Source organism: Passer montanus, unplaced genomic scaffold, assembly GCF_014805655.1.
Source record: "Passer montanus isolate IOZ18808 unplaced genomic scaffold, ASM1480565v1 scaffold37, whole genome shotgun sequence".
Lineage (NCBI taxonomy): Eukaryota > Metazoa > Chordata > Aves > Passeriformes > Passeridae > Passer > Passer montanus.
Genome location: NW_024368485.1, coordinates 4,289,523 through 4,347,469, shown reverse-complemented (window position 1 = coordinate 4,347,469; position 57,947 = coordinate 4,289,523). Strand labels below are relative to the sequence as shown.

At 51.0% G+C, this 57,947-nt stretch overlaps 4 protein-coding genes across 5 annotated transcripts; 2 read left to right on the top strand and 2 right to left on the bottom strand.

Annotated features, from left to right (window-relative positions):
- The first annotated feature begins 2,367 nt into the window (after window positions 1-2,367).
- On the top strand, window positions 2,368-14,213 carry BCL2L11 (BCL2 like 11). Its single transcript, XM_039716870.1, has 4 exons — window positions 2,368-2,440; window positions 3,842-4,168; window positions 8,677-8,789; window positions 11,078-14,213. The coding sequence occupies exons 1-4, from the start codon at window positions 2,368-2,370 to the stop codon at window positions 11,165-11,167; spliced, it is 603 nt and encodes a 200-aa protein (XP_039572804.1). The 3' UTR covers window positions 11,168-14,213.
- A 3,732-nt stretch (window positions 14,214-17,945) lies between these two features.
- On the bottom strand, window positions 17,946-20,264 carry LOC120505918 (basic salivary proline-rich protein 1-like). Its single transcript, XM_039716869.1, has 3 exons — window positions 20,258-20,264; window positions 18,562-19,245; window positions 17,946-18,098 (listed from the first exon to the last, which is right to left on the bottom strand). Exons 1-3 carry the CDS (start codon window positions 20,262-20,264, stop codon window positions 17,998-18,000), a joined length of 792 nt encoding a protein of 263 aa, XP_039572803.1. The 3' UTR covers window positions 17,946-17,997.
- A 404-nt stretch (window positions 20,265-20,668) lies between these two features.
- Window positions 20,669-25,133, top strand: LOC120505949 (putative protein TPRXL). 2 transcript variants are annotated; one of them, XM_039716938.1, is made up of 3 exons: window positions 20,669-21,970; window positions 22,186-22,279; window positions 23,704-25,133. In XM_039716938.1, exons 1-3 carry the CDS (start codon window positions 20,928-20,930, stop codon window positions 23,743-23,745), a joined length of 1,179 nt encoding a protein of 392 aa, XP_039572872.1. In that variant the 5' UTR covers window positions 20,669-20,927; the 3' UTR covers window positions 23,746-25,133. The 2 variants fall into 2 exon arrangements, with proteins under 2 accessions (XP_039572872.1, XP_039572871.1); XM_039716937.1 differs by having other exon boundaries at window positions 23,434-25,133.
- Window positions 25,134-27,679: 2,546 nt separating this feature from the next.
- On the bottom strand, window positions 27,680-52,780 carry ANAPC1 (anaphase promoting complex subunit 1). The gene is made up of 47 exons (XM_039717118.1): window positions 52,448-52,780; window positions 51,540-51,701; window positions 51,361-51,412; window positions 50,707-50,816; window positions 50,462-50,544; window positions 49,575-49,648; window positions 49,193-49,338; window positions 48,340-48,560; window positions 47,504-47,713; window positions 47,126-47,221; window positions 46,787-46,877; window positions 46,632-46,697; window positions 46,342-46,479; window positions 45,870-46,010; window positions 45,585-45,645; window positions 45,109-45,296; window positions 44,600-44,674; window positions 44,211-44,476; window positions 43,909-44,000; window positions 43,465-43,613; window positions 42,450-42,528; window positions 42,335-42,371; window positions 42,171-42,241; window positions 41,880-42,058; window positions 39,753-39,979; window positions 38,551-38,669; window positions 37,867-38,138; window positions 37,104-37,338; window positions 36,275-36,366; window positions 36,001-36,135; window positions 35,800-35,882; window positions 35,609-35,687; window positions 35,259-35,333; window positions 34,654-34,730; window positions 34,374-34,464; window positions 34,227-34,280; window positions 33,770-33,963; window positions 33,469-33,555; window positions 32,958-33,075; window positions 32,005-32,082; window positions 31,613-31,680; window positions 30,552-30,690; window positions 29,927-30,013; window positions 29,409-29,504; window positions 29,057-29,255; window positions 28,458-28,592; window positions 27,680-27,961 (listed from the first exon to the last, which is right to left on the bottom strand). The coding sequence occupies exons 1-47, from the start codon at window positions 52,658-52,660 to the stop codon at window positions 27,846-27,848; spliced, it is 5,856 nt and encodes a 1,951-aa protein (XP_039573052.1). The 5' UTR covers window positions 52,661-52,780; the 3' UTR covers window positions 27,680-27,845.
- Between the last annotated feature and the right edge of the window lie 5,167 nt (window positions 52,781-57,947).

The window sequence follows — 57,947 nt, the reverse complement described above, 5'->3', positions numbered from 1 at the left end:
CAACCCCCACCAGGGAGGAGAGGGCATTAATTTGATTTTTACATCTCCCCACAGGAGGGAGACAACAGCCTTTCCTATTCTCCCTCCTCCTGCTTCTGTTTCGGGGCTGTTTTTCCTCTGCTTAACTTGTTCAGCTGGAAAACCATGGTCAGCCTGGGCACCTGGTACAGCCTGGGATGGTCAGGAAGAGCTGGGAAGTGCTGGATCTCCTAGGGGTGGCTGTTCTCCCTCCAGTGGGGCTCCTCTCCCTGCCCTGATGGCAGAACCTCTGGGAGTCCCCTTGGAAGCAGCCTGCTTCCCGTGGCACGTGGAGAAGCCTTGGGCTTTGATCCGAAGCAGCTGGTTCCTGACTCAGCTGGAGTGAGTTGCACCAGGAGGCAGATCAGCTGGAGCAACCTCGGGGCTGGTGGAAACATAAACATTGGATGCTGGGGTGGCTTTTTTTTGTTCCCTTTCTCCCCTTAGTTGCATTTTTTTTACGAGCTGAGCCGGAGCCAGCTGTTCTCTGGCCAGGCCAAAATCTCTGCCAGGCTTAAGTTTTTAGATGTATATTGTAAATTATATATTTTTAGTGCCTCATATAATGCAGAGGGATATGTGGAGGAGCACTTTTCAGAGCATTATGAGCACGATGGAGCTTTTAGCTGCAGCTTTGCTTTTAATAAATGCTGTTATTTTACATTAAACACCCTTAAAAACAGCCCCCTGTCCCAGCCACCTGCTCCTGCCCCCGTCCCAGGAGAAGCAGGGAGGAGAAAGGTTAAAACCATCCCACGAGGGGTACAAATGGATCAGTGCAGTGCTGAGGCGGGGTGGAGGTTCTGCTGTTGTACTTGATTTAAACCAAGCTGCTGAAAGAGCCAGGAGTGAAGCCCAGCCCCAGCTGGCAGGGTGATATTTCCTCGCCGGCACGCGCCGGCTCTGCCCCGCTGAAGATCTCGAGGTATCCCCAGAGTCGCCCTTTAGAGATAACTCATCTCGGGGCCTCCACCACCCACACGGGAGAGGAGAGATTTCCTGGCGCGTGGGTGGGTGGCTCTGCCTTTTGTTCTGCAGAAAACCCAGGTTTACTCATCTTTCACCCTCTGCCATCGAGCTGGGCCCCCCCTCCCCGGGGTCTGAGGCTCTCTCCCAGCTCCTCCATCCCTTGCTGGTGGTGGCCCATCACCACTCAGCCCTGGCCAAGCCCTTTCTGCTGCCACCTCCCTGCGCTTCCTGGCCAGAATTCTTAATTTTGGCTTTGAAGGCATTAACAGGGATAAAGCGTGAGGTTGTTGAAAGCTGCAGCCACCTCAGTAATTATTGAGGTGCACAGTAGTGAAGCAGCAGTCCTGGTCCCCCTCCTTGGGGTCACCATGCCACTTGCCCCATGAGGGACAATAAATAACTTTAAATATAAATTAACAGGTCCCAATTCACTGGTGGCAGCAGGGAATCCAAGTGCCACCCCCTTCCCAGCCCAGGGACCACTCAGGTCACCACAGGACTATTCTTGTCACTTGATTCACACCCACACCACTGTCACCTCTGTGGATGTGTGGAGATCCCCCAGAGAGGATTTGGGAGTTTCTTGAATTAAAATGCACAATTTTTTAACAAAACCCACCTGTTTTTATCTCTATCCAACCTTTGCTGTTCAAGCACCCCCACGCTGATGACAAAGGGTTTGATTTTGGGTTGGTGTTTGAAATTGGGAGCTCTGTAAAGGTCAGGCTCCAAGCCTGGCTCAGAAAAAACCTCGTGCTTGAGGCTCAAACCTGATTTTATCTGGCAGCACGAGTGAAGTAACATTTATCATGATGGTTGCAGGAGAGGGAGAGCAAGGTGTCATTTTTTTCCGTTGGTGCTTTGTTCAGGTCAGATTGGCTTTGGTGAGCACCTGCTGGGTGGGGAGGAGGGGTTGGGGGTGGTTTTCCCTGGGGGTTTTCAGGGCACTGTGAGGAGTCTGCTCCCTCCAGCCAGGCCCCATCTTCTTTGCTCCAACCTCTTCCCTGCCCACTTCCCAGTGGCAGGGACAGCCTGCTGGACTGGACTCTGAGATGTGGGAGTTGTTTCCAACCTAAGTGATTCTGTGATGGCACAGAGGGAAGGCTGGGTGGGAGTGCTGAAGGAGTCCCTCCATCCTCCTCCATCCTTCTCATTTCCACGTGGGACATGGGAGAGCTGCCTGCACATGGATGCCGGTGGGTGCGTAAGAGGGCTGGGATGAGGCATTCCCAAACAGCATTCTCAGGGAGCTGGGGATGGATGCTGCAGGGCCTGAGGCAGTGTTGAGGGGCAGGTTTCTACTCCCCCTCCCTCAATCTGTGCCCACAGTGCCAAAAATGAAGGACCTTTGGGATGGGCTTCGGTGCAAATTCCTCCGAGATGGCTCACGACAAGAGGAACGAGGATAACGTCGAAACGGATTTCTTCCGTGAGGCTGGAGCCGTGATTCACGGTGGGAAAATGCACTTGGTGCCCGTCCTGGCTCTCCAAAATCCCGAGGGCAGGAGGAGAAGGGCCAGCTCAAGGCTGGGTGCTGGAAAGGCCGGGCTGTTCCCCATCCCCTTTCTGCTCGCGTGAGCCGCCCACGCAGAAACGAGAACGACCCGGGAGGAGAAAATAGACTCAACATCTGCAGGCTGGCCCCGTGTCCCGGCAGCCCAGGTGCCTCCAGAGTGTCCCCCTCGCTCTGCCCCACCAGCACAGGATGCTCTGCAGGCCCCAGCCAAGGGGAAAAGCCTCGGGTGGCTCCTGGATCCAAGGGAAGTGTGAGGGAAGTGGGGCCCTGTGGAGCCCCACCAGCACTGTGCTGTGGGTACCACTGCTGGAGGGCTGGGAAAAGAGAAACAAGCCTGATCTTCAGTGCTGCTTCTCCATCATTTTTCTGGTGTGGAAAGGTGATAGCCGGACCTTTTGAGCCCTTTCAAGCCCTTTCCTTCTGCTGCTGGTCCTGCCTTCAAAATTTTCCCTAATATTTCTTCCTAGCAAATTTCCCTAATTATTTTTGCCCACTTGAACACTCGCAGACACTTTTCCTTCCCCTGCCATTGGAGTGAAGGGGGTGGGAACAGAGCCAGAGCAGCCAGGAATGCTCCAGCAGTGTGTGGGACCATCCCTGGCTGAGGTGAGGGACACTGGGGTGGGATGGGGGACTTGTGACCACCCCAGAATCTGCTCCAGCACTCAGCCCCTGTGATGGATGAGCCGGGTCCTTCCTCTCCATAAGGCTTCTTCCACCCCACAGTCCTTCTTCCTCTCCATGGCCTTCCTTCCTTTCCATGGCCCTTCCTCTCCACAGGCTGGAGATGCTGCTGCTGAGGGATGCACCAGTGCTGGGTGTGTGTGCACACGAGCGTGCAAGGGGTGCAGCAGGAGGGTAAGTGGGGTGCAGGGGGTGCCCTGCAGCAGAGGTGCGTGTGTGTAAAATGTGTGACCAGCAAGCACCCGGGTCTGAGGTGTGTGTGCACATGGGTGTGCAACAAGGTGTGCACGGGGTGTGTAAGGGGTGTGCAGGCAAGGGGAGCACCCACAGCACCCGGGGTTGTGTGTAGGGGGGTGTGCGTTGTGTGTGCGAGGTGTGAGTGCCTGGCGCAGGTGGGAAGGGTGAAGGTACCAGAAAGCAGCGCTCTGGACTGTGTTTGTGTGTGTGTTTGTGGGGGATGTGTGTGTGTGTGAGGGCTGTGTGTGTGTGTGTGTGTGTGTGAGGGCTGTGGGTGTGTGTGTTTGTGGGGGCTCTGTGTGTGTTTGTGAGGGCTGTGGGTGTGTGTGTGTGTGTTTGTGGGAGCTGTCTGTGTGTGTGTAAGGCTGGCAGTGCAAGTGTGCAAGGCTGTGCCGTGCCCCGGGCTGTGTTTATCAGCCTGGCCCACGTCCCTCAGCGTGTCTAAGGCTGTTCCCGAGCCCGGGCTCTCCCCGCGGGCGGGAGCCGGGGCCGGGGCCGGGGCCGGGGCGGCGCCGGCGGTGTCCGCGGCCGCCGCGGCGCGGGGCCCGCCCGCCAGCCCCGGCCCCTTCGCCACCCGCTCGCCGCTCTTCATCTTCGTGCGGAGGTCGCCGCTGCTGCCGCGCTCCTCCAGCGGGTACTTCTCGTTCGAAGCCGAGCGCAGCCCCGCGCCCCTGGGCTGCGACAAGGCCACGCAGACCCCCAGCCCGCCCTGCCAGGCGCTCAGCCACTGCCTCAGCGCCATGGGTAAGCTCTGGGGCGCGGCTCCCCATCCTCCTCCTCCTCCTTCCCTCCCCGCCGGGCTCGGCTGCCCTCGCTCCCCCTCCTCACCTGGCGTGGCTTCCCTCAGAACCCGGTTGCTGTGGGGGCGTGTGAAGGTGTGAGGGTGAAGTGCCGGGGGAGATGTGAGAGGGTGAATGCGCAGTTCAGGGGCAGGTCGAAAGTGCAGGAGCGCTTTTCCGACCCTTCACCTGGCTTGTCTTTCCTCGCCCTCCCCTCTCACCTGGCTTGGCTTTCCTCAGAACGGCGGAAAACGCGGATTCTCTCTCGTGGGCGTGTGAGGGGCCGGGGTTTGTGCACAGGTGTGGATGCACAGGAGGGGTGTGTGAAGCTGCGAGCGCACAGTGCCAGGGGGTGTTGAGGGGTGCATGAGGGGTTCTGCTCTTTGCCTCGAGGGGATTCCCTTGGAATGTTGGAAAACACAGGTAGCCATGCCAGGCACCTGCAGCAGCAGCTCCGCATCCCACCCCGCGGGTTTCGGGAGGCTCTCCCGGCGCTCTGGGATCTGTGGAAGCTGGCCGGGCCCGCGGGCAAACACAGCGCCGGGGAACTCCCGCGCGTCCAGCGCCGGGGTTTTTATTACTATGATGTTTATTCTTTTCCGGGCTCGGTCAGTTGCTGCCAGGGGAGGAGGGGACAGAGTTGTTGAGTCCAGTTTCCTACTCCGGGCTCGCTCGTCCCAGGCTGTTTTGCCAAACAAGTGGCTCCTGGCGTCGCTGCCGGCTCTCTCATCGATCAGCGGCAGAGGTGCTGGGGTCATGCATCCCAAAATCCCGCTGGGAAGCGGCCCGGAGGCGGGCGGGGGCGTGTTTACCAGTGGCTTTGCCAGGTGAAGCCTCTCCAGCAGGGAAAAGCTGCCCGCGGGAGCTGCGTGAATGTCCAGCATTCCCCTCTCCTGATGAATTCCCTCTAATCGGAGGAAACCTTTGAGCTCCCACCTTTCAGCTTCCACCAGGGTACGGGGGATAACAAACACCAGCTCCAAGCTTTCTGGCATCTAAACACCATCTTTTTTGGTTGGTGGTGTTTTTGCTTCCTCCTGGCTCTGGCTGCAGAGGCCTGGCTGTAACGTGCCCTTAGGAAAGATTTTGTGACACTGTTGCAGTAATTACAGCTTAATTCGTGTTTCACAACCTCGCCCTGGCACGGCCAGGCAGGGATGCTCCCGGAATTCCTTGCCGGGAGAGCCAAGGCTTCGGTTTCTTTTATCTGGGGAGAAATTGATGTTTTCCCTGATTTCCCCCCCCCCCCAAATTCCTGTGCTCTCATCAGCTGTTTTATTGGAGCCTTTGCTCTGTGAGTGTTGCTAGGGGCATCATCCTAAACAACTATAAGCAAATGGAAAATCCTCAGTACTGTTTAACTGGGACTCCTGGATACTCCTGAACGGATTAAGCTGGGAACATGGAGCTACAGAGCTGTTTTATCCCCATCCAGGCCTGCAGCTCCCAGGCTGTGACTTCCCATGCAGCTCTCCTTGGGAAATATCCCTGGCTTTGCCCTGCACACCTCCTCCTCAATCCCTGTGCCCTGGCAGTGTCCAGCTGGATGCGTGCCGTGAAGTTTTCCACATGGAAGTGGGTCAGTCCCTGGGGAAGGAAGCAAAGGAGATATTTCTGTTGTGCTTTTACCCACTGATTTTATCTGTTGTGAGCAGAGGCTGCAAGGTGGAGAGTTTCTCTCGGAAGCATAAGCAATAATGATAATTATTATTATTTTTATTACAATAAACAGGCATTTCCTGCGAGTAAAAGCGACGGATGCTCCCGGCCTCTCCCATGGGGAGTGGGGAACTGCTCCAAGGCTGCTCCAGCACGGCAAGCTCATGCTGTGCCTCAAAAGTCCCTCTCTAAATCTTGCAAAACCTTCCCCAAAGGTTTTGATGAGGGCAAATAGAGGTGGAGGCAGCCCTTGGGAATGCCCTGGGTTGTGTAAGGAGGAGCTGTTGGTGTGGGGGTTTTGGGAAGTGATGCTTGGGCTGTGCTGCCTTTCTGACAGTTCAGGGGACACGTCCAGCTGCTTCCAGAGCTGTTTCTTTTGGGAAATTGGACAGTGAGGGGATGCTCTGAGATGGAAGGGAACAAGGGTAGCAGTGCTGCCGCCTTTCTGACCGTTTAGGGGACACGTCCAGCTGCTTCCAGAGCTGTTTCTTTTGGGAAATTGGACAAAAACAGCGAGGGGATGCTCTGGGATGGAAGGGAACAAGGGTTGCAGTGGCAGCCTGGCATATCCAGGACAATGCTTTTGGGGATGGGAAGGAGAGGAGCAAGAGTGAGTTGATTTGGTTGTGACAGAGGAAGAGGCTTGATCCTGCTTTTGGGGAAGGAGGTTGGCAGGGATGGGGAATTCCCAGCTGGGAGTGGAAGTCACCCAGGACAAACTCACTCTTTCTGGAGGCACTGGGTGACTTTGTGCATGGTATTTTGTGTCTCTCCTTCCTTTCCTTCCATTGGATTTTCGGTCTGAAGGCATGTGTTTGTTTGCATGTGGATTTTGGGAATGTGGCTGGAGCAGGTGCTCTGGATGTGGGTTTTCCCAGTGCTGGTTTGATCCCAGTGTGTATTCCCATGAGGAGAGAAGCAGTATAAACCTGTTGCTCTCAGAGGAGATTCTCCACATGCAGATACTTGGATTTAAGGGGAAAACTTTGAGCTGGGAATCTGCTGCTGATATCCTGATGCTCGTGTTTTGGAATCGCTGCTGTCTTCTCCCAGCTCTCCAAGATTTCCTTCGCGGGGGTGGGGTGGGGTTGGATACCTAACCCAGGGGCTGACGTTGCAATTTGGGCTTGGCCTCTTTGCCCTTCCGAGAGGGAACCGCACCAATTCCAGGCCGGAGCATCCCGCGGGCGGGAGCCAGGCGTGGCCTCCCGGCGGTGCCGGTGCCCCCGCGCTGCCGCCGTGCCGGGGCCAGCCGTGTCACCTCGCTGGCTCGCGCTATGACTGTGTCCCCCCGCCCCCGAAAGCGCCCGTGACTGCTTCGGGGACCAGTTATGACTGGCCCCTTTCGCTCGGCAGCGCCGCAGAAAGTCCTTTCTGAAAACCTCAGCGCGATTTCGCTCTCAGCCACCGAGCCCAGCCCGAGCCTCCGCGGCGGGGGAGCGCCGTGGGCGCGGTGCCGGGGCGGGAGGGAAGGATGGAGCGGGGGGGAAAGGATGGAGCAGGGGGGGAAAGGATGGAGCAGGGGGGAAAGGATGGAGCGGGAGCAGCCCGGCTCCCTGGCGTGGTTCTCCTGCCGTGCCCGGCGCTGCTCGGCTCTTCCTGCCGCGGCTGCCGCGTGTTTGTGTTCGCCCGGCCGGGCGGCGGGGTTTGGGAAGGCGGCTCCGCCCCGGCCGATCCCGTTTGGCTGCGGGGGGATCGCGAGCGCCGCGCGTGGTTCATTCAGCGGCGGGAGGAGACGGGCGCTGCTACTACAGCGTGAAAACAAAACACATCCTCCGGCCAAGCAGCGCTGCCTTGGCTCGCAAAGGCATTTTCCAATCAGGTTGGAGCCAGGCTTTTATTTAATTTCTTTTTTTTTTTTTTTCTAACTGCCCTACTAATCCTTTGAATGTTTGGAAGATTGGAAGCTATTCCCGTTCCCTTGTGATTCCTCCGAAGCTGTCGTGCCAAAGCACTGCTTTGTTTTGTGCGGTACTTTTTGGGTTTTTGGTTGAATGGGATTGTTTTATTTATGTTTTTTTAGGATTTGTTTTGTTTTTGTTTTTTGTTTTTTTTTAAATGATTCCTTAAGGCTGCAGTTCCTGCTTGGATGCTGAACTTTAAGGAAGGGGAATGAGGTGGTGCTGGTATCACACATGGTCCTGTTTCTTTTTTTCCCCCTGGCTATTTGGAAGATTTATCGCTTGTTTAATAACTTTTTAAGATGGAAACCTAAATAATTATGTATCCTGCAGTATAATAAACACATTAACTCTTTCTTTTCTCTTTCAAGCCAGCACTTGGATTTGCTGGAAGTGTGGTTTCTCCACACATAAATCCAACTGTGGCTTTCTCCTCCCTATGACAAACCCATTGGTTTTCCTTGTTGGGCACTTGGGGGTGATTTGGGGAATAAATGTGAAAATTGGATGTAAACATCCAGGCAGAGGGTTTTTAAGGTTAGGGAAGGAGTTGCTGCTGAACGAGAAAAAGGGAGAAGAGGAGGTTTGGCAAGGGAAGGAAACTGGAGTGTGGCATCTTGGCACTTATCCCTGTTTAAGAGGGACCAAAGCTTGGAGATGCTCCCAAGGACAGCCTACAATAAATAAATAAAAGCCTAATAGTAGTAATAATAATAAAGGAATAAAAGCCTGTTCATTGTACACAGTGAGTCCCCACATGGCCCCTGGGATTCAAGAGTTAAAATACAAAAGTAATAAAAGATAGGAATAAGATGGCAAGAGTTGATGGCTTACTAGAGAGTTTTATGTAGTAAATTCTATACAATTTGTTCTTCTTCCTGGGTTTCCAACTCTGCTGTTCCATCCCACGCAGCGTCCCGGTGGCAATCCCACTCTCCAGCCGAAGAGGTGCAGCCGGAAATCTGGATCGCGCAAGAGCTGCGGCGCATCGGGGACGAGTTCAATGCCTCCTATTGTCCACGCAGGGTAACTTTCCCCTCTTCACCTTCCATTTCTCTCAAAGGGAAAGGCTGAATCATTTCTGGAAACTCTCTCTGCGGTGAGCATTTTGCTCACTCAGATGAGAAAAGGCTGCGCGGGCGGGGGGTGGCCTGGACCAGGCAAATCAGCGGCGGCGGCCTCAAATCAATGAAAAATAACCTTTAAATAAATTTAAAATAACCTTGAAATCAGGGCTGAAAGCCTTAGGGCACCAGGTTTGCACAAGGCTTTTGGGGCAGAGGTGTTGGGTTGGGCCTGGACCTGATGGTGATGAGAAAACTTTTAAAAAGAAAAAAGCAGGGAAAGTTTGGGGGTTTTGGGGGATGCACTGCCCAGCATCATCACTTTTAGGGAAGCTTTCAGTGGCATTCCCAGCCCAGCTCCCAAATCCCAACTGCTGCAAAGAAGAGATTTGCTCCTCAAACTTACTTCTCTTGCAAAGACTGTTTTGAAAGAGTTTTTATAAGCCCATGAACTTGCTCACCTTGGGGTGTTGCAACCCGAGTCGATGCAGTAATGCTGCAGAGAATCCCAATCCCAAGGCAGCCCAGCCCAGGGGGTGAAGCAAGATGAGCTCGCCAGGATGAGCTGCTGAGTGTTCCCAACAGCTGCATGTCCCTGCTTGTGGATTCTGCTCCATCCATTCGGGCTTGGCTGTGGGAAGAGGGGCCAGGAGCAGTGTTGGTGATGGAATGCTGGCTGCTGGATCCTTATCCATCCTCTTTGGCTCCCAAATAGCTCCTGCAGCACTTCCTTGCTGCTCCCAGGGTTGGCTTTCGCACAAAACAGAGGTCAGGCTGCTATGATCCTGCTTTTTCCACATCATCTCCACCTGCTCCACTCTTCCCAAATGTCCTGGCATTCCTGACCTGCAACAAAATGGTGATAAGCTGATACCCCAATCCAGAATCCAAAATCCAAAACGCGCATCTTCAGACCTCCCCTACCCAGGCTGATCCTTTGTGATGCAAAGTAGCTGCTTTTTGGGATGAAAGGACATCTTTTCAATGAAAGGGAGGGATCAGGCTGTCCCAAAAGCTGGAGGCACCTGGTAGCAGCAGGCAGATCCAGAGGATCTGGAAGAAATGCAGAGTGCCATGGAATATCCTGAGCTGGAAGGGACCCACAAGGATAATCCAAACTCCTTGACCTGCACAGCTCCAGCAATCCCACCCCATGTCCACATATTCCTTGAGCTCTGGCAGCCTTGGGGCTTCGACCATTCCCTGGAGAGCCTGTTCAGTGCTGGACTGCTCATCTCCTCCCTGCCTCCCAGAGCAGTGCCTTAAATTTGGAGCACTTTGTGAGGAGGAGTAAAGTCTTTCCAACGTTATCCTGGCTCCTTTGGTGCTGGAAATCTCTGGGCACATCATGCTGCTCCCTACAGCCGTGTGGTGGATAAGGGGGTGAATTTGATGGGAGTGGGGGTGTTTCCCAGGCAGCAGCAGGGTGAGGTGCAGGGAGCATCCCCCAGGTTTGCACGAGGTTGTTCCCAGTGCCGTGGCTGCAATTCCAACCCAGGGCTGGCCCGGGGCGAGGAGTGGAACGCAGAGAACACGTCCTGCCTGCTCAGGTGACACGAGCAGGGGACGTCATGCGTGACCCTAAAAACACTTTGTACCTGGTGCAGTCAGCATGTGAAAAATTCTCACTCCCTGCACCAAAACTGGGGAGGTTTCAGAGCATTTAAGCCATGGCTTAATTATCATCCCGGAGGCACTTTGTGGAAAGGTCCCTTTTCCTTCTGGAAGCGTTCTGGCTGCTCCAGAGCTGTCTGGGCTCGGAGGGCAGGGTGGAAGGGCTCGTGCCCGCCGGCCCAGCCTGGCTCTGAGGTTTGCCCTTTCAGCCTGAGGTGAGAAATGGGGAACTGCAGCAGTGCCAGAGCCGCACTCGCCGGGCAGGTCGGGGCTGTCGGACGGGTCCCGGCGCGGTCCCGGCGCGTTCCCCGTCACGTTCCCCAGGGGTGTGGCCTCTCCCCGGGACCGTTTCTCGGAGCAGACACCGGGAAATTGGGCAATTCGTCATCCAGCCACTCCTTTTCCCAACAAGGCTCATGGGTCCCAGGCTTTTCCTGGAAGAGGGGGCATCCCTTGACTGCTGTCATGAGCCCCAAGCTCTGCTGGCTGCAAAATGTTAAACGCTTTGTGCCTCTGGAATATTTTCCAAGTGTTTATATGGCATAGGGGGGCTTCATGCTGGGAATGAAAGTCACCGCTTCGTTTGGTTTTTCTCTTTTTTTTGGTTTTTTTTTTTTCCCCTTCCCTCTCTTCCAGGGTTTCTTGGATCACCAGGTGGGAAACCCCCAGGTCGTGATCTTGCGCCTGCTGCGTTACATCGTCCGCCTCATCTGGAGGCTCCAGTGAGCACCCGGCGCATCCCGAGCCACCAGGACTGAACTCCTCTCTGGGAAAGGCCGGGAAGGACGGACTCGTGGATGGATGTGGGGCTCCCACCCTGCCTCTCCCCCAGGACACATGGCAGGATGAGGGTGGACATCCCATTCCGACCGCGGCGTTTTATGGCAGAGTGGTGTTTACTCGGTGTTTCTCTCCACTCTTTTCATTCATTTTTTTGCCTTTTTTTTTCTCAAAAGAGTCTCAGCGAAAATGTGGAATCATGTTTTGTCATCGTTCCTGGAATTCTGTGGCATGAGCCCCGTGGCAGGAATGAGGGAAGCCTGAGCCAGCTGGTGGGCAGAGCCCTCAGAGTTTGCCTTGCAGAGGCTCGGATTCCTCCCCTCTCCCTTTGCCTCCAGGGCGTTTGCCCCCAAAAAGGCTGGAAAAAGGGCTGAGGGATTTAATCAGCACTTCTTTTACCTGTAAATACCTAATGCTACCCCAAATCCAACTTCATTTGCATAATGCAAATCAGCCTATTTCCTGCTGACTGATTTTTTTTTTTATTTTTTGGGTTTTGATATCTCTATTTTTTTTTGATCCACTCTGAATTTCAAGACTTTGCTGTCGAACTCCAGGGTCCAAACCATCACAACCAACCAACCAAACCCCAAGCCACCAGGTTGCCTTTTTTTAAAGAAATTCTTTCTATAAAACGTGTGCAAACGCTTCTGTAGTGTCTGCTAGCAGGTGTGGGGGACTGAGTAATCCAGCAATAAACGTTCCGGAGGCAGGGAGCAGCTCCCGGGACACCGCAGCCGGAGGCGACGGCAGCAGGACCTGTTGTGAGTCGTGGCTGTCTAAAGAGGTTTCCAAGATGGTGTTTTCCTGGGATCCTCTCCGTGTTTGGACGGGGATGAGCACCCAGATGAAGATGGAAGGATGCCAGCCCGCCATGGATCTATCCAGGACGTTCCAAGGGGATCTGACTGCTCTGTGTCCTCCCAGAGAGAGAATTCCCAGGTGCTCTGTGTCCCAGGGCTTTTCCCCTTCCCTCTGGAGCCATGGATCTGTGGGTGTTCCCGCTGCCTCCCAGCAGATGTTTTTGGGGGATTGGCTGCTCCAGCCATCCCATATCTATGCACAAACATCCCCCTTCCCTCAGGCTGGTGCAGGTGCTCCCTGAAAGCTACGGCGTTGTTTCCAGTCTCACCAGCACCATAGGAAAAGAAAAGAAGGAAAACCCCATCCCAAGCCCCCCTTGGAGCGGTTCTTCCCACAGGGAGAAGCTGCTGAGTGCCATGGATGATAATTAGTGTTAATTAATGATGGACAGACCCCAGTGGGACCTCTCTGCACAGCTGTGCCTGGCGGGTCGGAGCAGGGCCTCCCCTCCTGCTCCTGGGGGATCACAGAGGCAGTTTTAACCTCAATTGCCAATTTTATTCCCTTTTTTCCCTTGGAAGTGCAAGGTGAGCAGCGGTTGCAGGAGCAGGGAGTGTTTTGGGAAGGGCATTTTGGAGCCCTTAGGGGGGAACCTTGGCACTGGTGGAGAGTGAGCGGTTCAAATAACGAGGGAGCTTGGCCAGGGCAGATCCTGCTCCTCATCCCTTGGGATTTACCTCTGGCTTTGGCTCACCGTGGCTGTGCTGCCCCAGCCAGCCCTACTGTAGGCTGCCACCAGGGATTTCCCATGGAATTCCACTGGTAAAAAGAAAATTAAATGGATAAAACTTGGCAGCAGAGGGGGGGAGACCCAGTGAGATTTTTTTTTTCTCTCCCAGTTGAATTCCATCGTTGCTGGTGGATGAAATGGTGCTTTGGGATTTCCCAACCTTTGGCATCCCAGAATGTGTCCCTTGGAGTACACCAAAGAATCACCAAAGAGCACTTTACCCTGTCCTCCCATGGAGACAAAAAAACAGATTCATTTTAAGGAAAAAAATTCAATTCAAAATATTGGCAAAGTCTCCCAGGGCCTTCTCCACAGGAGGAGTTCCCAGCCAAAAATCATAGGAAAAGGAACCCTCAAAAAATAGGATTCCTGTGGTGTTGTGAGGTTTAGTGAGAAAAAGCCCCCCAAAAAATCCTAGAACAGAAGAATGATATAAAATAGGGATTTATGCTCCTTTCAGCCATGTTGGCTGCCTGCTCTGGGTCGTGTTTAAGTGTAGCCTGTGCTCTGTGTTGCACCAAAAGGATGAAGAGTTTTCCTTGGAAACCAGATTGATCCTGTTCTTGCTTTTCCTCTTTTGCACCAAACTGTAAATACTCAGATATTTATTAGAGTAGAGTACCATATTATTTTCATCATCTGAGCCAAATATCTGTGTGCAATGTACTCCCTCTCCTTTCTCTCCTGTAACTTTTGTACGGCTTAGAAATACTTTAAAAAAAAAAACTAAAAAAAAATTTTTAAAAATCCTGTTTTTTTCCTATACTTTTTTAGAGTGGAACTGGTAAATACTGTAGGTCCTTTTTTTGTTGGTTTTTTTTTTTCTTTTTTTTTTCCCTGTGTAATTAATGCACTCTACTGTTTAATGCTGTAACTTGTAGAAATATTGTATATTTATTTCCTGCTTATTTAAGTTCCTGTGAAGATTCGGTTTCCTCCCTGCCAGAAGTGTTGGATCCCCTTCCAAAGCCATCGTGGTGTGGATAACAAGATTTTAATCTTATTTTTCTCCAAGTGCCTAAGTCCCTGCTTCCCAGGAGTGATTTAGGCACATCAAAGACTTCAGCATTAGTGAAATTCAGTGGGAATTTGGAATTTGGTTCCTCCACCCCCAGGGATTGCCCCAGCCAGGTTTTCCTGGAGCAGCCATCCCATGGGATCTCGTGAATCACTAAATCATGTCGCAGGACCCAGCTAATGTAGCATTTTTGACTGCAATTTCCCTGCCTTCCTTGTGTTTTGCACTGATGAATTTTGGACAGGGTAATTGCCACTTTACTTGTGCAATACTGCTGTAAATAATTGCAAGAGCCTTGTTTTTTGGGGGTTGTTTTTTGGTTTTGTTTTTAAGAATCTTTTATGTTCTTAATATGAGTTTTATATGAATAAAAACTTTCAACTATTTGTCCTGAGTGCTGGTTCTTTGTGGGGATTGAGGTTCTCCCGGGAAGAGGATATTTGTTGCTTTATCACCAGTTTTCCCCATTTTTCACCCATTCTCCCTCCAGACCTGGTGTTCCTCTCACCCTTTTGGTGTTTCTCTCTCCATTTTGGTGTCCTGGAGCTCCAAGATGCTTCAGGCCACCCAAAATGCAGCTCTTGTAAGAATTTGCTTTGTCAGGTGCTGCCTTGAGCATTCCCAACCCCAAAAGCTGCTCCAGCTGGGAGTTATCCGGGGATTCCTTGGAATTTTTTTGTCTTTCCTCACATTTCTGTGGTCGTGGGCTCAAGCCCAGCTGATGGGCACCTTGCACTCACTTCCTGTCCCCTGCTGGTTTTACCCCAAAAGCTGCTCCAGCTGGGAGTTATCCGGGGATTCCTTGGAATTTTTTTGCCTTTCCTCACATTTCTGTGAGGAAAGCTTAAGCCCAGCTGATGGGCATCTTGCATAGACTTCTTGTCCCTTGCTGGTTTCCACTGGCATTGAAGAAATTTAGGGGGTTATTTTATGCTTTGTGTCTTGTTTTATTTTTATTATTTAATGCATTTGTTAACATTATTTTTTGTTGTGGAACATCACTATTTTTCGCCTTTTATTATTTCACATGGCAGTTTTTATTTGGCAGTTTAAAATCTGCTCCTAAAAATTTCCACCCCACCTTCCTTCTGCCTGGACCCTCCATCCCATTTGTCCCTCTGGACCTTCCTATCCCTGCACTTATTCCTCAGCAGACACCACGAGAAGGAATTTAAAAACAACCCCACTAAGTCCTACTTGATAAACAACCTAAAAAAATTCTGGATTTTTTTTTTTTTGTTTTGTTCTTGAGTGTGTTTCAAATTACAGAAGTTCCTGAAAGGGAAGTTTATTGGTTTCAGGTGCTATTTTGGGGGCTTCTTCAGCTCACAAAAAAAAGGTTTAATTGCCCAGCCAAGCCTGTGGCAGCTGCTGCCTCTGCTCTCCCGGTGCCTCTGTGGTCCTGTTGGAATTTGGGATGTGTCCAGGTGAGTTGTCACACCTGGGACACGACCCTGCTGTGGCCCAGGTTGGGAGGAAGGAGCTCGTGCCCTGCCTGAGCCCGGTGACCGCGGTGACACAACAGGAGGGGAAGCGCCGCCCCTCTCCAGGACCTGCCCTTGGCACGTGCCAGGGCCAGCTTGGCCTTGGCCAGCTCCAAGGGACTCGTGGCCACCTTGGGGGTGTTCCCAGCCCAGCCTGGCCATGGCCAGCTCCAAGGGACTTGTGGCCACCTTGGGGGTGTTCCCAGCCCAGCTTGGCTCAGGCTGGCCACAGCCCACGCTGGACATGGCCAAATCCGGAGTGGTCACGGTTTAGGTTGGCCAAGGCCAAGGTGTTCCAGGCCAAGACAAGGTGGTCGTGGCCTGGTGGTCACGGCCAAGCCCAGAGTGGTCACGGGTCCACCAAACTCAGCCACGGTGGCCATGGCCCAGGCCCACCAAAGCCACGCCACCAGCCAGGCCCTTTCCATGCTCTTAAATTCTAGGAGCTCATAAAAACCCCCACGCAATTGTTTTAAGGATGACAAATGGCCTTTATTCCTTGATAAGGAGCAAACTCCCAGATTTTATTAATGGGAAAAGCCACGGCTCCCTGTGTCCCTCAGAGCTGGACACTCATGGCTGCCATGTGCTCATGCTGTTGGGGACACACAAATCTGGGACATTCCTGCACTCCCACACTCCTGCTGGCCTCAGGAATGCCGAGCAACCCAAGCTGAGGATGAGATTCCAGTCATCCAGAGCCACGGGAGTGACACCAGGCTCTCCCCACACACAGAAATAAATAGATTTATTTTTTTTCCAATGACTCGCCACTGACCTTTCAAACACCTGTGCAGCCTAAACCAGCTAAAAATACCCCCCAAGCTTTGCATTTGATTTTCATATTGCAACAAAGCTCACTCTTTCCAGCGGCTTTTCTGCCTTTCTGGCAGCTCCTTGGATGCTTGACCTCTCCTGGGGTCACAGCCGGCGCAGACAGAGATGGGAAGTGCTGGATATCCAAAAGCAGTAAAGGGATGTTAAAGGTGCTCTAGCAGGGTTTTTATGGGGTGTAAGACAAGCTCAGGGATGGCTGGACCCAAGGGGACCTTCCTGCCACCCTTCCTGGACATCCCAAACCTGTTTTCTGTGGAATTTTGAAAAATTAAATCCTGCAACCCAAGGAAAGGCAGACAATGAGGTTACCCCTGATGGAGACACTGCTGTTCCAACAAAAGCTGGTCCTGTGCAGCCCTGGGGGCTCCACACAGCCCTTGTGGGGATACAGGGCCTGCTCTTCCCTGGATTTGATGGATTTCTCCTGGCTGGCTTTGTGACAGGCTCCTCCATCCCTTCTCCCAGGAGGACACACAGGTAGCCGGTGCTTCCCGGCCCCGCGGGCCCTTCATTAACCCACGCCTCCTCTCCCTGCAATTATGGGCAGAGTGGGCCGAGCCAACCGTGGTTTGACAATCCCACAGTCCTCCTGGAGGGTAATTAATGAAAATCAAGTTGGAAGACGGCACGGTGGCCATTCCCTAAGAATGGAAGGGATGGTGAGCGCTGCAGCTCTGCCTGTCCACATCCTCGCACCACGTGTCACCCCACACTGAAAAAGTCAGGATTTTCAGAAATCCTGGTGATTTTCACACAAATAATCCCCCTGGGATTCGAGGGAAGAGCCACGGGATGCCCCCAGTCCACATTCCAATGCCTGTCCCTCCTGGAGCCACCAGAGTCCCCCTGTCAGCCAGGGGCAGAGGGGACAGTCACACGCGCCTGCTATTACCATTCAAATGACTTATTGGCAGAAATGGGTTTAAAAATAGGGGTTTTATGATAAACAAGGTAACCTCATACAGGAAGTGAGCTGCAAATACTAAAACATGCTGTACAAAGGTGGTAGAGAACAGAGCTGCCCCACAGAACCGAAAAAACAACAACAAAACCCAAGCCCTGCAAGGGGGGAGTCCAACGTTTCCTTGGGGTTTTTTTTTAATATGTTTTTTGAAGGAGGAAAAAGGGGTGAACTGAGGGGAGGAAAGGGCTGGGGGCTGAGATAATTTCTGCTCTCCACATGGCCCTGAAATAAAGGTGATGGCAAGGCAGCTCCGCGATGTGAGCCCCGACTCTGAGCGTGCCGGGACTTCAAAAAGTGTCGGGTGCTGCTGCTGCAAAGGTTAAGAAGTTTTCCTCCCGAAACCCCGAGTGTGGGCTGTGAAAGAACATGGTAATGAAGAAAAATTTCCCCAGGGCTGCTCTTTGATTATCACCAAAGCCATCGAGTTTCAGTTTGAGTGATTTGTATTTATTTATAAAAACAAAGACGAAATAAGTAGAACGAAAACAAAAACCTCATCCTAATTTCTGAGCTGGAGCCTGATTTATTCGAGCAGAGACGTTCAGGTAGAGCAGGCTGGGTCGAGAAAATGAGCTGAGTTACCCATGTGCTGCAGGGCACATTTTTGAAGGTTAAAAATATACCACAAAACTCCCCCAAAACATATCCAACCACCCTCACCGGTGCCAAAATGCTGATTTGTGAGTCCCTGGGCTGGGCAGCAGCTCCAGACACGGGGTTCAACCCTGGATTGGTGCTGAAGCATCTCAACTCGAGTGGGAGAACAAAAGACATTTCTCTTTTCATGTGTTTTCACTTCCATCGTGAGAGAGCTGGTTAAAAAAACACACAAAAAAGCCCTTCAGTGGTCTCTCAGCCTCCACCGTGTTGTTTTTCTACCTATTTTCTGTTGATGGCTTTTGTTATCAGTCTCATCTGCAATTTGTGGCCGATTCTGACATGTTTCAGGCAGACAACGTGTTCCCAAAACTGCTTGCAACCTTTCACGAGGGTACAGCGGCGAGGACAGGCACAGCAGAACCGCAGCACAACGAGAAAAAGGGCAGATTTAACCCCAAAACCAGCCTTTGCCCAAATCTGTGTCCCCGAGGCGGGGACGAGCCCCGGGGCAGTGCTGGCTGACACCGCAGCAGCCCCTGCCCACCCCCTCGGTTTAATTGGAATTAATCCCATCTCCCCCTCGCAGGAGAACCCAAACTCAGCCCTGCGTGACCCACTGGATTTTTCCTGATCCCAAACAGCATTTCCCAGCATTTTCCCCACCAGTGGGCACCACCCCACCCCAAATACCCCCAAACACCCCCAAACTCCCCGGCTGAGCCCCGGTGCTGGCAGCAGAGCGTCGATTAAATCAGTGGGGCTGTGAGTTACCACCGAAAGCCAACGCCGCCGACCTCGCAGCCCTTCAACATTAATAGCGAAACCAAAAAAGCAAATTAATACCGCAGGAGCAAGCGGGAATTCGGCGATCTGGCTGAAATTCAAGCAGCGTCACGGCGGGGCACGCCACGCTCGGCGCGGCAGCGATCCCGGCCGGCGGCAGCGGCGGCTCGGGAGGAGCAGAGGGGTTAAACCGAGGGGTTTTGGGGGGTCCAGCCGCCCGGGAGGGCTGGAGCTGCGGCCCCGCCGGGCCGGGCTGGGCGATGCCGCAGCACCCGCGGCTCTCCCGGGAAGCGCCGCTCGGAGCGGCCCCGCTGCCCTCCCGCCGCGCAGATAACCAATTTCGGGGTTTCTCAGCCCAAGAGGCGGCCCGGCTCGGGCTGCCCGGCCGGGGGAGGACTGAGCCATGGTGAAGCCCGGCTCCTTTTCCCGAGGCTGCGGCTGGCGGCGGCGCCCGAGCCCGGCGGCGCCCGCGGAGCGGCGGCAACGGAATCGCGGAGCGGCGGCGGCGCCCGCAGCCCGGCCCGCGGGGCTCGCCGCGCACAATTTCGGGCTCCCCCGGGCAGGGAACAGCGGCCGGCTGCTCCCCCAGGAAGGGCTGCCTCCAGCCCACAGAGCCCTGCAGCCCCGGAGCTCGTCCCCGAGGGGAAATGGGGCGGAGGGGGTCCCAGCGCCCCGCTCCCCCCACGGAAATCCCCCTCGGATTCCAGCACACCGAGCCACGCCATCGGCTGGGCCGGGAAAAGGCTTAAAATAAAGAATTTCGAGTCAGTGTCTCAGGGCTCTCCCAAAGCTCTCTCCACTTCCTGTGACAAAACAAAACACGCTTCGTTTGAAACTTATTCTTCCTCTATTTAGTGCCGAGAAGCGATGACCAAAAGCACCCTCAAAACCCTCCTGGGATGCTGCTCCCTGTCTGGAGCCATCCACACCGCGGGCAGAGGACGGAGCGGGGCTGGGACAGCCTCAGCAGGGCACGAAATCTTTCATTTCAAACGATTTCATTTCAAACCCTGAGCTGGGCTGAATTTCCACGTCGCTATTTTCGTCTCGAGTCAAACGCTCCCCCCCGCCCCCCCTCCTTCCCCACGTCACTGATCTCAAACCTGAGCCCAAGGTGGCAAAAGGAGGGGACAGGGGATCAATTTGGGGTTTGGCTCATCCACTTCCCTGTGCCGGGGTCAAACTGACTGGGAATATTTGCAGAGAAGGAAAACCGAGATGAATCCGTTTGCTCTGACCAGTGTGGGGAGAGTGGAACACTGCGAGTCCCCAGAATCCCCAGGCTTTTCCCACTCCATTCACCACCAGATTTTTGGGAAGTTCAGCACCAGGAATTGGACTTGGATAATCCTTGTGTGTCCATTTCAACTCGGGATATTCCATCAGTCAAATTTCCAGCACTTCTGGGCTGCCCTCCTGCCAACACTGCTCCCTGAGCATCCCTTGGGCAGCTGAATGGAAAAACTGGGGGGAGAAAGGGAATTTGTGGCTGATCTGATTTTGCTCCATCATAATTTTTCAGTGGATGCTTGAGGGGGAATGGGTTTCATCCCAGGAAAATGGTAACATTTGGCTTAAAAATGTCCCACCCGGAAAATCGTACAGGGTTTCCCCAGGGGTTGGGAATTCGCCTCTGAGATTTAAGCTGAAAAATTCAATATCAAGAAACCCAGCTGGAAAATCAGACAGGCCTTTTCCAGAGACTGGGAATTGCCTCTGGGAATTATTCTGGAAAATTCACTACCAAGAAACCCACCTGCCATAATTCTCTCAGCAGTAGCCATTAAATCTGTGGGTGCTTCCATTTATTCCCAATCCTTGCATTTACTCCCAATGCTTCCATTTATCCCCAATCCTTTCCCATTACAAAAATAATCCTTTTTTCACCTTTTTTTTTTTAAATTAACCCCCCATTTGGCTTAATTTATACCATTAAGGACATAATTACTATTATATGAATGATATTATATTATTTTCATTATATTTGTTACATTACATTCATTCTATGTATTCTATCACACTATGTAATCAAATTTAATTTAGTAAATATATTTTTATATTTTTCAACTTTATTTAATAAACAAATATTTTGATGTATTAATCACCATATTATTCAATAAACATACAAACAGTCTACATGTGAGAATATATTTAATAATTTTATTTGAACAGAAATAAATGTCTTTGTATGCAATATATACATATAGAAAGATACATTTACATATAAATAGGAATGTATTTACATAAATTTAATTTTTATATGAATATACAAATAGAGGATTTATTTTAATATAAAAAGCAGGGGAATGTTGGGAGCTGCTGGATTTTACTTAATTGCCCTGCTAGATTTTAATTAATTGCCCTGCTGGATTTTAATTGCCTTTCCTGACTTAAATTCCCGTCCCTGATTTTAATGCCACGGAAAAATGTGGAAGAGCTCAGAGAGCCTGGGAAGGGCACCTTCGTGCCAGGATTTGGTCCCAAACATTTGGCAAATATTTCCAAAAGAAAACAAATCCCAAACATCTGGAAAGCCCCAAATCCCTAAAACACAGCCTGGGTGCCCTTGGAATCACACCACAACAGGAATGTGCTCCAGAGGGACCTGGGCTGGCCTGGGTGCTGGGATGGACAAATCCCTGTATGGGATTCCTGGGAATTCCCAGCAGGGGAAAAGAGCAGCTGCCCAAAAGCCCTGGGAGTGGGCACAGGGAGAGGGAGAGGAGCAGCTGGGGGAGGCTGCAGCCAAACAAGGCAGCACCAGGAATCCCAGTATCAACACCAGCACCACCAGTACCAGCAGTGCAGCCAGAACCAGCAGCACCAGCACCAGAAAACCCAGTACAGCCAGAACCAGCACAACCAGAACCAGAAAACCCAGTACAGCCAGAACCAGCACCAGCAAACCCAATACAGCCAGATCCAACAAACCCAGTACAACCCGAACCAGCACCAGCAAGCCCAGTACAGCCAGAACCAGCAGTACCAGTAAAACCAGCCCCAGCAGCCACCCAGTCACTGCTGACTCATTTTTGGCCGGAGCTCCGGGCGCTGCTCCGTGGGGTTTTCCCTTCCTCCTCTGCCACCAAATTACCCAGCCCCCCATGACGTGGGGCTGCAGTTCCAGGAACTGCTCAGCTCCCCAAACCCCAGTTTCCAGACCGAGCCGGGAGCTGCTGGTGCTGCTGGGAGTGCTGGTGGCACCCACAGCCTCGCGCCGGCAGCGGGACACGGATCAGGCGCCCGGGATTGCCAGGCTGGTCCCCTCAGCTCGGCACCCTGCACCCCACGAAACTCATCCTGAAGCCATTGCCTGCCCTTCCCATGGAGACATTTATCCATCCCATGGAGACATTTATCCATCCCACGGAGATATTTATCCATCCCATGAGGCACTCACCGGATCCACGGCTCCTTCCCCACATCCTCCAGAGCGTCTGAGATGGGGAGAGGGAACATCCAGGACTGGGTATGTTTTCAGGGGAATGGGTGGAAAAATCCCAAAGTGCTGACTGAAGTTGTTTCCCACCATTAAATAATTGGGAAGGGGACAAGATCCGCCTTTCCAGTCTTAATCCCAGCGGGACAGCCATGCTTCTGCTGTTTCCCTGGGGAAAAATAAGAAAACAAGGTTTTTTTTAGTTTATGCTGCTTCAAAAACCTCTTCTGCTTCTTCTGTTCCAGAAACAGGGAATCACCTACGGAGGAAGCAGCACTGGGAATGCTGGAAGCAGGAGAAGAGTGGGATTTCTGCCCCTTTGCTCCCAGGTTTATGCCGGTGGGTTTTGGGCTGCAGGGTGGGAGATTTTGAGGATTAATGGGAATGACGGAGGGGACGTTGGGATGAGAGTGGAAACCTTCACTCCAGCATCCTTCCCTGGGCTGCAGGAACTGTCTACGTAGAGCAAGATAAAAATCCATCAGCCAGGGAAAACTGTAATTCCATTAATTTCAGTCTCACTTTCCCTCCGCTCAGAGCCCCCTACTTCCCAGGCACAGGAGCAAATTCCCCACACACCAATTCCCGTGGATGCCCTGCCATGGGATCCCTCCATGGATCCCAGACCAGACCAAATCCATCCCACATCCTACCTGGCCTCTCCTCACTGCAGCTCCCAGCCCGGGATGTGCCGAGGGTTTATAAGGCTCCGTCCCTCCCGCCAGGATGTGGGGAAGGAGATTTTCCCATAGCCCAGGGGCTCTCCCACTTCCCCCATCGGGAAAGGATCAGGGAGTTTTTCTCATCAGAAAGAGCTTTTGCTGGGAAAGGTCTCGTTTCCCAGGGCCTGGAGCCAAATCCATGGGGACTGTTGGCTGAGGAGCTTGGGAAGGGAATGAGATATCCCAGAACGGGAGTGGGAGGCTCTGTCACCCAGGGAATGCATCCCTAAGCTCTCAGGCACCTTGGATATTCTTCCAGCCTGGAAAGCCATGTTTTACTCCCATTCCCATATAAAAGAAGCTGTGACATCCCAGTAAATTCCCAAGGAAAGGCTCTGGCTGCATGTGAGGGATGGAAACCATCCCCGGGAACAGCTCCGGAGATGCTCACCCCACTCCAAGCCCTTTCCCTCCCAGCTAAGGGACCTTTTCCCTCTCTCCTGCAGCACGGGGGTGGCTGTCACCCTGCTGCTGTCCCCACTTTGGGTTTTCCCCACTTCTGTTCCATGGGTTTTCCCATTTCTGTTCCGTGTGCTCTGGAGCTGCTGTATTTTGGGAAAACAACGCGCCCCACGGTCGGCTTAGGGCAGGGCCGTGCTCCTGGATCCAGCTGGAGTTTGGAGATGACTCAGGGGCACGAGCAGCCCTGGGAGCAGTGACACAGCAGGGAGGGGGAGCCCCGGGGGTGACAGAGGGAAGGGGGAGCTCCGGGAACCTTAATGAGCCTTTTCCAAATCCACGCTAATCACACTTGGATTTGTGACACCACAGAGGCAGCTCGGATGCAGAGGGTTTGGCACTGAGTGCTCCATGGCCGTGCCATGGTCCAGCTGAGCATTCCAACCTCAATCCCTGTCTTCAGGACCTGCTGGTGGCTTTAACCCTTCCAGCACCATCACTGCAGCACAAGGAAAAACCCAGCAGAGCCTGAGGGAGCTGACATGGGATGAGCGACGGCCTGGCTCAGCTGAAGGAGGAAAACCACCCAAAACCATCCCTTTTTTTGTCCTCATCTGTGCCTTTCACCCATTTCTCATCCAGCTCCCTTGGCTGAGACTCCAGGGATCACAAACCTCCAAATGAACCCAGGAACTGTGGAATTCTGGAGGCGTCAGAGCACCACACTGGCTACAGTGGCACCAAATGCCTGGCTACTCCCCCCAAAAAACTGGGAGAGGGATGCTGCTCTTTGGCCAGTGCTTCCCACCGACATCCCTGGAGCTCCTCCCAGCACAGCACAGGCTGGTGGGAAATGCCCTTTCTGGAAAAAATCACACCACGAGCATCCTATGGGAAGGAGGAACATGAGGATTGGGAGTATTTTCCACTGTGGTGGGAAAACACTCAGCCTGCTCCCTTTCCACCTTTATTTCCACCCCCAATATTGCAACAAAACAGGAAAATGTGCTGGAAGTCATCAACATCGCCCTGGAAAATGCCAAATTGCCAGCCCAGCTTCCAGATCCAACTCTCCAGAAACCCCTGGAGCGGCTGTGACCTTTAGGGAACGCCAGAATCATCGCCAAAAATCCCATTTTCCTTTTATAAAGAAAGGGGTGGAGACTGCTCCCGCTGGATATTCCCAGTGGGATGGAGCTGCTGCAGGACTCAGATCCCCAAGAATCATGTCACACCGCTGCCTGCATCACCTGTGGGGTTCAGCCACATCCACCTGGGCAACGCAACGCCCCGAAGGATCCCTCGGGATGGCTGGAATCCCACGGGATCCGGCTGCTTTGCCGGGCATGCCGGCACCTGCCTTCCCGCAGAGCGAACAAACAAGTTGCTAAGTCACAGCAAAACCATGAAAGCAAAACCACAGAGCCCCAGAGCGCCTCTGAGTCACTCCCCGGCCGCCGCCACGGCCCCACAGCCCTCCCAAAATTCGCCGCCACCTGCAGCTGCTGATCCCTGCTCCAAGGGGCTGCTCCAGAGGCGCTGGGAAGCGCTTCCCAGCAGGGAAAGCCTCTCTGAGAGTGCACAGGATGGATGGAGGAGCCGAGGTGAGGCCCAAACCAAGCTGGCAGCCCCCACTCATCCCTTCTCTCCTGTGAGATGAGATTTTAAGAAATCCTCACCTGGATTTTGTGTGGTTATCGAGCGGTGCCGAACAGCGGCAGGGCCGGGGCTGGAGCCGAGCCCCGGGCTCCGAGCGCTCCCGGGATTAGTCACCGGTGGCAGCGGCGCGGCTGACATGACTCACGGAGGTTTGGCCGCCCAGTAAACCCGGGATTTTCGGGTTCCCGGCTCTGGGGTTGTCCTGGGGACACCTTTCGGTAACCGGGGCCCGGTTCTCAGCCGCCGCCCGGCGCCGCTGCTTTGCCGTGGGATTCCCGGCAGCTGGAATGGCGGGATCGGCCCCAAACAGCCGTGTCCCGTTTGTGCCTGACTGGGAATTGCCATGGAAGCATGGGATGCAGCCGGGTGACGGCGGGCCCGGTGGCGAGGCCGACAGAGGTCACTGTTGCCGAAAAGTTGCGAGCCCCAGCCAAAAAACCCCAAAGGGAACTCGGTGGGGAGGGCGGCGATGGGGCCGGGCTGGAACAGGCAGCCGTGGGACATTCCCGGGAATGATGCACCGGGAAGCGCAGCCGGCACCGCGACCCTTGGGATGGGATGGGATGGGATGGGATGGGATGGGATGGGATGGGATGGGATGGGATGGGATGGGATGGGGAAGCCGCGCTCTGCCCGCAGCCACCGCGGGACACCCCAGGGGCCGCCCAGCGGGACTACAGGAGGATGATGAGGATAATTCCCCCCTGGAGAGGGAATGTGCTGCCGCCGGATGATCCCGAGGGTGAAAGCCGAGCCAGAGCAGGAAAAGGAGGGAGCCCGGGGCTGCTGAGCCCCTGGCAGAGCCCCTCAGCTCCGGGACATCCCACGGGACACACAGGCACCCCAGGGAACCGCAGTTTGGGATGCGCTGGATGGCAGGTGGAGAGCGGGAGAGGCAGGAGGGGAACTCGCTGCCACCTTTCCCGGCCCAAATCCCAGAGGAGAGCACAGGACGAGCGGGAGAGGGCGGCACAAAACACCCCAAAAAGGTGACTGAGCGCTGCGGGGGTGGGCATGACGCCAGCGGAGCCCGGCCCCCGTTCCCAGCTGTGCCATCGTCACGGCATCAGGGAATGACTGGGGTGGGAATGTTCCACACAGCCCATCCCGTTCCACCCCTTGCCATGGGCAGGGCCACCTTCCCCTCGGCGAGGTTGCTCCAAGCCCCGTCCAACCTGGCCTGCGACGCTTCCAGGGATGGGGAATGGCATTACCCGGGTGCAGGACCAGGGAGAACCCCCACATCCACCCTCCCCGCAGCGCTGCCTCCCTCCCTGCGGCTCCCGGAGCATCCCTAAATCCCTCCCGGCTCCACACCGCCTCCGGGACGAGGCAAAGCGCGCACCCCGAGCAGCAGCCCGCGCTTCCATGGATTTTTTTTTTCCCCCTTCCCCCGCAATTCCTGGCAGCAGCCGAAGGGAGCAGCGCCTTACCGTGGGCCGGGAGTTCCCGGTGTTCCCGGTGTTCCCGGGAGGAGCCGGAGGCGCAGCCCGGCGCGGTAACGGCTGCCCCGATCATTGGTCCAGCTCACGGAGCCGCTGCTTTCAAATTCTGCTCGAGCCGCGGAAGGAAACAGGAAGCCCCAGAGCTCCTCGCCAGAGCCTCCCGCGCCCACCCCCGCCCGCGGAGTCGCCTCCCTGGCCAAACGCTGGGAATGGCGCTTTTCCCGCATCCGGCGGAAACCGGGAGCATCCCGGCAGGGAGTTGCTGGAGATGCTCGGTTTCGTGTTGCTCGTCGTTTTTATTCGTGGTGGAATGAATCGCCGGGTTCCAGCCTGCCCGGCCACAAGGCAGCGTCACCCTTGGAATGCGGGATAAACCCCATGGGGACAGCAAGAGGATTTAGGACACCTCCAGGTTCCTCAGCTTTCCACCCCAAATCCAGCATTTGGATTTTTGGCTCTTTTTCCAACTAAGATGAACCCAGAGGCTCATTCTGGGGCTGGGGTACAGGCTTGAGGAGGCAAAAAAAGTATTTGTCCTTGGAAAAGTCGGGGGGAATTGAATTCCCCATCCCCGGAAGCGTTTGAGGCCAGTGTTGGATGGGGATTTAAGGAAGGTGTCCCTGGCCATGGTCTTTAAGGTCCTTTCCAACCCAAACCATCCCAGGATGCCATGAAAGCCCACTGTCATTCCCTCTGGAAAATTAGCACTTCATGCTTCCCATTTCCTCAGTTTAGAAGGAACTTCCCTGAGCTGCACCCACCTTCCAGGGGAAGGAACATCCAGGATTGCCCCAGGAGACCTCTGGGCTCCTCTGATTTCCCATCGGATCATGGGTTCATTGAATCCACAAAAGGAAGGTGCTTGTGGTGCTTAATTAAACTAATTAAACTGTTTTTATTAAATTAGAGAAGTTTCTGAACAGTTTAAAAAAAAGGGATGAGGGTTGGAATTTGGCACAGGCTCTGCGTCCTTCAGGACACCTCAAGCAATTGGAAAAACTGTTACTACACAATAAATTTGTCATTTATAAGAATCAGGTTTGTATAATTTTCCTGCTTTTGCTCTCTTTTTAACCACACCTGGTTGTCCTCCTCCCTCCATTTGACCCTTTCCAAAATCCTTGAGGATTTGGGAAAAAACAGGGAGAAATCAGCACAAATTCCACAGAACGGGATTAAATTTGGAACCACAATAATCAGAATCCAAGCCTTTGGCTCTGGCTGAGTAATCCCTCAACCTCTGGCTGCTTTTCATGGAGTAATTCCATGTGTTTGGCGACGAGTTAAGGATTTGCTCTGCTTGGAACCAACAAGAAACGAGCCCTGCTCCAAGTTCATCCAGGGGGATACACAAGGAGGAAGGGAAAACAAAGTGTTTAAACCAGGAATTAATTCCATTGTCTGAAAATAAGATCCACCACAAGCAAAGGAGCTATACAGCCAAGGAAAAGCACCATTCCCAGCCAAGGTCTTTCCCAAGCTCCCCACAGAAACCACACATTTGCAAACAAACCTTCGTTACAAAAGTAAATTTATTATGACCTCACTTTTATACCTCTTTTTTTTAAATTCCTCATAACAATTTATAAATAACTCCTGGTCGTGGTTGCCACAGCTGGGGGGCGAGTCTGCTGTTTGGGAAGGTACAAAAAGAAGGAGATTTTGGGAAGCTTGGTGGGATTACAGCACCATGGCCTGGGGGTTCCCGAGGAGCAGCGGCGCCAGGCGCAGGAGCGCCCGCACGGGCACGTGCAGCCTCCTCAGCTTCAGCAGCAGCTCCGAGAAGTTCCTGCTCCCTAGAACATCCAAAGCAAAGGAAAAGGGTGTAAAAACGAGCAAAGTTTTGTGCAAAATTGGAGGGGAAGGCTTCAGAGAGCTCTGGAGGTGTCACCCCGTGGATCCGTTTGTGTTGCGCTGGTTGGAAAGTGAAGTTCTACAAGAGATCTCAAATCTCCTTGAAAAGAGATCCCAAATCCAGGAAGAGGGAGAACACAGAGGAAAAGAACACCCAGAAGAGAGGTGTGTAACAGACAACTGGAACCTTCCATGCCCAGACACAGGAATTTGTGGCTGGCACAGGATTCCTGGGATAGGCCCCCAGTCCCTCATGGATGTGGTGACATTTCTGCCCCAGCCCTAAGCAAGGAATAGAGCTCCCAAAATTAAGGTCCAGCTGCCTTTCTTTTCCCTTAGTAACCTCAGGACTGGTGTATTCCCAGGCTGCTGGAGAGCAAGGAAAAGCTGCCCAGTGAAAGGATGCAGGATTTCCCCAAATCCCAGTTCCAGACTCACCTTCCAGGCCTCCAGCTGCCAGCTGCCCCGGTGTGGGCACAGAGTGGTAAATCAGGAAGCACGCCAGCATGCTCAGCTGGGATTCCTCTGGAGCCTGCCCGCTCAGGTAGGAATGCAGGGACACGTCCCCTCCGGCTGCAAGGCACAAGGAATACCTTTGGTGACATTTGGGAAGCAGGATTTCCACAGAGGGATCCCGGTGAAGCCTCCATTCCCCACAGGAGGTGGGCTGGGAGGCTGTTTTCCGACCTCCCTCCTTCTGCCATGGCCACCCTGCTGTGGTCACCGTTTGCTTTTGCTCCAGGAAAATTCTCCCTATGCAAGATGAGGAAGAAATTTTCTCTGGGAAACATCACCTTCCCTGCTAAAAACTTCCCACCACTCCAAGCAAACAATTCTCCAGGGAATGTTCCACACCACACTGAAAATGCCCTCCCTTCCCTCATCAGTTTTCCATACTTTTGAGTCAAAAATCAACGTGGATCAGCCAGACAAGAACCAGGTGAGCAACAGGGGATGGAATGAGATGGTCTTTAGGTCCCTTCCAACCCAAACCATTTCAGGATTCCAACACTGGTTGGGTTGAAATTCCTCCTTACATTGAAGCCACTGATCCAAGGTGTTATCTATGGTGCACTTCATCACCGGCAGGAATTCCGAGTTCATGAAGAGCCCTCGGGTTGGATTCCTGCTCATCCTCTCCTGGTGGCTCCGGGAGCTGAAGAATTCCAGCACCAGCTTCATCTGCCACAGCTCAAAGGTCTCGGACATTTCCCGCCTTTCCAGCCTCCTCACAGCCTGGGAGCAGGAATTGGAGCAGGAATGTAACAGGAAGCAAATGACTCCTCGACCCCTGCCCTCACTCCTCTGGAACAGCACACGGAATGGCCACTGTTGCTCCCCAAAAAGTGGGAAAAAGTGTTGTTTCCAACAGGAACAGGAGTTTCCTACCTGGTCGATGGCGATGTACGTGGGCAGCATCTCCGGATTCTCCTGGGTCACGCACTCGTAAAGGATGGAGGAGAAAAGGTCCAGGATTTCCTGTTTCTGAGGAAAGACAGGTGTCAGGCAAAATTTATTCCAGGTTCCTGCCTCCACTGAAGTTAATCCATGCAGTGGAATCACAAGAATTTGGGATAATTAATGATACCACTTGACTTCTTCCTTGTGATAATTAAACTGGGTTTCATGCCCTCCCTTAAATAATTTAAAAAGAAATTCCATTCTGTGACTTTCCCTAAATGCTTCATGGCTCTCTAGTTTTGTTAAATGCATTCCTCAAGGAATGGGACAAAAAATTCCAATATCAAACCAACAGGAATCAGAGGATCACCCTTGTATTACACAACATCCTGCAGGATATTCCCTGCTCCTGCTGACTGCAGGGCTAAATTCTGCTTCAGTTTAAGGCAGGTTTTCCCTACTTTTTATCCATGGAATAAGTGTTGGCCCAGACCAACACCTCCTACCTGGCCCATGTCCACAGTTGGTTTGCAGAAATAATCGGCGAATGAAAAGAGAGCGGGATCGGAAGTGAAAGCGGAAATTGCCTCTGGCTGGAAAAAAAAATAAGGAATTAAAACACATTCCTAAAATGAACTTTTTGAAATTGTGCACAAAGACGGCAACAACTGATTTCCCAAGCGTCCAGAACACAAGGGAGAAAACTGGAACCCACACCAAAGGTTGGAATCCCTGTCTAAAGGCTGGACTCAACAATCTAAAAGTTGGACACAATATAAAGGCTAGATGCTCTAAAGGTTGGACTCAGTGATCTAAAATTTTGATTCAATGATCTAAAGGCTGGACTCCATGATCTAAAGGTTGGATTCAATCTAAAAGTAGGATTCCATGATCTGAAGGTTGGAGTCCATGATCTAAAATTTGGATTCAATGATGTAAAGGCTGGGCTCCATGACCCTGGAGGACTTTTCCACCCCAAATGATTCCATGATCAAGCACTTCATGGGCAGGATGTGTCCAACACTTGTGTCTGCCCACGGCAGATGCATCTACATGTGGCTGTCCTGTGAGAGCCACCAGAATTCCCTCCCTCAGCAGCATTCCTGGCAGGAGCCACCCCGGGAGCAGTACCTTGAACGCCCGCGCTTCGGAGTTGCGGTGGGTGACGGTCTGTGCCAGGAGGCTGCGCCAGCCCATGGGATCCTCCTTGTAGGAGAGCTGCCCAGCCCGGAGCTTCACGTACAGGATGCCACCCTTGGAAAGGATCGACCTGCAATGGCACAATGGGGCTGATTTAGGGTTCAAAGGGAGGAAATTCAGGCTGGATATTGGGAAGGAATTCTTCCCTCTGAGGGTGGGGAGGCCCTGACACAGGTTTCCCAGAGAAGCTGTGGCTGGCCCATCCCTGGAAGTGTCCAAGGCCAGGCTGGATGGGGCTTGGAGCAACCTGGGGTAGTGGAAGGTGTCCATGCCCATGGCCCTGGGTGATCCTTAAATCCCTTCCAACCCAAAGCAGGCTGTTCTAATGGACTGAGCTTAATTTAATCCTTCCACTTGACAAGAGGGCAATCAATGATTGGACTCATTATCTTGGAGGTCTTTTCCAACCTAAATGATTCTGGGATTGATCAACGGCAAGCAAATGACCTAAAAGCACCACATTAGTGAGCAAAGATGGAGCTGGTTTCTCCCACCCCTCATCAGGGAGTGCAAAGATGAGAATGATTTCCACCCCCCCCACCCCAGATCCTGTGTTCCGGTAAAATCTCTGGTTCCCACAGCTGCCCCCCACGAGGGGGGGTGGCACTGTGTGACATGGGGTGACACGAAAAAAAGCATTTCACAGGGCAGTAACAGTCCCCAACAGTCTGGGAAATGTGATATCACCGCCACTCAAAACCAAACCAAAACCATGAGTTGTAGCTGCTCTCTGGTGCCTCCATCCCACTGCCAGTCTCTGTGGGTTTTACTATCAGGTTTTCCCCGACCCTGTTTTTTTGCATGAATTATTCACCTCAATGGGTGAAACCCAACTCTGCAGTTTCTCTCTTCCCCCCTAAAGTGCTGTCAGATGCACAACAGTGACTTGATGAAACACAGGTTTCAGCCCAGACCTGTGGGAGGGTTTATAAAAACCATGAAATACGATTACTACGAGGTCATGATTCAGTTGAGCATTAAAAAACACTTACTGGAGATGAGTCGTTCCCTTGCTTAGATCTATTAATAATTCCCAGTACCGGGGGCCCTTCACTCTGATCTGTCAATAGAAACATTTTATTACTAAATAACAAGAATCATTTAATTAAGAGGTTTCTACTGTGTTTTTTTTCTAGGCTGTTTTATAGTGTTGCCCACACAGAAAATTCAGCAGGAGGTTTGTGTCTCCTACAGGGAATTCCCTGCTGCATCAGATCTTGGAAGATCTTGATCAAGACAGAAGACAGAGAATTGTCTTTGGAATCATAATGGGACAATGTCATCCAGAGTCAGGCTAAGGAATCAAAACCCATCAGATCTCAGGTCTTGAGACTTGTGACATAAAATCCAGGTGATTTTCCATTAAAACAGAGATTTCCTCTACCTGCTTCAGTAAGTGGAGCTCTGGGAGAAGCGTGGGGGCCATCAGCTCCTCGGTGGCCTCCCCGTACCACTGCGTGCCCTGCAAAACATCACAGGAGCCACAGGTTAGAAAAGCTCATTTCCATGGGAAAAGTAGGGAAAAGGCATCTCGTGGGGAACAACTGCCTTGGCAGCAAGCAGGGGGTCCTGTTCCTAAGTAAACACAGGAGTCATGTCAGGAAACATGGAATTCCCAAGCTGTATTTTCCATGAATGGATGGATGAACACTTAACGCTGGGCAAGGCTGAAATGTGAAGGTTTGGGAAGCAAGCTGCAATCACAGAGATGCACCTCTAACCCCTAAAAATTCCAAGAACTCAATTCTGAGCATCTCCCTTCTCCCATATAAAATAAATCCCACAGAAACGATTCTTCCTGAAGGACACCTGATGGAAGCACCAAGAACATGGAGAACTCTTTGCCAGAATCACAGAGATGCACCTCTTCCCCCTAAAAATTCCAATATCTCAATTCTGAGCATCTCCCTTTTCCCATATAAAATAAATCCCACAGAAAGGATTTTTCCCTGATGGAAGCACCAAGGAGAAACACCAAGCTGCTCATCTCAGAATTAGGAGAAGGCCTGGAAAACCACAAATGATTCCAGCCACTTCTGAGCCTCTGGAAATCCTTCTGAAGAAGCAGAAGAACCTGGGTCAGTCAGGACACCCTTCCTTGCCTGTTTGAAGACTGGTGACTCTCCCTGTCCTCCCTTCTGCTCTCCAGGTGCCACCAAAGCACACCTGAGGTGTGCCTGGGTTGAGCCCAACTCTTCACTTATTTGTGCAGAATTCACCTCGTCTCCACCACAGCTTGAAACCAAACCCAAGACTGGATGCCACTCCGATGAAAACCGGGATAAATCCGAATGTTTGGTCATCCCACAGCTCCTCAGGGCTTCCCAGCCACGTTACCTTGTAGGTGACCTCTATGAGGGCGTAGCAGGGGGTGTTGGTATCCACGTCCACGGGGGTGAGGAGCCTGGGCTCAGCTGCCAGCACGTACAGGTGACGCAGAGCCTGCAGGTGGTACCTGGGGTGGGAACCAGGAGCTCAGCATGGGCTAGGAAGGATCCCAGACACCCAGTTCCAGCTCCACACCCCAATACAGCTTGTGTAGCCATGGTATTGGTTAATTAACAGAACAGGGCTTAATGGAGCAGAAACAAATGTAATTAAAGGTCATAAATGGACAGATCTTCCACAAAAATCATTCCAGCTGAGCAAACTGGAGCAGCCACACGACAAGAGTACAGCAGAGATGGTGTTTCCTCACTGACCAAAGATCTGTCACTTCTTCCATTTCCCACTTTTTTTTTTTTTAATGGAGAACCTCCAAATATTGATTTTTGGTAAAAATCCATCATTTGTCCTTTGTAAGAGGATGGTTCAGCTGAAGGAAATGGGATCCCCACTAAAGCCTTACCGATTGTCCGTGCTGTGAACAGGGAAGTGAGGGTACAGAGCACAGAGAAGAGCAGCAATGGAGGAGTTGGAAGTGCTCAGGGAATATCTGTAGGAAAAAACATTGTTCTTTAGTTTTCCTTCTAAAAAACACAGGAGGCCAAAATACTTTGGTGGGACGAGGAAAGGAATTTCCAAAAGCACACAAAGACAAGACTTTCTCTGCCAACAGAAGACACCTTTGTGCATCCATGTATTTAAAAAAGGGAAATGGAGATAATGGAAGTAAGGGCTGAGATCTGCCTTTGGAAAAGGCCCATTACCTTCCTCCTCCCAGGAAGAGGAGCCCCAAAGCCATGTGGTGAGCCAGGTGGAAGCCGTAGTTCATCTCTCCCCCCGTCTTCTTGTGCATGAAACGGCAAAGCTGGAGCACTTTGAGGTTCCCAGAGCCGGCCATCACCATGGCCAGGGCCAGGAGAAGGACACTCAGGCACGTTTCCAGGTTATAGTGACCTGTCTTCAAGCACAACAGAGAGGCTGCATCACAATTCCATGGTCAACAGCACATTCCAGGTGGGATGACCCACCACTTTCTACCCTGGAGCCTGAAAACCACATTCCCCAGAAGGAGGGAGAGACAGCAAAGTCCTTCAATGATGTGCAGCTCTGCCACATCCTATATATCATGTGTAATCCAGGAAATTAAAAGGGCTGGGTTTTTTCCCACTGAGGTTTTGCTGAGGGTCACACAAAACCATCTTTATGCTTGGAAAAACTTACTATGGACGCTGTCGGAGCTGACAAGCACTTCAGGAAATCCGTGGCATATTTGTACTAGAAAGAAAAGGAATGCCCAGTGAGTATGGATCCAAAAGGTGAGTGACAGCTCCCTGGGAAGTGAACGGAATCAAGTAACCTTCCTCTTACCAGGCACTGAAATGCTGCCAGATTTTCTGACCCAGCAAAGCGAAATCCCAGGGATAAACACGCTCCAGCGATGATGTAGACGTGAGCTTGCCTAAGGAACAACATAAACAGGAAATGACTAAATGTTCCTCTTCTCCTCATCTGAATACACAGCACAAACTCCTTCATGCCTTAAAAATAAAAGGGAAGACTCATCCTTTAGAGGATATCCCATACAAGAAAACTCTCCTTTACAGGACAGTAAAATTCCCTAGGAGGAGATTTTTGGGATGTTACTCACGCCAGCGTTTCCAAGCTCAGGTCTTCAGAGGAAGGCAGCTCTGTTGCATGAAGAGAGATAATGTTCTCTCTTATGATCTGTAAAAAGCAGGAAAGGAAAATAAATCCAAGAGAAAACTGATAACTAATTGACACTCTGGCCATCAAGAGTTCATAAGTGACACCAAACACTAAGGGAAGGAAAAGCTGGTTTTTCCCCAACAGAGACCATCAGCATCCTGTAGTTCTCATAGGTATTGAGCTCATTTCGTCTTAAAAATTCCATACAAGATATTCCATATCTTGGAATATCACTGGTTCCACTGTTGGGAAGTTATTCCTAATGCTCAACTCCATGCAGCAGTTTTGGATCTGGCAATGCAGGGAAAAGTAAATCCCTTCCTTTCCCTGACATAATTTTATGTCTGGAACAATCCCATCTCTCCTCATCTCCTTTCTAGTCCCCAGTGCTCCTAAATCCAGGGATCCTAGGGGACAGTCACCTCTGTCATGTTAATGCTAATTTCCTTGTGCTCCTGACATGACTGTGGAAATATCCACATGGAAAACAATGCAGGGAGGTATAAAATTGAGAAACAAACACACCACACATAAACAAACACCTACCTGAGGCACATTGCTGTTGACCCACTTGGAATTGGGCAGGATGTCATCCCACAAAATCAGGCATCGAGCCAGGGTCTGGAAAAAGGGAGAAAATTTATCTATGGAATTGGGAAAAGCTATAAAAACACAGCTAAAAATTAATGTAACATTCCCCATAAATTGTGTCTTTCATCTATTCTCCCTAAACCTATTTCTCCATGACAAGGAAGCTGCTACACTACAAGGAGGAATTGTTGGAAGGGGTGAGTTTGGCTGGGAAGCAAAGGATTCTGAATGATGGGCATGTTGGACTGGAATTCCTAAACATCATTTAAATTCAGACTGAGGAATGAACACAAGGGAAATCTTACCCTCAACAAAAGGAATTCTGGTTTGACAAAGTCCAGCAGATACATAGTGTCTGGTGCTTTGAGCCAGTCAGCAATGGATCTGCAGGGCATGGCAGAAGAAAAGGGTTTCCAGGTCACATTCCAGCAATTCCAAACCTCAGGAGAGCCAACACTGGGGCAGTTTAACCCTGCAGGAATTCCCAGGTCAATACCTGTTGTTGGTCTTCAGGTAGATCATGGCAAGTGCAAGGGTGGCACCTGGACACGTCACATCCACGTTGATGGTGTCTCCTTCCTGGGAAAACACAGAGAACACTTCCCACAGGCTCACTTGGAAGGGAATGATGCTCCCAAAGTCATGGAGACACCTCCCAGAATTCCAACTTAAATGAGCCAGCACTGGCACCATGTACCTTGATTTGGTAACTGGGAGATTTGTGCTTCTCCCTGTGCATTCCTGCCTGGAATCTCCTGTGTCCCCCCACCATGTACTGGTAGAGCTGCTCGGGAACGTTGAGGTCTGACATCCCAATCAGGTTACTGCCATGCTAAGGAATGGAAAGAAGGAAAACATGGAACTGCCTTCCTCTAGGAGAAAAACCCACAGGCAGTTGGGAGCCAAGCATGGAACAGCTCTTGGAATGCCATCCCAATGGATAATGAGTCTTCCTATTGCAGCTGACTTACCCCAAGGCACACCATCCCCAAGGCCAGCCCTGATGCCAGGGAATAGGACTCTCTGTCTGTGCAATATTCCATTTCTGGGCCGGGGGGACGCCCTGCAGAAACCAAACCAGCAAAATTCACCTTTGAAAATTCCAGCTTATTGCTTAATTCCTACTGAAAGGAGAAAAAAAAAAATAAAAATCTGTCCCTCTTTAGGGAAGTCCTCAATGGAATGACAAGGAGCTGGCAGTTCATCCATCCACTCCCAAACAGCAACTCCCTCCTAAATGTTATGGTTGGAGTTTAGAGCCATAGTGAAAATGCCAAGTTTAACTGAGGATACTTTAAGATCCTGAACCAATCCAAATGCTGCTGCTAAAAAAGGATTGCACGTATCAAATTTCCAGAAATGCAACAATTTCACCCTTAAAATTTATCCTATTCCCTGTTTAATAAACCACACAGTCTCCAAGTATAGTCCCGTGTAAACATGGAGAAAAGCTGTTACAAATTAACTCAGAATAAGAGCACAAGTGAGATCATAAATCTGCTGTTCACATCAGCTCTTAGGGCCTAGTGGTTAAAAACCCTTAAAATTCCAAACGGGGGAATCTAGGACACCAAATTTCCAGGTGGAAGAAGTAGGAACAGTAACGATGCTGCCATGTTTCTTTTCCTAAATCCAGTGACTTTCCTTTTTATGCTGCACAAGCTCCCAAGAGGGACCATGAGGTTAGAAAAAATGGGAGGAAAATGAGGTGGGAAGGTGCCAACATTACAACTCCCAACTCCCTGGTGCACACGGTGACTATCCCAGCCCTCATCCTGTTTTTCCAGCGTTGGCACCCACCTATCTCAGCCAGCAGCACCTCGGCAGTGTGCCTGTGGGCAGTGCCCTGGTACACCAGGCCTATCCCGACCACAGCAGCCACCTGGACGTTGTGGGGGACATCCAGCTCCGTGGAGGTGGGCGGCAGCAGGGCGGGGATGTGGATGCTGAGCAGGCGGGTGATGGCCATGTCCATGGTGCCCAGCTTGGCAGCGGAGACGCCGAGCAGGAGCCCGATACTCGTCATCTCGTGGCCCTGGGTAAAGGGACAAGGAGCAGTGAGGCACGTCCAGGAATGGGAAAACCTCTGTCCCAGTGTTCCAGTGGCCTATCCCAATGAGCCATGTGCAGGGTGGAGAGATCTGGTGGTAACACTGCTGGAAATCTGTGAATGGAATTGGAGGTTCCTCGTTCTGCAGAACCCCAGAATATTTAGGATTGGAAGGGACCTCTGAAGATTATCCAGTCCATTCCCCCTGCTCAGTCAGAGCAGGTGACACAGGAATGCATCCAGGTGGGTTTGGAACGGAGTTTCTTCAGAGGCTCCACGCCCTCCCTGGACAGCCAGTTCTCCACCACTTCCTTGGAAAGCAGTCCTTCCTCACACTGAGAAAGGATCCTTCCAACCCAAACCATGCACCATGACCATAATGAAGCAACTCAGACATTCTCCCATACCAGGAAACTTCCAAAGCAGCACTTCAAATAAACCTTCTTCCTTGTTTTGCCTAAAGAATCCAATCTTATCCAAGATCTGGCTCTTGGATGTGCCGGAAGGCCTCACCTTTGTTAGGTAGTCGTGGATGTTGAGGGTGGCCAGCTTGGTGAGGTGCCCGTTGAGCCCCAGGGCCATGAGGAACCCGGCGTACTCGTTGGCCAGCTCGGCGATTTTGGGCTTGTTGTAGACGATCCAGGCGGAGTCGATCTGGGAAGCGGGAGCGATCTTCAGGCCGGCGGCCACCCCGTTGTGGAAGCTGGCCCAGCAGGCCATGTTGGGGGGCACATCGATGTTCCCACTGTTCAGATCCACAGTGGTGTTCCTCGGAGGAGCACGGCCTGCCAGGGGAGAGGGGGTAACGGCACTCAGGAAAAGCCAAGCTCTTCATCCAGTGCCAAGTGAGGGAACAGTTCCGATCCAAGAATGTTCAGGAATGTCAGGACAGCCCTTTGCAGGATCTCCATCCTCTATGACCCCAGCAATGTTTAGGCCATTTTTCCACTTCTCTCTCATTCTGTAGCTAATAAAAGGTTTCAGTGTTTGATAACACTGGCCCTGACCACTGCAGAAGGATCTTCCACCATTCTAGGTGGCAGATTCAAAGCCCAAAGGAGCTGCATCCCCACAAAACCCACACTTGAACCATGAAATTCTTGGTGGAGAAGATGCTATAAAAATTACTGTAATGGGTAACAGCTGGAAGAAAGCCCATCCAGCTCTGGGATAGACTGGGAAGGAGCTCCAACGTACCAGTGAGGTTCAGCTTAGGGATGGGTAGCTGCTCCGTTGGCACAGGATGGTAGGAGAACAGGGTGAACATTCCCCGTCCAACCGGGAGCGCCATGGTTCGCTGGCACAGCTGCAGCAACCTGGTGGGGAGGTGAATCCAAAACCATATGGAAAATTTTCCCAAATACAAACAACCTACAAACAACAGGCACTGAACAGAACAGAACCATTTTTCCCTCATTCCCTCCTTCCTTCTCCTTTTGAACCAAATCTTTGGTCCTTACAAGGTTCACCTCCAAGATACCTTTTAGCTGTTGGAACCTGGCACTATTTTTCCCTGAAAGCTGGTTCAATAAATCCATTCCACGGACACTCCCAGCTGTGCTGGAAGTGAGGTGAGAGGAGAAAGCCAAGTAAAGGTGGTTGCCCTGCGGGATCCTGCTATGAGTGGTGATAACACCGAGTAATAACCCACGTACAGAGGTGATAAGGTGCTTCCAAGAATGCCGACCACAATTCTCTACGATTTAGTCTGGAAACACTTTCTCAACTCGTTAGATTACTCAGCTCCCTAGGTCAGACTCAAAACATGTTGCATGGTAATGATGTTCTCAGGTTTGCTTTTTAATTTAGTTTTTAACCTCCCAAAAAAGTGAATAAAGCATGGCAGGGATAATCGAGGCCACTGGACACAGGTTTCAAAGGAATGGGATGGGACAGTGAATGTTTTCTGTGGAATTCCAAGGTCCCCTCTCTCCAGAGCAGCCTATCACAAAGGGTTCTCCAGCTTTAGGCAGGGCATGGATGGTTTGGTCTCTACAGAGTAGGTCCTGCTTATAATTCACATTTCTGGGGCAGAAGAAAGTGCTACAAAATCCCTTCAACCCCAACTGACCTCAATGTGCTGTCTGTCCTTACCAAGAGCCCCCTACTCCAACAGAGCTTTGGTCCATGGAACTCCAAAGACTTGGATTATGATTTTTTTAAAAATTAGATTCTGAGCCTCTAAATATATCCCCACAACATTTCAGCTGAACGAAATACTGGGAAATAGAAACATCTGGAAATGGAGAAATTTCCAAGGCCACACTGGATGGGGCTTGGAGCAACCTGGGATAGAGGAAGGTGTCCATGGCCATGGCAGAGGTTGGGATGAGATGAGCTTTAAGGTCCTTCCAAACCCAACCCAAGCCAAGCTATTCCATGCTTCCAGGACTCCTCACCTGTTTTCCTTCTCCTCGATGTACTCATGGTCACTGGCTTCTGGCATCTGCACCACGTTGACCCGGACGGGCCGGGCGCTCTGGAGGAGCCTCCGCACCTCCTGCACCCTCAGGTCCTCGCTCCAGATCAGGGACATCACCTCCTCGTTCATGTCGTTCATGCCATCCTCATCCTCCTCCGACTCGGCTGCCGACGGAATATCCGAGGACAGCACCGTGCCCATGGACTGCAAGGGAAAGGGAAAAGACAATTCCAGGGGGGAAACTGTCAGGAAGGCACCACCTGAACTCAACCTGCACAATGATGGGTCTGTACACAGAAGGGACAGACACAATGATGGAGGGTCACAGCATTCCCATGCTCCTTACAGGAATTTAAAGGCCGAAAGGATTTCCAAAGATGGAAATCAAGTAATTTTGCACAACCACATGGGACAAATAACTAAAGACAAGAGGATATGACACCTCAAATGCATTGAGGAGGTGACGTGTGATGAAGTTCTTGTCATTTCAAAATCTTTCCTTGTTTTGGAGCAGTTGTAGGAAAGTTTTCCTTTCCCTGCCTACTCCATCAGCCAAGTTTGTGATCATCCCAGTTTGTGATCTGCCCAACCAGAGCTGCTGTTCTGCAGATTCTGCTCCAAACCCTGTGTTAATATTTAAAGTGTTGATGTTTTCACACATCAATTTGGATTCCCTCCAGAACCACCTTGGAAAAGCAAATTACCCATTAAAACAAACAGCCTGAACAGCAGAAAATCCCAAATTTCCTCACTATCATAAAACCTGGGATTCATCACAGCACCAGAATGGTTTTGGAACTTCCACACATGACCAGAAAAGCACCAAAGCTTAGGAGCACTCTTGGAAAACCCTTTTCCCATACAAGATTTAAGAAATGCTTTCCTAAAACTCTGCTCTCCTGTTTGCTCACATCACACAAGTGATGAGAGGACCCAAAGGGAACAGATCTTCCTGTGGTTCTCTGGGAACATGTGGCCTCAGGAAGGCGAGTAAATGAAGAGCTGATGAATGAAACCCAATTTCTTCTGGTAAATCCACACTCAATCTCAACACACAACTGCACCACCCAGAGCAGCAGCGTCCGTTCTGAAACAGGAAACTCCACCCTGCCCTCCTGAGAAATGACAAACAATTTGGGGTTTGAAGCTCACTTTGGCCTTTTAAGGTCACATCAATTCGAGGCATTGTTATAAAGTCAGTGATAAAATCAAATTTATCATCATTTTTGATGATTCGTGAGGGTTTCGGTTGGGCACAGCTTCTACCAGCAGCAAACAAAAAGGATTTTTCATGTGGTGGCAGGTGGAGTTTGACCTGGAGTTAATTAACCTTTCTGCCAAATTAATTACAGTTTTGATATGCAATTAATCATAAAGACTTTGTTGCAGAAAACTGGAATAACTTTAATATCCCTTCCAAAGCTGAGACAGCAAAAAAGGATCTTGACCAAGATGGACTTGAGATTTCAATTCCAATTCCTGACTTTGGAAAAGGCTCCAATCTTCTGCCATGAAGGGATTTTATGTCAACCTTAAGAAGATTTTTGGCTTTCAACAAAGGACATTTCAGTGAGATGCAATTCCTTGGGATGCTGGTGATAGCATCGTCAGAAGAAAATGTTGAAGAGAAAAACACCACACTGCTTTTTAAATCATTTTACCTCAGGATAAAATAACTAAAACCTTTTTTTGGGAACAAAAGAGAAATATGGCAAGTGTATTTCCAAATTCAGCTCTTCTAGTGAAAAGGAGGATGCCAGCCATGCCAACACAACGAGCCTCTGACAAATACCCACTTCCTTCTCCTTGTGCCATGGCTTGATGGCAGAGCCTCTGGAGAAAGCACCAAAGAATGGGAGGAGGAGGAATCCAACAGCTCTGGAGGTAAGACTTTTGTCTAAATTTAAAAATGTGATTTATCCTGAGTTTTCCCAGCTATCCATGATTATCCATCCCTGCTGGATGTTGCTTTTCACACAAAAACCCTTGTACACATAAATCCTCCATTTTGTTGCCCTCAGTTTGGGAATTACGCTGGCAATTCCTGAGCTGCTTGCTCTGCCCAAACGCTGGGACTTGGAAATCCCTTTGTGGCCATACTCACGGATTTTCCCTTCTGCAGGCTCCCTTCCCAGGCCTGCTTGGACAAATCCTGGCGGCCGATGAGGAGGCAAACGGCTTCCGGCCAGTCCGAGGCCGGCTGCTCCCGGCACTGGTAGATGGCATCCCGGATGGGAAGGGCCACACCAAAGGGAAGAGATTCCAGATCCCTCAAGGTGAAACCTTAAAATTAAGGAGGGAAAAAAAAACCCAAATAAGTGTTAGCAATCCCCAGACAAAGAGTGCTTCCTGTTATCCAACACATGGTTATTTGGGAATGTTGTTCTGCTCTTACCAACACTGGTCATCCAAAGGACCAACTTTTCAGCCAGGCTAGAAACAGAAGTGTTGGATTTGAAACTGAACCTGGAAAATTAAGGAGAAACCAATAAAATCTTATCCAGAAGTCAGCAGGAAGTCACAAACTCAATAAACCAACACAAAAAAAAATTTCCATACCGATTGTCATCCTGCTCCATCTGCTGCTTCCGTTGGCCTAGGAAAGACGAGGCTGTGTTAATTCCTTGTTTTCCAAGCTCAAGGCACTCCCAGGATGGAGTCAAAGCATCCTTACCTGATGTGATCTTGTACAAATAATGGGAGGCTTCGTTCAGCACAGCGTTCTCATCCCCGAGGATATACAGGGCCACACTCTGGGGAGGAGAGACACCAAAAAAAGTCATTTTGGGGCTGATATTCCTTTGCTTCCCAGAAAAAACAGGCAGGAAGTAACTGGAATACAACCACAGAAGTGGGGCAGGTGTATTGTGGGGAAAAGGAGACTGAAACAACTGAACAACAACAAACTTTTAAGCTTTAAATTTTGGGGAAAAAAATCCACCCTGAAACAATGCACTGAATTTTCCCTCATTGCTCCAGAGAAAAATGATAAATATCTTCCCAACACAAAAACATGTTCCCAGTTATCCTTCTTGTGTTTCTCCTGCAGGACATTCCATTTCTCCTGCAGGACACACACATTTTCCACTTGGTCTCCTCCACACCTTGGATATTTTGTGAAGGTTCCAAGTGAAAAGCTGTTGGGTCCAGCCAAAAAAATCCAAGGGGTCAGCCACTATATTTTGAAAATTCTGGGAAAAATCACATCCAGGTAAAATGATTTTGTGGGCTTTATGAAGATCTTTCAACTCTGAGCCATGCAAGGGCAGATCAGGCAGAGAGAGGAGGAAAATAGATCCAGAGAAATCCCTGATTTTCTCCTTAGGCACCTCAGGCTTGACACCTCTGCTCCCAGCTGGAATGGTTTTCCCATCAATGAGTAAGGAAGTGATGGTGACCAGGAGATACCATCAGCACTCACAGGACTAAATACTGATGCCCAAGGAGAAAACAGGGGGATTCTCATTCCTAAAATACAAATAATTCCAAGTTCCATTACTAGTTTGCAAAAAGAAGTGGTGAAGCTACTCAGCTCCAATACATCCAGTAAATGAATCCCTCTGTCATTTCACCCTCCTTTAGGGATGTTTCACTCCCAGGAAATCCAGCAGCTGGAGCAAAGCCTGCCCACAGGGCAGTGCTGACAGAACAAGGCACATTCCCTGTATTCCCTGTCCCCCAGTACTCACCAGTACCACCAGTTTGCTCCTTTCACAGATCCCTGGTAAGTAGGGGTAAGGCTGCACTCCCTCTCCCTTCAGGCAGGAACTCAGCCACTGGAAGATACTTGGAGGCTCAGCAGAAAAAAAGGAGGGATGGAGCATGAAACCTGTTTGGACTTAAGATGAACAGCAAAGACCGTGAGCTCAGGGAAAAGGCACAAGAATTCCTCACCATTCCCAATTCCTCCAGTATTTCCTTCAACAACAAAAATCCAGCATTTCCCCACAAAAAGTTACAGATCCCTCCTGTCAGATGGGATTTTACGACAGGAATGAAAATTTTTCTTCCTTAAATAGGTGCCTTGAGTTATCTCAAAGGAATAAGCAGAGGATAATCCTCCAGAATGAGGGGAAAGTTAAAAACAAAGGGAACATCCAAGTACCACAGAACAGTCAAAGGCTTAAACTCACCCTGGTCAATTATGCAGGTCTGCCTGGAGGTTTTGACAAGGGCTGGGTAGTCCCTGTAGTAATAATCCATGTAAGCTTCCAGTTTCAAATCCCTGGAATGAGAGAGAGGGGAGTCACAGACTGGGAAAAAGCCATCCCAACCTCCTAGATGCCACCTTTGGGCAGCTGCTGCTACTGGGGAAGAATTTGGAGCCATGGAACAAATAGGAAAGGTTTTAAATATTCCTTTCCTTCAAATATAGGGCAAGTTTGCTGCAATTTGGGCAATCCCATGAAAATAAAGGATTTTCCAGTGGGAATACCTGGCCAGCTGAACCAGGAGAACCACGAGGGAGCGGAGTCCTTCTCCCATCAGACTGTTCAGTTTGAGCTCCTCATAGATGAGGTGGAGAACAAAGAAAATGGCAGGAATGTGGGAGAAAAGGAGGGTGGAGGAATCCAGACTGAGGCTCTGGGAAAAGTCATCCCTGGAAGCTGAAACTTCCAGAGGGTCCAGGCGCAGAGCTTTGGCAATGGGATGAGACTCAAAATTCCTGTGGTAGTCAGAGCTCAGGAGATATTCCCAGTCCTAGAGCAAAGACAGAGGATCCATGGTGAACATAATTTCCAGAAAGGTAATTCCAAAGCACTGTTACAGAGGAATTTTTTCCTAAAAACCAATCCAAATATAACAGAGGGAACCACTTCTTACCTCATCTGACCCAGTTTCTGATGGCCTTGCCTTCTTTGGAGCAATTACTGGAGAGAGTGACCCTTCAAAATCAAGCTGCAACAAATTAAAGAAAAAGAAAACAAATGTAAAAGAAATAAATAGAAAAAGAAAAATTAAATAGAGATTTCTTTGTGATTTCTTATGAGCCAAGGTTTTTTGTGATTTCTTTGAAACCAAGGTTTCCTAGGTGAATCACAACATCTGAACTCAAGCCAAGTAGGACATGATGTGGTTTGAGGTACTTCTGGATTTGCTGAAATACAAAATCCTCTTTAGGGAACAACAATCTGAGTTGTGACCTGTGTCTAAACTCAGAATCGATTCAATATGGATGAGACTAACCAAATTTAATATAGCATTGTTAGGTGTTGAGCTGGAATCAAATCTTCATCATTTATTTTTATAATAAGCACTTTGTAAATTTATCTCACAATAAAGACAGAGTAAAACACGCCTGAAAATCAGAAGTGAAGAATGGATTTGCTCACATTCCGTGTCCAGCAGAGCCTCTCAGTGTTGTAACCCATCATGTTCATGAGACAGGTGACAAACAAATTCCACTCTGAGTGGTAGCTGGGCCCTCCCGGGGCGTTGTAGGCGTTGTACCACTTCACCAACATCTGCACAGCTGTTTCCTTGGGCAGGATGGCTTTCACCCCCTGCAGGCATCTTTTCACTGTTGGAGAAGAAGGAAATCATCCATCAGCTCTGGTTTACTGGGATTTGCTTCATCAGTGGTGGAAATCTCCACAGGTTCCTCTTGCTGGACCTGCTTTTAACTCTAAATCAAGCCACGAAACTCTAACAGCTCTTCCTTGAGTTGAGCACAAATCCTCCAATTTGGAACAAAAATAAGGAAAAATACTCCTTTTTTTTGCTCATTACTGAAACCAGCCATGTCTGAACTGGCATCCCAGCCCTTCCTCAAGCAAAGCAAAAGCCACCTAAAGCTTTGGAATCCTACCTAACTCCGAGGTGGCGATTTCAGGAATACTGATCCGAACCATGGTGTTATTGCTGAGCTCCTGGAAAATTCAACAAAAGTGGAAATAAATCAGGAAATGCATCAAGTGCAGGCAGAGTAGTTTTCTATCAACTCAGAACTCCTTAGTGGGTGAAGATATTCCCAAATCCTGGTTTTTGCTACATTAAGATGTGGAATTCATGTGAAACACTGGAAATCTTTGAATTATTTTGAAATAATCTTTGTTACCAAAAGTGTTGCCCCAAAGGACAGGGAAATACCTACTAAAGTTACTCTGTTGTGGACAGGATCCCTCAGGGCTTGGATGAAAGTCCCAAGCTGCTGGAAAGTGCAGTCCTCAACGTAGGGGGAGTCGTGGAGCTTGGAAGAATCCCTTAATTCCGGAACTGGTGACAAAAGCACACTCTGGAAAGTGGGAAAAATGAGCCCATTTTACAGTTCAAATTGAAGTGGAATTCAGAATTAAAGTGGATCTGAGCAAAGAACAGCTATAATTTTTGGGTTTGAAGTAGTAACAAGAATCTTGGAAATTAATATAAATCTTTCTTTTCCCTGCCTTGGAAGTTTTATGGCAAACAGAAATAAATAAACAGGGCAGCACCACAGAAATCCTCTTTAAACAGTTTATTCAGCGGATTTACAAAACAAGAAGGAAAGATTCAACTCCAAAAGTCACCTTAGAAGATAAAAAACTACTGATCATTACAACAAAAGGGAATATTTAATCATTTGTTACCTCTTCCAGAGGCCCCAGGTGCTTGTTCAAAGGCTTGGATGGAGTACTGACACTATCCAAGGGAGTGCTTGGCCGAGGCATTGGGTTGGACATTGTCAGGGATGGAGCAGGAAGCCCGGGAATAAAAACCTTTCCCACCTTTTTGGTGGAAAAGGGAAACAAAAAGTTAAGTTTTTCTCTAAAAACAACCCCCACAAAAATTATTTAATTGTCCCACTAATGCCATGGATTCTTCAGAACTCCCTTTCCAGCACTGCACATAAATTAGGGATGGAAAAGGTGTCGCTTACCCGAACCACTCCAGAATAAAGCACCAGATTCCCACTGCCTTCCAGAACCAGCAGTGTGTCAATTCCCTGGAATAATCAAGCAGCACATTCAGCTCCTTGGGTTTAATTAAGGAGGCACCAGCTGCATGACAAGGACATTCCACAGGTAGCAATACCTCCACTGGAGCCGCATCCTTTGCTGGAATATTGGTGACAGATCCAAAGATCAGCTGTGATTTATCGTTGCTCTCTTGGAATTTCACACACCTAGGGATTAGGGAGAACAGGAAACATAAAAGGTTTGTCCTGGGTGTTGTTACAGAAAGAAAACACAGACTTCCAACAGTGCAGTGAATTTTTTGTGGGTTTTGTGGTTCCTTCATCCTTTTCCCTGCTTTGCCCAAAATAAATCAACTTATTTTTACTTTTCTAGTTAATTAAATCTTCTGATGTACTTCCAGCTGGGAATTTCTGGAGTGCTTCTCCTGGTTCACGTGTCCCCAAGGAATGCTCACCTCAGCTGCAGCTGGGATTCCACCAAAAAGCACAGGAATTTCTGCCCACAAAGGTCAGTGGAAATGAACACTTTGGATGCCTGGGAATTCTTCTCTCTGGAAAAGAGACAAAGGACCAGGTTAGAACTTGCTTTGCTTTGGAGACTCCATGAAACCATTCAGAAAGCCTGGAATAACACACCAGGGAAAACTGATCCAAGTGCTCAGCTCTCTCAAGGGAGCCAGGCACTTGGGGATCATCATTTCCCAAAAAAAATCAGGGAATGCAAGTCCATGAAGACTCCAAGATGGCTCCAATTGCAGAAAAACCACTCAAATAAGCTGTGATTTCACTTTAACTCCTGCTTCCCAACTCTCATCCCAAGAAAACCACCTGACCTCATGCTTGGGACTGTTTCTGTCCACAGGTGGTCGATGCAGAGCTCAGGAACAATCGGCTCTGTCTCCGGCACGAGGAAGGAGTCGTTGGAAATGGAATTTGGGGAATGGGTAACGCTGGGTCTCCTTGGGGACTGGGCACTGCTGGAAAAGTTGAACCTCTGCACTCCAGAGAAGGAATGGACTCCCAGGGCTGGGGAATGGGAACGGCTGCAGGCAGAGACAGGATATGGATGAGAAGGGGATCTTCAAAATCATGGAAAAATCAGATATTGATGCAGCCAAAAAATGGATCTTCAAAACTGGGATAGAATCAGAGACATTGGATATGACCAAAAAGTGGATCTTCAAAATCAGTAAGAATCCCAGGGAGCTCATCCACCCACTTTAAAACCCAACCAAACCCTAAACCAGGAACCAGCTCACTTTCCTTTTGTTTTTTCTAGCACAGGAAAACCATTCTCTAATTGTTTTCCAGGCATCTCTGTCCAAATCCAACAGATGAGATTTAAAAAGGATTTCAGATGGTTCATTTCCACCAAAAATCCCTCCCAACCCCTTCCCTCTAATTTCTTTAGAGAAGCCAGCCCAAAACACTCCTGGGACTCAAACATCCTTCAGATATTCCTTGGTCCATGACAGAGCAGCCTCCTTGGCTCTGGCACAGGCACTACCCTCCTGTACTGTTGGGATAATGGCACAGGAAGGGCATTCCAAGGGAAATTTCAGGTGCTGCAACACAAGAGGCACCTGAGCCTTGAATGGAACACAGAGAGCAAAATGTGTCCATGCTATTCCATAGGTCCCATCCTTTGGGATTTGCTGTGGGTGCTCACCTCAAAGCAGCCATGTTGGAGATGGTGGGAGAGCGGGATTGCAGGTTGGGAGAGGAGCTGGATCTGCTCTGGCTGTGGATGGATGAGTAGTTCTGGAAGGGGGAGCCCCCAGGGGAGTCTCCTTTGGAGAAGCTCCGGAGATGAGCGGTCAGGGAGCTGCTGGTGGCCATGTGCTGGGGGGTGCCCCCCTGCTCTGGGAATTTCAGCACCAGGCTCTGCTCCTGGGAGGAAAACCAATGGCATGTGGGCAAGGACAGCCAGGGAGAGGCTTTTCCAACAGTCTTCCCCATCAGTTATATGTTAGAAATTCATGCTCAGCCTACGGAGTTAATCCCATCAACCCTGCTCTTCCACTCCCACAGAAACTGCTCCAACGGTTTTTACAAAATCACAGGATTTGGCTGGAAGAGACCTTAATGCCCAACCAGTTCCACCCTCTGCCATGGGAACACCCTCCCCTATCCCAGGTTGCTCCAAGCACTGTCCAACTTGGAACATCTCCAGGAATGGAGCAGCCACAGATTCTCTGGGAAACTCTGCCAGGGCCTCACAACCCTCACTGTCAAAGTTTTCATGGCACTAAGTTACTTTCCACTTTTCTTAAGCTTCTGGTCCAATGTATGGAATAAAATGTTAATAACACAATCCACGACCACCACCACCCCATGATCCCCCTGCTCCAGGTAAATCCATGGAAAAAAAACTCTTAAAAACCAAAAGAACCAGCCCCACCAAACATCTTACTCTTATAAATGAAACAAATCCCAAATCCCAGGCATTCCTGACACACATAAGGGCCCGGAAATGCACACAGCTATTTTCCAGGGATCCTTATTCCCCAGGGAATGTGCACCTCTGGCTTGACTCTCCTGAGGGCCCAGACTGTGTGTAAGCTCTGCACAGTGTCGTAGGTCATCACAATGGAAGGCTCAGCGCTGAGGAACACGATCCTCAGCGTGTGGTCAGCCACGTACTGCACCCGGGACGATCCAAACACTCCTGGAAAACAGGGATGCACTCCTAAGGATCAGCCCCACGACAACACTGTGAGCATTTCCCACACTCTCTTCCTTCCATGATCTGGGTTTCTCCCCTGAGCAGCTTCCCTGTTCATGCAGCCACTCTCACTGCATCCTTGGAAGTGACTCTTCCCGAATTTTTTGACACAGGGCACACGCCAGGGACACACTGGGATTTGCTGCCACCCTGAGGGACTCCAGTGACATCCAATGTACCTCCAGACTTCCAGACCAGAGGGGTGATCTCATCCAAGGGGTGCAGCATGCTGAACATCGTCGGCAAAGGCTCCCTAGGGAAAAGCCAGACAAATCAGAGCCTGGAATGTGACAGCAGGGACACAGATTCCATCTCCAAAAGCTGGTTGGATTGACTGAGTAGACTCAACTTTTCAGGACCTCTATCCCTAATCCCAGCTCTTCCGAGGACTAGAGAATCCCAGGGAAAAACCCAAAAGAGTGGATTAAAGCTGCTCATCAGTGCATTGTCCAGCTGCTTCCTTTGGCATCCACAGAGGGCTTCCACAGGGAGCCTCAGCAAACAGGGAATGGGATCCCCACCCAGCAGGGAACGGGATCCCCACCAAAGAGGAAATGGGATCCTGCAGCTGAGAGAAAACGCCTCGATGACAATCCCTCAGTGACTCTCCCAGCTGTCCACAACAGCCTGGAATCAATTCCCAGGACAAACCTTGATGGAATCAGACTGGTGTTTCCCAGATCCTATTCCCAGGACTAGCACTCCCAAATAGTTTTAATACTCAGCTTTGAGTGTGCCCACTCAGAGTCACTGGGATGGGATAAAAAGACTGGAAGTGGCACATCAATAAAATCCCAGAACGGTTTGGGTAGGAAGGGGCCTTAAAATGATTCCATTCCACCCCCTGCCATGGGCAGGGACACTTCCACTATCCCAGGCTGCTCCAAGCCCCATCCAAGCTGGCCTTGAACACTCCCAGGGAGGGGCCAAACAAAACTTCCTCCTTTTCCACCCAATTTTACCTTTTCCTATCAAAAACACATGGATCTTTCACCATTGCCCTCCAACTCCTCCATTCCTTATTAGATTATCCAACAGGAAACCCCTCAAATTCCTCATTCCATACCTGGGTGGACTTGGAGGCACCTCATGGGAAGAACTGCTGCGCTCAAATAACAACCCATATTTGGTTGGCCAGACATTTGCAACCTATAAAAAAAATATGGATTTATGGTGGGATAAAAAATCAACCATGTGCTGTGTTGATGAAGTTTGAGGGTCTTATAGGAAAATAAGATGTTCAGGCTTTTTATGCAGAGCAGGGGAACATAACTGTGGATAAAAATGTCCAAAAAGCATGGCAGAAGTTACCTGGAAAGGCAGAGCAGCGATGTAATCCTTCCCCTCCATGCTGTGCACGTTTATGCAGGAATTCTGCAAAATGCAGATACATTTCTCCACTATTTCCTCACTGCCTGACACTGGAAAGGAAGGAACAAAGCAATTACACAGTGAAGTTTCACTCTGTTTCAGACAGCCCTTACACACAAAAAGTAAATTCTGACATTTCAAGTCGTGGTGAATGAGCTCCTGGAGTGTGTCCAGAGAAGGGAAGGGGCTGGAAAACAAGGACTGGCTGAGAAAGCTGAGCCTGGAGAAAAGCAGGCTCAGGGGAGACCTTCTGCACAACTCTGTGACAGGAGGGTGCAGCCAGGTGGGGATCACGCTCTGCTTCCAGGGAACAAGGGACAGGATGAGAGGAAACAGCCCCAAGATGCACCAGGGGAGATTCAGGGTGGATATTGGGAAAAGCTCTTCCTCACAAGAGTATCCAGCCCTGACACAGGCACAGGGCTGTAAAAGCCACATGGATGTGGCACTTGGGGATGTGGTTCTGTGGGGGCCTTGGCAACAGCTGGATTTGGGGGTCTCTGAGGGCTTTCCCAACCTAAACAATTCCATGATTTCCATTATTCCAAGCCAAGGGAGCTGAGCTCTGAGCAGCACAAGAAGCAGGACACTCACCATCAGCTTTTTCCGATTTTTCCTGGGGGACAGTGAAGTCACACCACAAGGCCTGAAACCCAACACAGCATCATTAATTCTCCAGAACGAGCTGCTCCCACACAGCATCACCTTCCCGTGCTCCCTGCCTGGGAAGGCTCTGCGGATTCCCTGAGTGCCCCTCTCCCACATTCCTGTACCTGCAGGACAGGGCTGTCGACGGTGAATGCCTTGTACACGGCGGACGCTTGGCTTCTGCTGCCCTTGCTCCAGATGACCACGTTGCTGGCCACGTACAGCTCCTCATCATAATCCACCTCCTCGCCAACATCACTGATGCCTTTCCTCAGCTGCCAGCTTTCCTGGAGAACAGAGGTTTGTCACGGAAAAGCCACAAGAGCCACGGGTGTGATGAGTTTGGTGAGTCACAAGGTGCTGGCACAGAGGAGTTGTGGCTGCTCCATCCCTGGAAGTGTCCAGGCCAGGTTGGATGGGGCTTGGAACACCCTGGGATAGTGGAAGGTGTTCCTGATCATGGCAGGGGGTGAAATGAGATGATCCATTAGATCCCTTCCAACCCAAAAAACCCTGGCATCCCACAACCAGGATCCATTTAGATTTATTTTGAAGGAAGCCTGGAAGGAATGGGTAAGGGAGAGCCTTTGTAGAGTTCTGATATTTAGTGAACCCCCTGCTCCCTAAACTCCTTCTGAGAGAAGAGCTGGGAGATGGACGGATCCAGTCTTAGGCTGGATCTCCATCAGAGCTGGGGGTGCTCACCTGGAGAAGAGAAGCCTCCAAGGAAACCTTAAAACCTCTTCCAGTGCCTACAGGGGCTCCAAGAGAGCTGGAGTGCGACTTGGATGGACAGGACACGGGGAAATGGCTTCCTACAGCCCGAGGGCAGGGTTAAATGGCACATTGGGAAGGAATTCTTCCCCGGGAGGATGGTGAGGCCCTGGCACAGCCTGCCCCATCCCTGGAAGTCAAGGCCAGCCTTGGAGCAGCCCGGTCTGCTGGAAGCTGCCCCAGCCCGCGGCGGCGGGCGGGAACCGGATGGACTCGAAGTTCCCTTCCCTCCCGACCCCCAGCTCGGGGAGGCTCGTACCCGGTGCCGGTCGTGGATGGTGACCTCTCGGAGGGAGCCCACGAGCCCCGCGGCGCCGTCGGAGGAGCAGAGCTCCGGCGCGGGCTGCAGCCGCCGCAGCTGCAGGCTCAGGGCGCTCGGGTGCCGCCGGCTCTGCTCGCGGCCCCGCGGCGCGAACTCCTGCAGGTCGCCGGCCGCAATCATCGTCGCCCTCTCGTCACAGTGGTCCGACATGGGGCCCCGATATCCACATTATTTCCGGGACGCTCCGGCGGCTCCCGCGGGCACCGGGACGCGCGGGGAGCGGCACCGGCGGCCCCTCACGCGGGCGCGGCCATCTTGGCGCTCCCGCCCTGCCCCGCGCGCGCCCGCGCCGCCATGGCCGCCCCTCACGGGGCCCCGCGGGGAGCGCGGCTGCTCCCGGCGTGTCCTGGCGGGAATCCGGCGCCCCTCGGCGCATCCTGAGGGGAGACTGCCCCCAAAATGCCGATTCGCTGCCCCCAAAATGCCGATTCAGTGCCACAGTGCCGCCGAGCAGCTGTTGGTGACTGCTGTCCTCCCGTGGCCCGTCGTGGATCGGCCAGCTCACAGCCTGGGGCTCTGCTAGACTGCCTTTAAACTGACAGAGAGTGCATTTAGATGGGATGTTGGAAAGTAATTCTTCCCTGTGAGGGTGGTGAGGAACTGGAAGAGTTGCCCACAAAAGATGTGGCTGCCCCATCTCTGGATGTGTTCCAGGCTGGGTTGGAGCAACTTGGGATAGTGGAAAGTTTTCCAGCCCATGGAAAGAAACTGGGTCATGTTTAAGGTTCCTTCCCACCCAAATCATCCCGGCATCCCAGGATAAAGAATAATCCCAATCCATGTAGAGTGATTTTGATGGAAGTCAGGGATGTAAAAGGGAGGAAAGGGTAAGGGAGATTCAGAATGGATCTTGTTTCCAAAACTCCTTTTCAGAGAGGAGATGGGGTGAAGATGTATCCAGTCTTAGGCTCAATCTCCATCAGAATTGGGAATGTTCACCTGGAAAAGTCTCCAGGGAGATCTTAAAACCCCTTCCAGTGTCTGAAGGGGCACCAAAATAAAGGAAGAAAGAATTCTGTGCTGACACTCTCTTGTTGTTGTTGTTGTGTCTCTGTGAACTGGAACAAGGGTGTTTGTTCCAGAAAAGCCCTGCCCTACTTCTGCATGGCCCCTTCTCCAGTCACATCTTGTTCATTTCCCTGGCATTTAGGACCGAGGATCCTTGTCCTTTATTCCCTACAATCCCTGTTTGCCTCCGTTTGAGGCAGGGACATTAGCCCAGAGAATGCCCCATGCCTGGGAGTGTTCCAGGCCAAGTTGACAGGGCTTGGAGCACACTTGGATAGTGGAAGATGTCCCTGCCCGTGGCAGGGGGTGAGACAGGATTATCTTTAGGGTCCTTTATGACCCAAAACAGGGATTCTGGGATTCTGGAATTCTCTGATATGGTGCTTAAAAACTACTTTGTGGGACTGATGGGGCTTCTGCAGCCACCCCTGGGCATGGGTACAACCCTGTTCCTAACATTTCACGTGCTCGTGACATGGATTAGCATAAATCTGTGTGAGTCTGGGCTCTGCTGACTTATCCCAGCTAAAATCCTGGCTTCTGGCACACAGGAGGGGCTGTTGTGTCTGGAGTGGAGGGAGATTGTGCCATCCCCTCTCCCTCCTGGGTGGGAGTTAAGCTTGGGAAAGACCTTTCAGATCATCAAGTCCAACCATGACCACCATGGTCACCACTAAACCACGTCCTCAAGTGCCACATCCACATGTTTTTTTGAACAATTCCAGGGGTGATGACTCCACCACCTCCCTGGGCAGCCTCTTGCAGTGCTTTACAACCCTTTCTGTTCTCATAGGATTTGTGCCCCATCCAACCTGGCCTTGGGCACTTCCAGGGATGAGACAGCCAAAGATTTTCTGGACAGCCTGTGCCAGGGCCTCCTCACCCTCCCAAGGAAGAATTTCTTCCCAATATCCCATCTAACCATCCTCTAAAACTTGTATGGAGTAGTTCGATGGGAACTGAAAGGGAAAATGATTTATTTTCAAGATGTGAATTTCACAATAATCAAAGAAGGGAGAAGCTGTGGATGAATCGAAAACATAGTTGAAACTGGGCTTTGGGGTTCTTTGGTTTAAGTTGGGACAGAAGCTCTTCTCAGAAAGGAGAAGCAGGGTGGGAAAAGCCATTGTCCAACCTTTGCTTTTGCAAAGTGATTTGCAGAGCAGGAGAAATTGTTCTGGGAAGAACCAGCTGAGCCAAGGGACAGGATGTGCCCGGTGAGAGCCGCAGTGTGTCCCAGTGCCCAGAGCAGGCACTGCAAGAAAAAGGCATTTTAGTGGCATCACAAAATGTTCAGTTTTTCCCTGCAAATTGTTTGGGAGCTGCATACTGTGCCTGGGGTTTAGCACGGAGCACAAACAGGCCAGCTGCCCTCAGCTAAGGACGTGTTGCCAAAGGAGTTTGGCATTTGAAAGAACAGGAGCCCCTGCAAATCGAAATAAAAATAGGCCCAAAGAGGAAGCAGAAATAAAGGAATGATTTAGCAAAATGAAAATAAACACACAGAAATAGCCAGGGGGTGGGGGGAAACCCTCAGCAGACAAAAGCCCACAAGTATGATTGCCAAGTGCCACTTCTGCTAAACAATCTGATTTCCCAAAGGTTGTGTTGACTCTGAGGTCTCCCAAAATTCTGGTGAGGAAACAGAGTCGATGCTCTGAAGTGAAACTGCAAAAAAAGGGTCAGACTCAGGCACCTGCATCTCTGGGATCCTGCCAAGGGAGAGCTGAGGATCCCTGCGGAGAGGCATCTTCTGGGGCCTCCCCACCCATGCAGGGGAAGGTGTGAGCATAAGGATCTCTCCCTCTGGTGCAGGACACAGCAGGAAAACATGGACACCTTGCTGGTATGGATTGGATAACCTTGGATAGCGACTGGTTTAGCTGGTTTAGCTGCTCAGGCAGGCAGACTTTGTTTCCAGGAAAGGCTGTCCCTCCTTCCTTTGACATCAGTTGCCTTTTTCCCTCTCCTGCTGCCCCAGGAGGTATTCTTAGGGCCAAATGCCCCCTGATTCCCAACCCTGGGCAGTGGGAACAGGGGATGCTGCTCAGGGAGATCTGGTAAATCAGGGGCCAAAAACCACAAGTGGTTTGTGTGAATACCCCCAGCAACTGCTGAGTTTGGGCTCTGAGGTTGGAAATCTGTCACCTGCTCCAAAAAAAAGCCACTCCAGTATTCCATATGCTGTGAGGAGAAGCAGGATGGCAGTGAGGTATCCAAGAGCCAAAAGGGTCAGATTGGCTCCTGCAGCTGCTTCCTGGCCTTTCCTATCACAAACCTCACCTGAGAGCTTCTCCTCCTCTGATTTCTCCCCTCTGACTTTTTCCTCCTTCTCCATGCACCAGCCTCCTCCTCATGTCAGGTTGTGCAACAAACCCTCTGGAACTGGAGCAGAACCCAACCTGCTGCGAAGAAATGACCCAAATCTGGGGATTTTTGGGAGCTGCTGAAATCCTCTTTATGGTCCTGTATGATCTTGTTTATTTTTTTAATTCCTCTTTTACACAAACTGCTTCTCTTCCTCACCCCGTGTTAGTGGGGTGACTGTAAAGGGCCATTCCCACTCTGCAGCCCACAAAGTCCAAAGACTTTTCCATTGCTTTGTTCCCAAAAATCGCAAAGCCAGCAGGAGCAGCGAGGAATGCAGCCAGATCAAAGTGTACTCGTGTGGCAAAGGCTGACCACAAATGACAGGCATGGGGCAAATGTCTGTCCCTGGTCTCGTCCTGCTCCCTGCTGCTGGATCCACAGGGAATGTGCTCAACATTTGTAGGAAAAGCAGTGCTGCTGGATCTGCATGGAAGATGCTCCAACTTCTTGCAGCAGTTTTAGTGAGTTTTCCTTCTCCCCTTTCCTCGGGGCCTCCAACTCTATGAGCCCTTCCTTGGCTGCTGATGGCTTCAAGATGTGGGAAGCCGGGAGGAAAATTCAATCCCTGTCACCAAAGCCTGGGAATGTGCAGTGAATAAGCAGCTTTGCAAGTCAAAGAAGTCTGGGAGTGATTTGTTGGAGGTTTTTTTCACTGAACTTAAGGAGGTTTTTCTTCCCAGATGGAAAAGGCTTCAAAGTGGATTAGGTATGGTTCTATTCTTTGGGAAGAGTGCAGCAGGCAGTGACTTGTGTCACAGGTTCAGGGAGCAGAGGGGTTGGTGCAGAGAAACACCAGTGCCTTTCAGCCACATCATCAGGATGCTGGTTCCCAAAATCCCAGTCCCTTCCCATGGAGGAGGGAACACTCATGGCCTTGATACACCTTGGTCCCAAATGTCCCCATACAAGGCCAGTGTTGGGGCAGGGTCTGAATATCCAGAAACTCCCTTGTTTCCTTCCCATGTCACAGGAGCTGTGTTCAGTTTGCCTTGGATTAATGGCTCGTGCTGGTTTCACCTGGGTCTCCCTCCTTTCCTTGGTTTTGTCCCTGTCCCCTCTTGTCCTGCTGGTGTGGGCCAGGGGAGAAGGAGCAGTGCCTTCAGCACAGCATTCCCAGGCTGGACAGGCCAGAGGGCAACGGGGTGACATTCCACAGGGTGAAGTGACTGGTCCTGTGCTTGGGTCACAACAACCCCATGGAGCGCTGCAGGGTGGGAAAGGTCCGAGGTGTGCAGTGGCTGAACACAAGCCCAGATGTGCCCAGATGTGCCCAAGGAGGCCAGTGGCAGTGGTGTGGCCACAGGACCAGAGCAGTGACCTCCCCAGTGGCAGTGGTGTGGCCACAGGACCAGAGCAGTGACCCTGTGTGGTCACTGTGTGACCACTGCTGAGGCCTCACCTCAGATCCTGGGGGCAATTTTGGGCCCTGAGTGAAAAGAAAGTCTTGGAGGCACTGGATGGGAATGGAGATGGGAATGGAGGTGGGGAAGGGTCTGGAGCACCAGGAGCAGCTGAGGGAGCTGGGGGTGGAGGCTCAGCCTGGAGACAGGGAGGTTCAGGGGGGACCTTGTCACTGTCTACAAGTGTCTGAATCATGGAATGCTTTGGGTTGGAAGGACTTTAAAACTTATGCCCATTCCCTGCCATGGGCAGGGGCACCTTCCACTGGCCCGAGTTGCTCCAAGCTCCATCCAACTTGCCAGGGATGGGGCAGAGGAAGTGAGGTGAGAGTCGGTCTCTGCTCCTCAGCTAACAAGTGACAGGACAAGAAGAGTCTGCCTCAAGCTGTGGCAGGACACGTTTAGGTTGGACACTGGGACAATCCCTTCACAGAAAGGACTGTCCATCCGTGGCACAGCTGCCCGGTGAAATGGTGAATCCCCCCCGCGGCGGGGTGTGAAACCCGTGTGGCCTTGGGGACAGGGCTCAGCGGCGGCCCCGCACCCGGGGGGAGCGCTCTGGGCTCGGCAGCGCCGGTGCTGCCCGCTCCCTCCCCCGCGGGAGGCGGGCCGGGGCCGGGCCGGGCCGGGGCGGAGCGGCGGCGGCCCCGAGCGCGGCG

Coding starts and splice junctions, on each gene's coding strand:
- BCL2L11 (XM_039716870.1), top strand. CDS start 2,368: ATGGCTCACGACAAGAGGAACGAGGATAACGTCGAAACGGATTTCTTC. Junction 2,441..3,841: donor GGCTGGAGCCGTGATTCACG/GTGGGAAAATGC, acceptor TGTGTTTATCAG/CCTGGCCCACGTCCCTCAGC. Junction 8,790..11,077: donor CCTCCTATTGTCCACGCAGG/GTAACTTTCCCC, acceptor CCTCTCTTCCAG/GGTTTCTTGGATCACCAGGT.
- LOC120505918 (XM_039716869.1), bottom strand. Junction 18,099..18,561: donor AATTCCCGCTTGCTCCTGCG/GTATTAATTTGC, acceptor CCCTCGTGAAAG/GTTGCAAGCAGTTTTGGGAA.
- LOC120505949 (XM_039716937.1), top strand. CDS start 20,928: ATGTGGAAGAGCTCAGAGAGCCTGGGAAGGGCACCTTCGTGCCAGGAT. Junction 21,971..22,185: donor GAGGGAACATCCAGGACTGG/GTATGTTTTCAG, acceptor CTTCTGTTCCAG/AAACAGGGAATCACCTACGG. Junction 22,280..23,433: donor TTGCTCCCAGGTTTATGCCG/GTGGGTTTTGGG, acceptor GTGACACCACAG/AGGCAGCTCGGATGCAGAGG.
- ANAPC1 (XM_039717118.1), bottom strand. CDS start 52,660: ATGTCGGACCACTGTGACGAGAGGGCGACGATGATTGCGGCCGGCGAC. Junction 49,649..50,461: donor GTGCCTCCAAGTCCACCCAG/GTATGGAATGAG, acceptor GCTTTTCCCTAG/GGAGCCTTTGCCGACGATGT. Junction 29,505..29,926: donor CAACTGTGGACATGGGCCAG/GTAGGAGGTGTT, acceptor GTCTTTCCTCAG/AAACAGGAAATCCTGGACCT.